The 72,089-nt window shown below is 29.2% G+C and overlaps 5 protein-coding genes across 15 annotated transcripts; 2 read left to right on the top strand and 3 right to left on the bottom strand.

The window, feature by feature from the left end:
* Nucleotides 1-3,848: 3,848 nt before the first annotated feature.
* Nucleotides 3,849-7,572, bottom strand: LOC111312309 (uncharacterized). Its single transcript, XM_022912473.2, has 2 exons — nucleotides 6,790-7,572; nucleotides 3,849-4,683 (listed from the first exon to the last, which is right to left on the bottom strand). Exons 1-2 carry the CDS (start codon nucleotides 7,410-7,412, stop codon nucleotides 4,239-4,241), a joined length of 1,068 nt encoding a protein of 355 aa, XP_022768208.2. The 5' UTR covers nucleotides 7,413-7,572; the 3' UTR covers nucleotides 3,849-4,238.
* Nucleotides 7,573-11,766: 4,194 nt separating this feature from the next.
* LOC111312304 (calcium-dependent protein kinase 10-like) lies at nucleotides 11,767-17,705 on the bottom strand. Its single transcript, XM_022912459.2, has 7 exons — nucleotides 16,851-17,705; nucleotides 16,221-16,364; nucleotides 15,946-16,098; nucleotides 14,468-14,583; nucleotides 14,187-14,354; nucleotides 12,595-12,825; nucleotides 11,767-12,260 (listed from the first exon to the last, which is right to left on the bottom strand). Exons 1-7 carry the CDS (start codon nucleotides 17,515-17,517, stop codon nucleotides 12,087-12,089), a joined length of 1,653 nt encoding a protein of 550 aa, XP_022768194.2. The 5' UTR covers nucleotides 17,518-17,705; the 3' UTR covers nucleotides 11,767-12,086.
* Nucleotides 17,706-30,845: 13,140 nt separating this feature from the next.
* Nucleotides 30,846-36,504, top strand: LOC111312298 (pentatricopeptide repeat-containing protein At1g18900-like). 3 transcript variants are annotated; one of them, XM_089765942.1, is made up of 3 exons: nucleotides 30,846-31,036; nucleotides 31,236-32,014; nucleotides 32,564-36,504. In XM_089765942.1, exon 3 carries the CDS (start codon nucleotides 32,567-32,569, stop codon nucleotides 35,141-35,143), a length of 2,577 nt encoding a protein of 858 aa, XP_089622068.1. In that variant the 5' UTR covers nucleotides 30,846-31,036; nucleotides 31,236-32,014; nucleotides 32,564-32,566; the 3' UTR covers nucleotides 35,144-36,504. The 3 variants fall into 3 exon arrangements, 2 of the variants coding, with proteins under 2 accessions (XP_089622068.1, XP_022768181.2); XM_022912446.2 differs by lacking the exon at nucleotides 31,236-32,014; XR_016345205.1 differs by lacking the exons at nucleotides 30,846-31,036; nucleotides 31,236-32,014 and having other exon boundaries at nucleotides 32,066-35,455; nucleotides 35,585-36,504.
* Nucleotides 36,505-37,762: 1,258 nt separating this feature from the next.
* On the top strand, nucleotides 37,763-39,106 carry LOC111317290 (LOB domain-containing protein 27-like). Its single transcript, XM_022919763.2, has 2 exons — nucleotides 37,763-38,658; nucleotides 38,756-39,106. Exons 1-2 carry the CDS (start codon nucleotides 37,871-37,873, stop codon nucleotides 38,856-38,858), a joined length of 891 nt encoding a protein of 296 aa, XP_022775498.1. The 5' UTR covers nucleotides 37,763-37,870; the 3' UTR covers nucleotides 38,859-39,106.
* A 428-nt stretch (nucleotides 39,107-39,534) lies between these two features.
* On the bottom strand, nucleotides 39,535-48,683 carry LOC111312290 (zinc finger protein BRUTUS-like At1g74770). 9 transcript variants are annotated; one of them, XM_089765937.1, is made up of 12 exons: nucleotides 48,253-48,683; nucleotides 47,430-47,645; nucleotides 46,118-46,312; nucleotides 45,700-46,040; nucleotides 45,292-45,523; nucleotides 43,418-45,102; nucleotides 42,610-42,828; nucleotides 42,370-42,507; nucleotides 41,143-41,380; nucleotides 41,003-41,062; nucleotides 39,966-40,049; nucleotides 39,535-39,876 (listed from the first exon to the last, which is right to left on the bottom strand). In XM_089765937.1, the coding sequence occupies exons 1-12, from the start codon at nucleotides 48,538-48,540 to the stop codon at nucleotides 39,775-39,777; spliced, it is 3,798 nt and encodes a 1,265-aa protein (XP_089622063.1). In that variant the 5' UTR covers nucleotides 48,541-48,683; the 3' UTR covers nucleotides 39,535-39,774. The 9 variants fall into 9 exon arrangements, with proteins under 9 accessions (XP_089622063.1, XP_089622065.1, XP_089622064.1 ...); XM_089765939.1 differs by having other exon boundaries at nucleotides 39,966-40,037; XM_089765938.1 differs by having other exon boundaries at nucleotides 41,143-41,377.
* Between the last annotated feature and the right edge of the window lie 23,406 nt (nucleotides 48,684-72,089).

The raw sequence follows: 72,089 nt of genomic DNA, 5'->3' as shown, positions 1-72,089 counted from the left end.
ATTTTACAAGTGATTGAGTCGAGGAAATTAATGATGAGAAACACCCTTAATAAATTTAAGTAGAGCTTATGATTCCAACTAATAATATATGAAAGTATTTTAAGAGTTGAAGTGAAGGAAAAACCCAAAAGTAGTCCTATAAAAGATCCCAAAAAAGTGATCAGTTAGTAAAATACTTACGTTTTAATTTCAATGATCATGGTTCAACTTTCTATAATTTTAATAAAAAAATCCAAAAGGGAAAATAAAAATGAAAGGAAGATGGAAGATGATGAAATCTAGGGTACAATGAAGATTAGGTTTAATTCTTTTGCATTCCTCAGCAATCAATTATGAGAGATATAATATAGGAAAGAAAGATAAAGAAGTAGCCTCTGATTGGGCCAATGCCATTGCCAACCAAAAAGCACAAGCTTTTGTGAATGGACTCTTTTGGTTTTTGGTTGTGGGTGGAATTCCTTTATGAATGATAGTGGAATCTGATAGATAAACATTCACCGAATAAGACCTTTCCCTGCAACACCTTATCTTTAACTTTTTCAAGTACTTTGATCGAAAATTGCTTTCACCACGTAATAAATTAAAGCAACCATATCTCGTCCAAAAAGCCAAGGCCCATAATTGTATGTACCTCTGCGTGCTCTGCTAATGCCACCGACTTTCCCATAATAATTTCTGGTCGGGTATGATCTTGTTTTTGTGGGTGATCTTTCTTCCTTACAGGGAGCTAGAAATTCTCAATTATGAATCTGAAATTAAAAAAATAAATGGAGAGTTACATCATGTCAAATATTATTGGCCAATGCACTTTAGCCTAGCTGATACCACTGCATTCGAGTAAAGAACCCCAAATACTACTCGTATTGTCTTTGAAAGGCCGGCTTTGAAAGTGAAGTTAGAGAAATTACATTTGATTTTTGTCACCATAATTTGTCTCTAATACTAATACTCAAATAAGCAGGCCGGGGAAGGATAAGTGGTTTGGAAAGAAAATATAATGTCTGCGTAATAAGTTGACTGAGTCGAAAACACTCGAATATAAAAATTTAGGTTCGAATCTCATTCTCAACATTTGTTTTTTATCGTAATCTATAAATTTAATATAAATTTTTTAAAAATTTGCTGTCTGATCTAATCTTGGAATGAAAAATTTTCCTTCATCCTAAACTTTTTCATAAAAAAAGGAAAGAAAAAAAAAAGATTGAAGACAAAAAGAGACCAGCTTTCACGCAGAATTCCTCGGCAGCGGTTGATGAAACAATACTTTCCGGCCCACAGCAAAGAATCTTGATGTCCACTACCATGGTTTAAGTCATTCAGGTGTTTGGAACTGCTAAATCTCTGAGAAGAATGGGTTTTATCTTTGGAATAATAGTGTATTAAACAAATGTAATACCAACATGCAAGAGATTAAGGAGGCTTAATTTTCAAGCCAGGCCATTTGTCGCTTATAGAATTTATTTATATAAATAAAAAATTAGTCTGCTGCCATAAGCATGACGTTCGAGTCAATTCTCAACAACTACGGAGAATCAAATTCCAATGCAAAACAAGAGGAAGAAAGGACCACTACCCTTCTCATTTTTTGTGAGAAAGAGTAGAGTTGGTGTCCTGTATGTCAGTCAGAATATCTACTTGCTGTTGTTACCATTTTGATTGCTTTAACTTGAAATGGAGTTCGGTTGAGAATATCCTCGTTTTGGTGTGTATTTGATTTGCTTGGATTGTTTGAATCCGGATTTTATAACTCATTTAGGACTGGTTTGGATTCCGATGTGTCTCATATGCGGTGAAATCCAGCCATTTTTAGGCAAATTTCACTGGGTGCATTTGAGTAGCATCCCGCAATGTAGTTGTCATCGGTTATCTTCCAATCACATATTCAAACGAGAAAGGTCTAGTGAATAATTGGATTCTTTAATAATTATTCCATTTATTTACATTAAATATATACTTTTATAATTGATTTTAATTTTATCATTACATCATTTAATTTGATCGTTATTACTATTTTAATATTATCATAATTAATTTCGTCAAATCCTTAGTCGTCTCCTAATTTTCTCTCTAACTAGATAACCAGTCCCAAAAAACGACAAGACAAAACCATACAAGTTGAACTGTCCCAGTTAGCCTTTTTAAGATATATACTAAAAAAAAAAAAAAACAAAGAAGTTGAGGATGATGTAGCGGTATGAAAGACTTGCGAATTTATTGAAAGAGATAGAAAAGAATGATTGTGAATCGGCCTTAAATCTTAACAATGATATAAACATGGCCCTAAGCTCTTAAATTAACATAAAAAATGGACCAATGGAATTCATGCCTTTCTTGAGGAAACAATCGTTTTTCGATAAAAGTCAAATGATTAATACCTCCACAACAGTCGGGTAATAGCGTGGATGATGTTTGGAAATGAGTTTAAAACCAGTTAAACCTACATTAGTTACATTAACTTAAAATAAATTGGTCAATTTACGTGTTCATATTTAACACATGTAAAACATAAAAATTATAATTTTTTTATAAAATTAAAACAAAAAGCACAAAAAATGTTAAACAAGGGATCTAGCTAGAGAGGAAGCTAAGAGACATCTAAATCAACAAAAACAGGTGTTAGAATTAATCAAATAGCACCAAAGGAGTAGGGTTCCCTCATTGATTGGAGTAACTTGATCTTTATAAATAACTTGTTGCCATGTCATGTTTAAAATTACTAGATCTATCCTATTATCTTATTATGTGTAGGAAATGTATAGGAAGGGAAAAGCAAATGGCAGGAGACACCTACTTCGAACCAAAAAAGGGGGTTCAAGATATGATAAGAGTGTAAAAAAATTATTGAAAGAACACTGCTAGCAAGTAGATGGCAACCCATAAAACAAGAGTGGTAGCTTCTGTCCTCCACCAATAACTTGTTACCTAACCAAGAAAGAAAATTTAACGGGCTTAGGTGACGAATTTTTGCATTGTTCTTTGAAGCTAAGTGACCCATTAGATGCATCATGGACCCGTAGATGCGACGCTAAACCCAATTGCGTATTATTAGTAAAGATGTTAATCTAATACAAGTCTGATAGAGAATTCAATATTTTAACTTAATGAAAAAAAAAAACAGATATTAAAATTTTGGGATAAGACAGAAATGGGTATAATTTTAAAATGTTCATCAGGTACAAATACCGAAATGAATAATATAACATCCGCACCATATCCATTATCCTATCCTATATATTTATATATAGGTAATAAATTATTTTTTAATAATATAAATTTTATTTTAAATTAATTAAAATTAATATTTTTGTATTTAAAATATATATTTATAAAAAATTAAATTAATATGTAAGATAAAAATAAAAATATTAAAAATTATTTTTTATTTTTTATTTTTTATTTTTTATTTTTTAAAAAGTTATAATTATTGAAAGTATTCATATCCATTAAATACTCACAAAAATAAAAATAAAAATAAATTTAAAATATTTGTTAAGTATAAGTATAAGTACGGAAATAAATATAATAATAATAAAAAAATGAGATGAGAACCCATCCCATGCCCCATCCATAGACATCCCTAACTATTAGACTTTAAGACTACAGAGCTCGTTATTAGTATGACAGTCACCAGTTAGAACTTCAACTTCCCACCATGCATTTCTAGAATTAGTCTAGCAGCTGTTAAAGCCTAAAGTGCAACACATTTATCACAATATTGATTCATTTCCTTCAGTCTGGTCAGAAGCTTGTTTGAAAAGCAAGAGTGTTTTGATAGTTCTAAGCACGAGGCATTTTCTAAACAGTATTTGATGATTCTAACTTCAAAGCATCGTAATTCATTGCACACTAAGGACAAAAATTACACCAAATTTATTGTTTCTTAAAGGCAAATTGCTTTGCCACAGTTCAAGAAAAAGGTATTTAACATTTCTACATATGGCATTTAGTTTGTGAGTGAAAACCCACACATAAAAGGGGGAAAATAATTATAGAAGCCCAGGTCTAATTACCTGTTTTGCCCAAAAAAGGGGGAAACCCAACTCCTTCCAGTTAGAATGAAACCTATTCCCGTTAGATTTCCAAATGGTTGATTGCAATGGCTAAGCCAATATGGGCCACACTCTGCTCCTCCAAACCAAATGGCAAAATCCAAAAACTTCCAAGGCTTAGCATTCTACAACCGTATACATACTATTTACATGCAACAATAAGTTCTAGACCTACTACCATTCAAAGCATTATGAAACACTGCCTAAAACTCTCCTTAGCTCAGATTTCTGTTCTGTGGTTAGCCTTGATGGGTACTTGACATCTAACTTGATCCTCAAATTACCATTCCTACCAGGTTCTTTTGAGAGAGGCATTCCTTCATTTGGAACCACAACCTCAGCACCGGGCTTAATGATATCAGTCAGTGGGATCATGAGGTTTCTCCCATCCAGGGTAATCAGGTCAAGAGTCTTACCAGTGAGGGCCTCCAGAAGTGTAATCTCCTGATTGACGACCAAATCATTACCATCCCTCTTATAAAGAGAATGTGGCTTCTCCTCTATCACAAAAATAATATCAGCAGGAATTATGCCAGGCTCCTCATTACCCTTCTCAAGGAATGTGATCTTTGTGCCCCTCTTCCAACCAGGTTTTATTTCAATAGTCAATATCTCCTCCAGAGTCCTAAACTTACTGCAAGAAAGTAGCACAGCTGTCAGGCCAAAGTAACAGAGGAAAGCACTCATGCAAATAACACCAGAAAAGTAAAGTCCATAAATGAAAATGAACAGAAACAGACTAATACACTGCCAGATTTCGTGCCATGAAATGAAAGCGTTAGTTCATCTCTCTTTTTTTTTCCCCTTAAAATTGAGAATGCTACAAGAATTCATGATTACTTATTCAGTTATTCTAATTCTTTAGATGATCTTGAAAATCTCTTAGGTAGCCAAAAATAACCAATGCGTTCTAACAGCATAGACTAGAAGAGCAGAAGCTCTTACTTCCATGAATAATATTGTTGCAGGCCACAAAAGAAAATCAGGGAGATGAATATCACTAAGGTTAGTAGAGATAAAAGGCAAGCATAAACACTAGAAAATTTCTGATTTGCACAATCCCCAAACCCACCTCATGCAGAATGGTAAAACTAAAATTTTGTTAACTAAGATGCAAGCTCTTGCTCATCTTAAATTGTTATGTTGATCTTCTGCAAAAATTATAGGGTTTTTTAATTTCTTTTCTTTCTGTGCATTTTCCTTTTTCTGTTTAATAAAACTAAGACTAGCTTTAGCTTTAAATATACCATACAAAAGAATATATGTCTACAATATATTATAAGAGAATAACTACTAATTAGTGCCAAATAGCACGTTCTAGTTATGTAAAGGAAGAAATAGAACTGATCCTAATCAACTTCTTAGATGCATGGAAAGCCTTAGTTAAGATGGCTAAATAACAACTCACTTAAATGGATTTTAATATCCAAATCTGGGGAAATGTGTTGCTGGCTTTAATGCCCAAGATTTTAGAAGAGAATACACAAGAGACTGTAACTGTTGGCAGCATGAACAAAGATTGTCCCAATGTAAGTGGATAACAACATTTTTGTGGCGGTTTTTGGGAGGGAAAAGAGGGCTGGGAGTAGCAGGGGATTAGTGGCACTTCTTCCATAAATCATAAGGGCCATCCATAAATCATAAGAGCAAAGAGTATCTTAACTTCATATGGCACTTTAGAAAATTAAACTTGCAGTAGCATTTGGTCGAATTTCAAAATCCATAAATAGGAAGAGCTGGGTGGGTGGGTGCGTGGGTTGGGGAGTTTGCGGATTGAATGGTACAGGTTGTATAATGGTTGTTTACCTCATCAAAACCATTCTTATCCCAGAACCTTTGCTTTAGGAACACAAATGTCCTTGCCACTGCATAATTTAAAAGGTTAGTTTATTGAGTAGATTCGGGTGACTTAAGTCACTAGGTTCACTGGTAAACTTCCTCTCTATTTCCTCTATTTCCAAACAGGGGCATCCTCAACAATAACTTATATCTGTCAAGGCCATTGCGGCAAAACAGTGCAGCAGTAAGCTATGAAGTTCTAATACGTGATGACCCTTAAGAGGAATTCACTTATTGTACAATGGGAGGGCAGAAGGCTTGAACTTAAGATCTCAACCACCCAGCAATGGCCGAAGTGACAATACCTAACAAATTTAATAACCTCTGCATGCCAAGTGCTAACCTCACATCTCACAAAACATACTAAGATACTTCTTATGGTCACCAAGAAAACAGAAGAACTTTCCTTACTCGAGTCAGCCATGCAAGGCAATGACTCCTAATAGCGTCGATTTAAGTAAGAAGTGAAACAACTCGAAATGTTTTCTAAGACAATTATTTGACCAAAATAAAACCATCTTATAGAACAAGAAATTTAATTAAAACAAAAAGAAATCATACAGAACAAATTATCCTTTTTGCATTGACGAAATACTAATTATAGGGAAAGTATCTTAATAGCTCACACCCCTAGCAAAGCACACCAAATAGAAAGTAGCCAAGAAAATCACTCCTGAAATAGCAAAAAAATAACAAAAAATCATGTGCAGCTTTTCAAGAACCAACTTAAGATGAACTAGCATTGTGTGCCATTGACCAAGAAAAGGATCGTTTCTACTCCAACAAACATTTCATTATCCAACAAACAAAATTTTCATCTTTTCAACAAACCCAAGCTTAATCACAATCAAATATCAATTAAAAACAGTATTAAATTTTAAAGAAAGGGGGCTTAGCTTACCCGGAAGGGTCCAAAACATTCCTGGAAATCTTCATTTTCTTCTTGGCACCTTTATAAAGATCTTCTAAGCTACAAGGCAACACGTTTTCCACAGAAGCAGCTTTCCTCATTTCTCCATTACTACTACTGCTACTACTCCCGTAACCATTATTATTACTAAAATACCCTTCTCTAAACCCTCTATTTCCCCTTCCACCCCCTCCTCCAACATTCGCTTCCCCCCCAAACAGCTCCTCATATATATCATCCGCGTTCCTCGGATTAAACCGAAACGACGCCTTATTGGGGTGCTGCCTCTGATTACTATTATAGTAATGGCTCCCACCGCGCGGATACGACGAGGACGTGGAAGCGTAAGATTGATTTGGAGAAGAAGACGGCGGTAATTGTCCTGATTTAAGAGCCTCCTCGCCGTAAAGATCGTAGATCTGTCGTTTTGGGGGGTCGGACAAAACATCGTAAGCTTCGGAAATGAGCTTGAATTTGGCTTCGGCTTCGGGTCGTTTGTAAGAAGGGTTCTTGTCAGGGTGCCAAGTCATGGCAAGCCTTTTGTAAGCCTTTTTGAGATCCTCGTCGGTGGCGTGGCGGTTCACTTTCAGAATATTGTAATAATCAACGCCCATGATTTTTTTTTTTTTTTTGCTCGGAATTTGGGAAGGCGGTGGTGGTGGAAGACAACGGAAAAGTGAGGGAGAAAGTGTCAATGTGAACTGGAGAAGGCAAGGAAAGGAAAGACAAAGGAAAGAAACGGAAAGAATAGATAAATAGTATAAAAGGCCGGGGCCTAGACGATTAGCGTGCTGCTAATTACTGGGGATTTTGGAGATGTGGTAAAATTGATTGAATTTGATAAAAGAAATTATTTAGTGAAAATTTTTAATTTTTCTTTTCATATTTATTTTTCTTGTGTCTTCGCTATTCTGATGTTCAATTTACATTTTTAGCAAATAATTTTATGGAATATCAATTCCTTGAAACAAATAATAATAATTTTCTACTCTTTCCTAAGATTGTTATTCTTACCTCATCAGGAATTACGAAAATTTTTTATTCGATAATTTATCTTTATATATTTAATTAATTTTCATTTTAATTTTATCTTTTCATAGTTAATTAATTTTGATCATTTTGATTAATTAATATTATTTTATTTTAATAATTAAATAATATTAATTATAATATTTAATTTGACAATTAATTAATTAATATTACTTTAAAATAAATAAATTATAAATTATAAATATTATTAACATTAAAATATTTTTAAATTAAAATTTACTATTAAAATAATATACTATATCAAAATCTCATTAAATTAAATATCTAATGTTTAAAATATTGTGAAAATAATATAATATATTAAAGTATTATTAAATTAATATTTTATTTTTAAAATATTATTAAATTAGTTTCCATATTATCAAATATTAAAATATTATGAAATTATTCCATACTAAAATAATATTAAAATGTTAACAAAATAATTTTAAATACTAAAATATTACAATATAAATGTTTAATATAATTAAATATTAAAATAGTATCAAATTCATATTTAATATTAACTATTATTAAAATATTTTCATATATAATAATATAATATAATTAAATATATAAGAGTAAAAAGTATATTAAATATTATTAAAATAAATTTAATAAATGATTAATAAATTAATATTTAATATTAACATAATATTAAAATATATTAAATACTAAAGTATTATTGAATTAATACTTCATATTAAAATAATAGTATTAAATATAAAAATATTATAAATTTAATTTTTATTATAAATAATATTAAACTATTATTAACGTAATATTAAATATTATTAAATAATATTTACTATTATTCAATATTATTTAAAAATTAAAACAATAGAACATATTTAAATAATATTTAACAATAAAATTAAATTTATTAAATTATTTTTTAATATTAAGAAATTATTCAAATATTCTTAAAATAATATTAAAATAGAAAAATGAATATTTAACATATAAATATGATTAAATAAATCAAAACAATAAAATATTATTAAATTCATATTTAATATTAAAATAGTATTATAATTTTACTTTTTTAGTAATTAGTATTATAATGATATTAGAATATAATTAAAATCATAAGTATTAAAATATTATTCATTAGTATTTTAAATTAAAACAATATTATAATATTGTTTATTTAATATTTAATATGAAAATAATATTATAATTTTTTTAAATTATTATCAAATCAATATGTAATATCAAATTAATTATGAACATATTATTAAAATAATATTAAAATATTTATAAATATTATTAAATTAATATTTATTATTAGTTTCATATGAAATATTATTAAATAATATTTAAAATTATTGAAAAAGTATTTAATATTTTTAAATAATATTTAATAAATATTAATATTAATAATTTAACATTTAATATTGTGGAGTTAATCTTAATTAAATTTTAATATTTAATATTAATATTTAATTTTTATATTAAATTATTATGAATTTTTATTCATTTTGAAAATAATTTTATAATAAATTATAAGGATAAAATGGTCTTTTGAACTTATTCCTTTCGTAATCTTTGAACCAACCAAATATATTAATACTAATTTATCTTTTGTTCTATGCTAATAAACTAAACTTAATAATATATATTCTATTTTATTTTTCCTATTTTTTATTCTTAAATAATATAAATTTTATTCCCTTTTAATTTCATTCCACAAATCAAAGAAATGTTAATATTTAAATATTTTATTTAAATTCCCCTATTTTTTATTATTGAAAGAAGTTATCATATTGATATTAATAGAAAACTTGGTGTGATTTTGAAAAGAAAATTTTAAATGAAATTAAAAAAAAAAAAAAAACTAAATCGTTATAAAATGTAATACATCTTTGAATCTTTTTCTTCTTTTCAAATTTAAAATTTTAAATATGGATGAATCCACGTATTTAATTAAGGTGTCTAAATACACCCCAAAAATTATTAGTCAGAGTGTCTAAATATAAATATTTTTAATATTTTAAAAATAAATAGTATGGCATTATTATTTTAATAATAAGTAATATATTAAATAATATTTTTATTATTTTAATAATTAACATTAAATAAGATAATAATATTTTTTTCATAAATAAATATTTTAATAATTTATTACTATTTTCAAATTAAAATATATTATTTTTATGTGTTATATATTTTATATTTATATTATTATTTTAATAATAAATATAAGTAAATAATATTTTGTTATGATTTAAAAATAAATACTTCTAATATAAAATATAACTATTTTAACAGTATAAATATTTTTAATATTTTAATAATAAATATTACTATTATTATATTAATAAAAATAATATTTTAAGAATAGCAAAATTATTTTAAATGTTTGAAAATATTAATATAAATAATAAATAGTTTTGTTTTAAGGCTGTATTAATAATATTTTAATATTAAATATTATTATTAAAATATAATTTTAATAATAAATATAATATATTTTAATCATGAATAATTTTTAATATATTAATAGTTATATTAATATTATTTCAAAAAATTTCAAAAAAAATATAAAATAAAATAATTTCATTGGCTCATCCAAACAACAAAAATTTTTATTTTCCAAAAAATATAAATAATTTTTTAAAAATACTTTTTAGAAATTAATTTTTACGAAATAAACCATAACCTATGTTCTTAACCACTTCTGTCTTTTCCCCATCCCCTTCTTTTCTACGAAATTCAAATTTACACTCTGTCACCCTATTTTTCTTCGTTTGATACATTCCTGTCTGTTCTAAATTTTTCATATTGCTTCCTTCCCCTTTTGCCCTCATTTGCTGCACTCATTTTAGTTCTAACCTAATCACAATCTTTCGTTCACCGTTAATTAACTTATCTTTTATTTTTTTATATAAAAAAATCGTAATCAAAAAATTATAAATTTTATATTTGAATATAAAATTTATTAAATGCCACCTTAAAAAAAATTAATATATGAATAAATTGATCTAAACTTAGGATTATATTTAACCTGTCTTTTATGTATAACCCCCAAACTGCAGACATAATCCTCCTGTCCAGCATCTGACGTGGCACAAACAAGTAATGAACCACTTGGTAGTCTTCGACTCCGATCCCTCGTTCATATCACAAAATTTGTCTTCACTAGATTCTCTGTTTACACCAGAAATAACTGAATTCTCAACCTCCTTAACTGACAATCCTTCTTTCCCTTTGATCAGCCACGCGCCACTCCTCAACACTTTACTCACACGCCACCACTACACCACCACTCGTCTGTTTTACGACCTCAACTTCCTACCCATTTCCACCACTGTCTCCGCCCTTCTACTCCTAGTATTTCCTACACCACCATTTCTGTTCATCAGTCGCATTGGAGCAGCTCGCAAATGAACACCATATCTTCATATTTTCTGATCATAGAACGCCATCTTTACCTCCTCCGCACAACCTTCCTCGAAATCCAGAATCCATTAATCATGGCTCGATCAACATCCACCCCAACTCGAATCGGATCCTTAGAAACCATGCCCTATTCCCCTCACTCCACCTGGATCCTCCACAGCCACCACCCTCCCAATAACCTCTGCATTTGCCTTGGTCAACAACCATAGAGGCACATTGTGCACCTGGATCCAAAAGAAAATTTCTCAAAAGTAAACTTCCTCAACCACGTCCCCTGCTTTCCACTCCTTCACAACCATCTAGTGCCCCATGATCGACCATGGACCCTCATCTAATGCCTTCCTCATCAACCTCTCAAAAGTAAATGAAATACTAAACAGGTTATTCCCTAGCTCCCATAATAAAAGCTTTTACTTGAGAAAATTTAACTATCAGATCCGATTAATTCATCAGAATCTGGGTTTTCTTTAAATATATGAGAAAACATCGGAAATATTTTCACAATGTCACATTGCTCATAAACAACCCTAAAATAGATTCTGCTCAAAATGGAAATAAAATAAAGCCAAGTAAATCTTCCAACAACATGACATGAAAACATATACATGGGCATGCCCTTCACATTCTACCAACAGCTAACAACTCTAATCTACTAATGCACACTTCATGCAGCCAAAAACTAACCAAAGCTGGCGATGTAAACATGTTACCAGAGAATATTCTGTCTGCCTCCATGAGCTCGTGTTAAACCTAAATGCCACTCTGTGAAGGCACCCGGAAGCTACTTTTCAGGTATGGAATCATTTATTGACAACAAAGGTGAAAGAAAAATCCAACAAAGTAATCGATCCCTTGGCTTAAACAGCAACAGCTTGGCCAGTAACTGCATCATGGAGCTGCAAAGAACCATCTTTCATTAAGTTAAGGCTCAAGCTCTTGAACCTTTCTCTTGAATACTGCCTCGATGCCTTTCTCCAATCAGTGCCAGCTTTCATCATGGCAACAAATTCATCATAACTGATACGCTCATCCTGAATAAAAGGTTCACAAGGAAAAAAATAAAGGGGGTAGGTGTTAAAATATAGAGAAAATGAAAATTATAGAAGAAAATATATGAAAGAGAGAGGGAATTAGTAATTTTTAGTAAAAATTAACAATTCTGAATCTCCCAATTGCAGTGAAATTCAAACCTTTTTGAGCAGAAAATTTTTGACAAATTTCTGAAGTAATAATTACTAAGAAGTGGTATTTCTAGTTCGATCAAGCACCATTGAAAGTGATATTCACGAAAAAGAAATTTGTGGCAAAATAGGAGTGTTCCTGAAAATAGGAAACGACAAGAGTTGGTAAGGCTTGGAATCAGACCTTGTCAGTGTCAACTTCACGCATGATGTCGTTCAGCACATCAACATCAGCTTCACCTGATTCATCAGCTAAGGCATCCCGTAACTCATTCAGTTCGATATATCCACTCCCATCTTTGTCAAAGAACATAAATGCTCTGCGGAAATGCTCATCATTCTCCATCTTCTGCAGGTGAATAGTCACTGCTACAAATTCTCCATAGTCCAGTACTCCATTTCCATCAACATCAGCCTAATACAAATAAATATTGGATCAACATAAAGAAAATACACGTTGACATGCAAATTCTTGGCAGCCATATGAGGTTATGGAAAAAATATAATCCAATTTAATAACATAATGCATTAAGTTGTGATCTTTCAGTTAATTAACCGTGTGAAACTCAGTAGGCAGAACTACATTTATCCAGTTTACTGATTAATATTTCTAAATTCTACTTAAAGATAAGTAGACATAAGAAATGGAAAACCTCTAAATTCTACTTAAAATGGTGCATATTTCTCTTGATTATATATGACATGAAAACCAAAACTAAACTCTCTGTAAGAGTTTCTCTTCAATGAATTTGCAATAGATCAAATAGGAGTTCATGTGATCACACTCATAATCTATCTTCCTTTTATGCGGAACTTACTCTCAGGGCTTGGGTCTACAAACCTACAAGTGAAGAAAAAATTTCAAAGCCTATTGTTAGTCCAACAATGGCTTTATGAAAAGAAGCATTCCAAACAAGTAAATATGTGAATCTTTCTCAAAAATATGCAAGAAAATAAATTCTTCCAATCACGAAAGATATGCTATACATCTGCAAAATGCTACGTGTGATCCCATTTCCTTACTTCACAAGGGACAAGGGTAGCTTCTGAGAAATATAAAACCAGTTCATATGTAAACAGATGTCAACATCATGGCCAACAAGAAATGCAAAATTTTCTAATTCAGTGGTATTGCTAGTATAAAATTTAACAATAGAATTGTGAAAGATGCAAAATCAGCAACAGATGATTTAAGGAATAGTTCCTCTGAAACAAAAATAGAGGGGAGAGAGCTGAGTTTATTTTTTGGTTTATGCAAGATAAAATCTTCTGCTTCTAAGAAGACCCAAGGACCATTGACAGCATAACTTTCCTAATAATTCCACCAGTTAATGATTGAAAAACATGATCAACAGAATATTACAGGGCATCTTGTAAGAAAAAGTAACTTAACAAAAAGTAAATAAATTGATATAAACTAAAAGCTAATTATGGCAATCTCATAATGAAATGAAGTAAATGATAGTACTACAGATGGACCAAGAACTATATGCAAAAACAAAAAAAAAAAACACACACCGTTAACGTTTGCTCGTTAAGCATGGTAATATAATCAATTTGACAACTTTATATTTAAGCCACCAAAAAAGTATTTATTTAGTAGAGGACGTTAGTGCTTGTAGCAGCACACTACTTAAAGGGCATATAGCAGAACAGCAAACTTGAAAGTATCATAAATGGGCTCAAACAAGATAGAAGTCACATACACGCAAAACTAGTCCACTTAAAGTTAAAAATGAAACTTCAGCTTCAATGTAAGTAAAAACTGGATCATACCACTTCCATCAACATCTTGATCTCTGGTTCAGCCAATTGTGAACCAACCTTCCGAAGCCCAGCCTTCAGTTCCTCGTACGAAACTTTCCCATCATTGTTTGTATCCATTAAGGTGAACATATCTCTGATTACTTCAACCTCTTCTACAGATAAGTGCTCTGCAATTACCTGCAGCATTTACAAAACTGAATCATCTACAGATACTCATGAATTTGATGATGGCACAATGATTTTTCAATCTTCAACTGACAATCTCACATAATCCACCTAAAATCGCTTACCCTCAAGGCCTTCTTTTTGAATCTATTCATCACAGAAAACTGTTTGAGCCTTGTTCTCACAATATCTCCCAGTGGAACATTTGGAGCTTTCTTCGCATTTTGCAACCAGGAATGTTCTGTGCCCAAAAGATATAAAAAGAAGAGATTAAAAGGTGAAAATAAAACCAACTATTAAAAGAAAGTCAACAACTGGATTCTGCAAGGACTTCAAAGCGCTAGCATTGCTAATATATTACCTACTAACATAAATGGTTTCTGGTGATAGCAATATTAACAGGTAAAATATTTCTATGCAACTAAGCATCCAAGGAACTTTATTTCGAAGGTTGAATTTCCTTCCTCAACAACCACAAAAAAAAACTAAATCTTTACCCACTAATTAACTCATTCATATGGATCGTATATTCACGTTGCCCCACTATGCTCACTTCAAGATAAATTTCCTTTAATCATTCAAAATAAAATTTATTAAAATTTAGACTACATATATGCATACATATGTCACGTGTGACACAATTAGCATTTGACCACACAAACAATGTATGATCACTATCAGATGCCAAATACCGTGTCCAACTGCTCTGCAGCATAAAGTGAGCATGCTGCTTGAAATTATTATGGAAGGGATTTGCTCTGTCAAGATTACACATGCTATGAAAATTGTGAAGGTTTCTAAAGAACATCCAGCAAAACTAAACATTAACTTGGAGACAACTACCACCCAAAATCTCTACAATGGTCCAAACTTGGAAGGGGAAATTTCAAGCAGACAATATCTTAAGAGGACGGGTCAAAAATAAAACCTAAAATTTTGAAGAAATTGCAGTGAAGTAAATGACAGAGATTTAGCACTCCTCAAACAGGTATTGGAAATAAAAGGGGTGAAAAAGTGTTTCTATGTTTCTTTTGGAAGCATGTATTTGGCCTTAACCTACCGATGAATTACCACCCAAGCAAGAACCCTTAACCACGGGGTACGTAAAATAACAACATAAACTTAGGATAACCAAAGACTTAAGGAAGATTAGAGATTGAACAAAACAAATGGCCTGAAAGAAAGCAGCAGAGAGACAGTTTGACTCGACAATTTTCTCAATTCAAAAATACAAGCAATATCAAAGAAAACACTACTATTTTAACATTCTAGACTCTGGTGATTTCAGCCATGTCAGTATCAGAATGGATCACAAAGATGATCGTAGATGCATGTTTGCTAAATCCAATAAAACTAAATCCTGAGAATTATTCCATTCAGAAATTTGTCAGTTCCTCTTGATGAAAGTTAAATATGAAGTGGTGAGAGTTAATTGGATATTTCTTGTTATTCGTATTGAATCTCTCAAGTTACCCTGGACTCAATATTTAAAACAACAATTCATAATAGTAAGCAGATAACGTTCGAGGATCCAGAGGATTTAGCTAAAAAAGTGCAAATAGTTTTGTCCTTGATGGTAAAAAATAACTACCGGAGGACTTACCAAGAACCTGTTGAGCAGTCAACCGCTTCTTAGGATCCGGTTCTAACATCTGCCTAACAAGACTCTTAGCACTCTCTGAAACCTGAGGCCAAGGTTCCCTCTTAAAATCAATGACCCCTCTCAAAATTGCAAGAGCAACACCCTGTTCAGTTTCTGAAAAAAGTAACATGAAAATAGAAATCAGGAGAAAAAAAAGATTTAAATGCAACAGCCTCACGAGTGTGTTCACTGGAACAGTACAACCACATAAAAGCACAAAGTAAGAAATGGAATACCTGCCCAAAACGGAGGAACCCCACATAACAAAATGTAAAGGATCACTCCAGCACTCCACACATCAACCTCCGGTCCATAATTTCGTTTCAAGACTTCAGGAGCCATATAGTATGGACTCCCCACGATCTCTGAAAACCTCTCCCCTATAAAAGAAATCCAAAATCCAAAATATCAATCCTGCAATCCATCTCAAACCCATAAATAAAGCCCAAACTCAGGATTCAACAGCCTAACAGATATCTAACAAGCAAAATCCAAAATCCGGTGAAATAACCAAACAATCTCACAGGAAAAAACAAAATTCTCCATAGCACTCAGATCAAGTTTCAAAACTTTCAAAAATATAAAGCAAGGTTTTGACAACCCAAAAGTTAAAAGTCCAAATTTCATCAAACAAACAAGCAAAAACCCACATAAAAATACTTTAATTCCATAAACTCAAAGTTAAAAGATTAATGAAAACCCGGAAAATAAATTCAAAAACCCTGCTTTAACCATCCGAACAGAGAAGATAGAAATGAAAATTATAAAAAAAAAAAAAAAAAAACTCTTAGGTGTCCAAATTTTATCAGCCAGAGTCCAAAACCGTTAAAAACAAAAAAAAAAACAAAAAAGATTCCCCGACATACCAGGCTTAAAAAACACAGACAAACCAAAATCAATCGCTTTTAGCGGCGCATGTTCTTTCTTATTCCCAAACAAAAAATTCTCAGGCTTCAAATCTCTATGCATAACCCCATTCTCGTGACACATCCTAACCACCTCAGCTATCGTCTTGGCCACGTTCGCTGCTGCGCGTTCCGTGTAATGTCCTCTCGCTACTATCCTATCAAACAACTCTCCTCCTTCGCAAAGCTCCATAACCAAATGAACATTTTCATTATCCTCGTATGTCGCTTTCAACTTCACAATATTTGGATGCTCCGGCAACGTCGACATTATGGCAACCTCGCGTCGGACGTCTTCGATGTCGACGGCTGTTCGGAGTTTCCGCTTGGAGATTGACTTGCACGCGAGGCCGTCGCGCGTTTCCCTGTCCGTGCAGAGGTAGGTGATTCCAAACTCGCCTCTGCCGAGCTCGCGTCCCAGGATATACTTGTCGCCTAGTCGAGTTCGGTGACTCAGTGGAATCACGTCTTTTAGAACTCGGATCGGAGCCGGCGAAGGGACTTTCTCGGCGTACGGGTTAGGTTTCCCTTCCCGGGCTTTTTTCTTTCCTCTCTCGTTCTGGTCCGACCGGTTCGGTTTACTTTCCGGACTGTCGTTCGGTCTAACGCATGCGTTACAGTTTCCCATAACAGAAAGAATTAGGAAAAAGAAAAAGAAAAAAGAAAAACGGAAACTAAGACGGCAGCGGTTTCGGGGTTGGTGGCAGGTGGCGACGGTGAAGGGAGGAAGGAGGAAGAAAACGCGGGTCAGCTTAGACAAGCCGGAGGTTTTGAAATTTTGTTTTTAGGCGTTGGATTTTTATTATTTTATTTATTAAATTTAGGGACATTATTATTTAATTGTTAATGCAATAATTTTTGGTGGAGTTTGTATTTGTTCATAACGATAGCATATAAATTTAATATATCATCATTAAATTATACGTTATCATATCATTAATAAATAAAATTTAAAAATAAAAAAATTTTAAAAAAGAATTAAAGACCATTTTTATTATTTAAAATTTTAATTTTAAATATATGATTTAAATAAAGTGTACAATCTTATCATATTAAATCTCATGAGAGAGAACAAGAAAATAAGGTAAGTTTGTTAAACTGACCTTGGAGTTCTTGAGTTATGTTGAAGCTAAGAGAGAGGATTTATTTGGTGCTTTCGGGTCCAGCCAGCTTTATTGTGAAGCTTTTTCCAAAAAATAAACACAATAAATATACATAAATAAATAAATTGCTAATAGTAATATTATATTTGTAAAAAGGAATCTTCCAAAATAATATATTTATTTTAATTTATTATTATAATATTTAATCTCACATAATTTTATCATTATCGTTATTTTTAATTTCATTAAAATTAATTTTTTATTATCCAAATGAATTTTTAATAAATTTTTTCTTTTAACTAGAAAATAAAAAATTAAGTTGTTGAAAGTTATTCACCTATGGAAGGAACAAATCCTTCTAGAAGCTGAGGACAAATTTCATTGCTGTTTGGTTCTTGAATTTTTTTTTTTTTCAGAGATTCTAGTCAATGAATTTGACATGAGACAAACAAGGCACAGCATGTTCCTAATTTTAGAAGACATCATAATTTTAATAACTTATTGTAATTAAAAAATAATGTGGATAATGAAGTTTGTCATCATCTTATTTGCCACAATCAATAAAAACACATCTAGAATTTTTTTTTTTTTTTTGCAACATTTATATTCTCTAATCATAGGATATGAGATTCCATCTAATAAAAACAAATTCTAAAAAAGCAAAGATTATAACTACGGATTAAAAGTATTTTCATTTTAAATTTAGAGTATGTTTTTAACTAATTATAATTAAATTATAAATTTATATTTGAAACATAATCAGTGTATAAATATTATACATTAATAATAAATTATATAATAATATTTTATAAAAATTAATTTTAAATATATTTATTTTTTATCTCTTAATAAATAATGGAGGAAACATTTGAAATAAAGTCCAAATTCTTAATAATATTATTATTGCTTAAACTATTGTTATACTAATATTTTAGGTAGTACATCCTGTTGTGAAAGATGTTAATTTGGTTTGGTTGCAACTTGCGTTTAGTGTGATGAATTGGTCAAATTTATTAGATTAGACCACCATGATTTGATGTTGTTTCCTCTCTCTTTCATCATGGTTTGGTCGTTGAAACTCCCCCTCACAAACCCAAAAAAAAAAAAAAATCAGTGTGGAAAATTGAATATAATTTTCAGCTTGTGGCCTGCTTTGGAGACTTGCAATGGGAGAATTAGGTGGAGACGTGGAAAAGATGAAAGAGTACAAAGTCTTCGAAGCAGCTATCAGCCTTTTGTTAAAAGCAAGTCAAGAAGAGCAGGAGAATTCAGGATGAGGGGCTTTATTTGCATCTTAAGAACTAATTGATATATTTTAAAATTTTTATTATAAATTTAATTTTTAATAAAATTATTTAAATATTTATTAACTAATTTTTTTAATCTTTTACATTACCATCTTCTTCTTTTTTTCTCTTTTTCTTTTTTTTTTTTTCCAAATTAGTAGTAACTTTTTTTTCTCAATGACAAATCATATTGTTATCAAAATTTATAATATTTTGTATAATACCAAAATGAAAAGTAAATTTAAGAGAGATAATGTCAATAATAAAGATTTAGGGATTACAATCGATTAAGTTAATTTTTAAAAATTAATATCTAAAAAATTTTAAAAATTTTTATTTTCAAAATTTGTAAAAATTTTTGGACACATTTTTGAAATTTTTTTAAAAATTTTTGAAATTTATTTTCAAATACTTCAAATTATATGAAGATGAGATACTTGAATGTTTAAATATTTTAATAAATTTTAATTTTAAGTGTGAGATGTAGTGAGTAAAAAATAAGATATTAAAATTGGTAGGGTATATTTAATAAATGTTGGCTGTAAAAGGCAATCCTCATTCAAGATTTCAAAGATCAAAGTCAAACACAAATTATTAGACCACTTTGCCAAAAAGTTGCAAGAGATATAGAAATATGGGTTAGCCTAATCCACTTCCCTTTAACCTCAAGCCACCGAGTTGGAGACAATTCATGCACTTCCCTTCTTTAACCATTATTATATAAGCTAATCAATGATTAGTATGGACCAAAGTAAATAATTTTCATTTTAGGTGAAATCATTTTTTTTATATTTTTGTGTTTAAGACATCTCAATTTAATTAATATAGGATTTATTTTAATATTTTTTAAAATAAAATATGACATAAATTTAAAGTAAAAAAATTATGCTTCGACTTTTGCAAAAAATAAAGTAACTGATCAATTACTTAATTAATTTTTTTAATTATATATCTTTACCATATAAAATAAATCTCGTGGTAAAAAAATTATTATTAAAAATTTTATGAATAAAGTCGAAAAGTGTAAATTATACAAATTATCGATTAAATATTAAATAAAAAAATGAGATATATATATATATATATAGGGAGACCTCACAATTTAAAAGGTAACTATAGAAACGATGGAAGTATCATGTGGTTTAAGCATGATATATGGTAAGTAAGACAAATCTACCACGAAAGGACTAACAAATGGGGCAACACCTGTTTTATTATCATCTTAAATTTTGGAATGAACACATAACCTAAATTAATTTTTAATAAAAAGAATAGTTTTTCCTTTTATGTATTTCATGATGCCTTCAATTTAACTTTAGTGTGATTTACTTTATCGTTACTTTAACAATGATTATGATGATTAATCATCTTAATTTTACATTTTTTAAAATATTATTTAATTTGTACTTAAATAGTTAATTCAATAGTAAATACACATAAATTCTCTCGCTTAAAAAGTGAGTTTGAATTCCTTTTTCTCCAAAAATATATATAAAAGAAATGTTATTTTATTTGTATTTATATGAAACGGATTTTAAGTGCTCATAAAATTAGAACAGATACAAAAAATATATTAAGAATTTAGTTACTCCTATATAAAATTATAAACATTAAGAAATTAATTAAAAAAAATTATTTTTTATTTCATTTTATTTTTAACTCTCTAGTAAGAGTATAATCGATTGAGTTCGAATCAATATAATACTAAGCTCGAACTCGATTTCAAATTCGATGCTTGAAATTTGATTGGAACTCAATCGAATTTTATTTTTTTAGTTTAATCTCGACTTGAAATAGAAGTCGAACTACTCGAACTCGTTCAATTAAATTTAATTAATATGTAAAAATAAGCTCAATTTTTATTTTTACAAAAATTTAATTATTTATGCTCGAATTCGAATTCAATATATTTTATCAATTAAAATAATTAAAATATATTAAAATATAAATATTCGATTAAACTCGTGAACAACTTAAATTAAGTATAAAAATGTTTGAACTCGATTCGATTGATAAATCAAATTATTCAAACTTAAGCTTGACTCGATAGTAACTGAGTAAAATTTAAATTTTATTTTAATCAAATTTAAATAATTTATAAGTATTAATATATTCATTTACATTTATAGCCTTTAGTGCTTTTATTGCATTTTACATGTGTCTTTGGACGCGCGTTTCATTCAGCGCCCTTAAAGCCTCATATGCTTGTGCGAGGCAAAGGGCCAAACGTGGTCGATTTCTCCACGTTGATTTTTTGGACAATTTCGGCATAGATTTAATTTAAATTATTTCTTTCGCCGTACAATTAATGTATGAGTTTGGTTGTTTTCACCCAAAAATTTTCAAGTTTGATTATCTTTATTTATAAATTATTATTAATTAAAATTTCAAAAAAAAAGTCTTTCAAAAGTTTGAATAAAATAATTTTCCAATAAATATTTGTTAAATTTTAATTTAATCAAATATTTAAAATAATTAAGATCAAAGTTAAAAAATGATTAAAAAAGTCACAATATGACAATGTTGATTGGATGAAGAATTGAACACTGAACATTTAATTTTAATGATTAAAATTTAATTTCTATCAATTTCAATTATAATAAAATAGTCTGAAATTTTCTGTGGATGGTTTGGAAAGGATGAACTATACTTTATTCGGTGTCCATTCTATATATGCAATAAACAAAACTCGTGTTACTTGCCAACGTATATAGAAAAGGACACTTCACCTTATGTTGAAATGGTGAATGTAGATCAAATTTAAAGTTTAATTTAATTTATATAATTATCTTTAAAATAAATATTCAATAAATTTAAAATTTTAATTTAATTTTAATTTGTACAAAATTTTTAATCTCTAACTATGACCTTAAAAAAAGTTGGGTTAAGAGAGTAGGGCAACAAAGAAATGTGAAATCTCCTGGTTTGAAAAGAAAATAAATTTAATAATTTAAAATATGATACGAGAATAAAATATAAATATGATATAAAAAAATATAAAAATAATATAATTTAAATTTTATATAAATTTTATAAAATATATATTATATTTTCACATAAAATATAATATAAATATATAAATTTTAATATTTTATATAATATTAATACACAAATTATCAAATCCACCTTATCACATTAAGGAAGAGCTTAAAAGCAGCTCCCAAGACAAAGATGGGCCTGCTCTCATGCAGGCAAACTGTATACTCTTATCATGGATAGGAGGTTAAGGGTAGTAAATCCCATAGAAAAAAATAATAATAATAAAATGGCCATGTTAGGACCTACATGACCTCCATCATTATGTTTGATGAAGAAAGCTTTTTCATCTCACCACTCCCTCCACGCCTTGGAATAAAGCAAGAGTCCAAGCTTTTTTTAACTTGACCCTTTTTAATTTGAAAAGGGCATAAACAGTCCTATCTTGGGGTGCATTGTCCTAAAGTGTTATGAACTGAAGCCCTTAAATTTTTTTCCTTTCAAGGATTCCCTTCATCGAATAAATTAAATTGATACATTGAATCCAAATTTTTTATGATCATTTGTTGGATTGAATTATATTTGGTTTGATTGATACTTCTACTACTCACTACTTGTTTTATATTTTCTTCAAAAATTATTATAAAGTGAAAGTAAAAAAGTAAAAAATAAAATCATAATTGATTAAAATAAATAAATAATTAAAATGTAACATCAATTAAAAAATAATTATTTATATAAAAGCAGAATAATGTATTTTGTAATCTAAATTAAATACACTTGTGTATAAACTCAAAATTATACTCTTTTTTTTAAACAAAAAATGCATGCAATAAAAATTAGTTAATAGCTTAATTTACTTGATTTATATAACTATTTTTTAAAAAATGATATCTAATATATCTATCATTTGATATTTAAAATTTAATATTTATAACTTTTATTCTTATTTTTAAATTGTATTTTTTTTTGTTAAAAAAAAGATAAATATATATTCTTTACGTCTTATTGGTAATAAAAAAAGGTTCTAAAATATGCAATTAAAATAAGATTTCTATAGGAAAAGAATAATAAAATTCATAAAAAGCCACTCAACCAAGCTATTGCAATTTATGGTGATGGTAGTAAATGAGAAAAAAATAAAATAAAAAATTGATTCAAAATTGTAATTTTTAATTCAATTATTATCAATTTTTTCTCATTTAATTTAATTTTAATTTAAATACTATATAATTCCATTAGGTTCAAAATGGATTTTGGTTTGAGAAGTAAAAAATTTGAAAATTTCTTAACTATATCAAATTATATATTTTTAAAATTCTATACAATAAAATAATTATTTTATTTTATATTAAAATCTAATTTAAATGTATTAAAAATTATATTAAAATATATAAAATTTTAAATTTTAAATTTAAAAGCTAGTGAACCAAATTGAATTAGTAGAATTCAATTGGATCAAATCAGTTTTAAAAGATTCCGTTCGAATTTCAATCAATTTTTGAAAAATTATAATACTATATATTAATTAAAATAATCGAATAAAAACTGAATCGAATCGTTATCTCCCTTAGTGTTGGGGCAATCTTACCACTCCCAAGACTCGATTCATTATTTTTTAAGCTCATTTTAATTAGATAGAGTTTGATCGATTCAATCTTAAAATTTTAAAAATTAAATTAATCAATTTTATTTAAAATAATTGATTGAATTAAATTGATTAATTAAAAATAATGGAAACCAATTTAGATTGATAAATTTAATTGTTTTAATCAATTTTGAGTATTCAAAATAATAAATTATTTATATTATTATATAAAATTTATTTTTTATTATATATTATATAAAACAAATGATATATTATATATAATTTTGTATTATTATATAAATTATATTGTATTTATATTATATTTAAAAATAAATTAATTATTACTTTTAAATATCAATAATTAATCGACCTAATCAAATAAATTGAATCCAATAAATCGAATTTAATCAATTTCGACCCACCCCTAATGTCAACTTTCAGCTGCACGAGCCTAAGAGAAAATTCATGACAACGAAATGCACATCTAAGCAATATCAGCACAACCTTCAAGATTTCAAACTTGCAAGTCTATATGGCCCATGGAAGCCCATATTATACTTTTAACTCTTTTTAGTTATTATTTGAGATGGAAAAGAAAATTAATGATTGGACACAAATTTGTAATTCTATTTATATGGTTTTCTAAATTTATTATCAATTTTTTATTTGATGTGATTTTATTAGCATATTTTTCAAGCAAATTTGGTCAAAATCTTTTATTTATGGATAAACTACATCCATACTCTTAAAATTATATGTCTCAATCATTATAGTTTTAAATTATTTTATTAATTTTTATATTTTCATCGTCATAACGAAATAATTTTTTTTATCAATCACAATCTTAATTTGTTAAATTTGTTAAATATCAATTGGCACACATGAATTATATGTGTTATTAATTGATATATTTAAAAATTTAGTAAAAACTAATTATTTTTTTTTTTATAAAAAATGCATTTTTTCCTTTTTTTTTTTTTTTCTCTTCCCTTAATCATTTATAACAAAAAATCGATAAAAATACAAACTTCTAGACCAAATATCGTTAAAGCCGCGTCTTTGATCTCTAAAAAATAGCTTTCAAGTCCCTACAACTTATCTTAAAAATTGAAATTTCCTTTTAGTTGATGGTGTTTTGGAGATGGTGATTGGGTGTCATGTAGGTTATTGAGAAGTTCATTGGAAGATAAAAGTGACTTGCAGAAGAAGAATCAGTCACGAGGCATCGGAAGTAAGATCAACTCTGAAACCATTTTGATATTCAAGTCAGTCAGTGAAAAAATGTAAAGAGAGAGGAAAATAATCGAAAATGAGAGTTAAGTGAAGTAGATGGGTTAGAATGAGATATTTATTAAGAAAATATTTCTAAAATAGTGAAAGATGATTGATTAAGTGTGATAATCAAGGTATTAAGGAACCAAGTAAATAAAAGCTAGAATTAAGCTTTGATAAAGTTCCATGGAATTGATTCTAAACATAAAATAATCAAAAGAAGAAAACTTGCCATAGGGGCAGGATCGACTACCAATGCAAAAACAATTGACCGCCATACACTTCAAAAGTGTACCAAAGTTTTGATACAATTCTGTTCCAAAATAACAAAAGAGCAGTCGACTGCCTACCCTAGGGCAATCGACTTTATGGTTGAAAATCAGTCTGGTCGATTCTTTACCCTAATTAACTGCTATGGTTAGAAATTAGTTCAGTTGATTCCTTACCCTGTGACAATCAGACTATTAAATTTGGGAAAGGGTTGCTTTTTTTTGTTATATTAAAAGAACAAAATTTTAGTACAAATAAAAAAGAAAATTGATTGGAAACTAAATTTTTAATATTTCTTTAAATGTCTTTAATCATTAAGTTAAAGGTCAGGGGCAAATCTGAAAAAATTTTCTATTTCAATATTTAACCAAAAAAGTCGAACTGCTTTTAGCAAGAATGGACTGCCCTTGTGTGGAAACATTTTGGAATATGAGAGAAGTAGATTGCCTAAGGTAGTAGTTTGTAATTTACAAAAAGATAGTCAATTGCTTTAGTTTAAAAGTTACGATTTTCTAAAAGTGGTTTCTCATAATTATTCGTAAGTAATCTTTCACTTATAAAAGTTGAATAATTGATTCTGTAATCTGTGAAAGCTTGTTTAGCTCCTCAGATGGCTTGGGGTCGATGCTCGAAAGGCCTTTGTCGTCTGCCATCATTGGCAGGCCTCTTGTCGGTCAGGGAGAAAAGGGAAAGGGGTAAAGAAGAAACGAGAGAAAAAAAGAAGAAAGAAAAAAAAAAAACAAATAAAATTTTTTCTCAATATTTTTTAATTTTAAAAATGTGTGTTTTTTTTTTAATTTAAACATGCTGTTAATTGGTAACACGTGTAAGTCACATGTGTGACAACAGACATTTAATATCAAATTAACAGTTTAATTGACGGATAGAAGGATTGTTTCATTTTGATCATGGAAATATAGGGACAAATAAGTTGCTTTTAAAACGGTGGGACTAAAACAATAAGTGACTTAAAGTCTAGGGACCATGTATATAATTTATTATTTTTATTTTTTTAATTAATATCACATGATGAAATTTTTCATTGCATTTGGAGTAAGTGAAATAAATGAATTTATTTTTTTCGTCCACTTATTCTTGAATGATTTTTTTAATCTTTTTAAGTAGTTTTTATTTTTATTTTTTGTCTTTAGGTGAAGCTAAAATTCAATTAAATTTTTTTTTTCTAAATTTAAGGCCACGTCAAATTTTTTAATTGGGTTTTTGAGCTTGAGTTTTTTCTCATGTCATGTTATTTTTAAATTTGTTTTTTTAATTGTAAAACAATTTATAAAAAAATCTTATATAGATTAGTCTCTAATTATTGCATTTTGATTAAATTTACTTTAAACTTAAAAATAAAATCATAAATTTATTTCAATTTTATAAAATAAAATAATAAATTTATATTAATTGAAAGATTAATATAAACTTATTCCATATACATAAATACAAAGATGATTTGTATCTTATCTCGAAATATATATGCACAGACACAGTTCATATATAATATATATATATATATATTATATAACAATATATATAAATAAGTTTGTCACATGGGCTTCTATGTAGATAACTCTCTTAAATGACACATAAAATAATTTTTTAAAAGAATAAATTAGTTTCTTTTAATTACATATTAGATAATTTTAAATTTATTCAAATATCAAAATTATTCAAATTATAATTTAAAATCAAATCAATTTAGAAATATATTTTTTAAAATTAAAAATATAAAATATGAATTTTATTTTTTAATAGATAATTTTACTTGTTTACCAAATAACCTTATTTAAAAAATTATTTAATTATCAAAATCTTTCAAACATATTTAAAAATTACAAAGATTAAGTTTATCTAAATCTTTCAACAATCTTTTTTTTTATCTTGTTTTAAAAAATAATATTTTTAAAAAATTTATGTAAGATATTAGAAATTCAAGTAATTTTATATAAAATTTTAAAAATTCAAAAAATTTTCATCTTAAATTTTTAAATAATAAGATCATCAAAATGATTATATCAAATTGAACTTTAATTATCAAATTTATATTTTAAATAAATGCAAAAAATTTAATATTATATTTATCACTTATTATATCAATTTTAAATTTTAAAAAATTAATTTAAAAATTAGCTATTTAATCCTAACTGCTACTAAAAAATTCTTTTACAAATTTAAGACTACAAATGTAATATGTTACACATCAATTTTTTTTATTTTTTTCAATAAATTTTTTCTAGGATATATTCTATTACTATTGCAATTTTTTTTTATATATAATTTTTTAAAGATATGTTTTATTGTTATTATAGTTTCATTCTTATGAAAAATAATATTTTTTTAATTTATTTTTTTCACATATTTTCACATATTTTTCGTATTTTGCATAATAATTTAGTCAAAATTAATAAAGTAAAAATATATTAATACTTCTTTTATTATTTAATTTATCATTTAATAATATATATATATATATATATATTAATTTTTTTAAGAAAGGTAAACTTTATTTTTATTTGATATAATCTTACATGTATATAAATATTATTATAAACAAACATATCCAAACAAAAGACAATTTTTTCTTTATAAACAAACATATCCAAACAAAAGACATAATTTTTTCTTACTGTTTTCATAAATCTTATTTTTTAATTACAAATCAATATATATATATATATAAATTTTATATACGGTATGAGTTTTAAAGTTTTAAATATAATTTTGAAAAGAAACTAATTTATATATATATGCATATATATATTCATATTAAATAAATAAAATTATTTCATGTATCGTATGAGTTATAATATAATATTTTTATAAAAGAATAACGATAGGGCTTTTCATATTAATTTTTGATATGTTTTTATTAAATAAAAAGAAAGCATTTTGTTGATGAATGTTTTAAGAGCTTTCTTTAAAATTATAATATCAGATAAATTATAATTTTTAATGTATTAAAATTTATCAAGTTAATTATTAACTATTATATTTAGTATAAAATAATAGATTAATTAATCTTAAAAATCTCTGCATTTCAATATTTAAAAAAAAATTATATTGATAATCAAACTTATAATTAAGTGTTATATTTATATAATTAATTATTTTATTATTAAATAATTAACTAATAAATTATAACCTAACTAAATAATTAAATTTATACATAATAAAATTTTAACCTAAAATCTTAAAATTTTAGTATCTTCTCGTCACCACAAAATTAAGGCTTCGTTGGCCCTTTGGTTAGCAAAGTCTACGAATAAATTTTACCAAATCGAGTTTTGTGTGGACTTTTCTTCTGAAACGCGTGGCTAATGTCAGCAGCGTGAACAGAGTTCGTAAGGAATAGTCGTTAGCAACAAAATTAACAAAAATATCTTTGTCTTGTCTCTCAGTGGAATCGGTGGATTTTACTACAAAACCTGCTTGAGCTTGAGCTCCAAGAAACATTCCACAATTATCGCATTTTCTTTCGCGTAAGCCGGGCGTTTCCTTCTTCCACGTCGACTGAATGCAAAGGTGCAGAGCTCCAATGTTCTTCGCCCACGCGTCTTCTATGATTCGGGAATCTTTTATTTTTATTTGTTTATTTATTTAAAAAATTATATAAGCTTATCGATTTTGTTACCTTTTTTTTTTTAATTTTTTAATTTATGAATAAAAACAGATGACTAAAATACAATATTAATTTTAACATAATTATTTTATATAAAAGTAAAATTATGTTTATTTATTTAAAATCAAGTTCTTATAATTTATTTTTATAATATTATTAATTTTTTTTAGAGAAGAAATATAAGTAGTAAAAGCAAGAGGCAAAATCTTTTTTTATTTTTGAAATTGATTATAAAATTCTATGAATGGAAACTGATATTTTTTCATTGAAATTTTTTTTACAACAAAATTTTAAAAGAGTTATTTAAAATTTAATATTATTACTTAAAACCTAAAAACTATTTTGTTTCAATTTTTATAATAACACAATTTTATACCAAATGTAAAGTTTAAAATAAATATAAAAATTAATTTAATAAATTTTATAAATGCTGAAGATCAAAATATTATTAAAATTCATTCAAAAATGAATATGCCAGTAAGTTATCTCACATATTATTTAAAATTTTAAAATCATTATTATTTAAATTAATAAAATTTATCTTAAAATTATATAAATTTGTAAGGGTATAAAAATAATTACATAAGAAAAAAATGACACAAATTAAAAAAAGTTAATTTAAAATGATAAAATTTTTAATTTTTAATTAATATTTTGTTGATATACTTAATAATACTATTTATATATAAATTTTTTGAATATTTTATTTTTCTCTCAAATATTATTATATGTTTTGAATTTTAAAATTTATTATATTTTAATATTTTAATTATATTATTTGTAAGACGTGGCTAATGTCAGCAGCGAGTACAAAGTTCGTAAGTTATACTCGTTGGCCATAGAATTAACACACGTATCTTTGTCTTGTCGCTCAGTGGATTCAGGGGATTTTACCACGAAACCTGCTTGAGCTTGAGCTTGAGCTTGAGCTCCAAGAAACATTCCACGGTTATCGCGTTTTCTTTCTGGTAAGTCAGGCGTTTCCTGCTTCCACGTCGACCAAATAATACAAAGGTGCAATGTTGCAACGTTCTTCGCGCCCACGCGTCTTCTATGATTGGGAATCTTCCACCTGGATGCTTTGAATTTTTTTGGCCTACAAAATTTAAATCTAAAATATTAAATAAAATAAGAGGCAAAATTTCGGCCATCCGTGACGATTTGTTCATAATCAAAACCAAAACAAATACCAAGTAAATAAAAGTTGGCCCAGTCTCTGTCTGGTATGTGAAAAGAAACGAATGAATTTTATTAATCTGCCCACTTATGTCGTATTTGATGACTTAATCTGCCTAATAAAATATATGTTCCAACACCATTTTAAAAGAATTCTATTGCACCTTTTCTCTTTAGAGAAAACAAATGCTATTTTTTATAATTTATATTATATTATTTTAAATTAATTATATGTAAAATAAATATAATTTTTATCGATATATTAAATATAATATATATTTTTTATTAAAATTTTTAATAATAATATTTTTTATATCATATCATATTTAAAATTATCAAATATAATTTTGAGATAAAAATAATGAATTTTATTTTCTAAACTTAAATTTTCAAAATTTAATTTTTATATCTGGGTATAACATTTTATTTTAATAAAAGTAAGAATCAAAGAAAGTCTTTTTTGGCATAAATCAAGAAAAGTTTGAATGTATTGACTGAATCTCAAATTTTTTTGGATTTGTATTTATCATTTTGAATAATCTTTTCTTTGCTTAAAAAATCATTTTTAAAATTGAGCAGGCCATTTTTCTTTGGTAAAAAAAAAAAAAAATCAGGCCCAAAGAAAAAGGAAAAGTAAAAAGGAAATCTAAAGACAAAAGCTGTGAAACAATTACCGTCACAGCCTTTCCCAACTTGCTTGGGAGTTAACAACAGAGAAAACGAAACGAAGAGAGCCGCCTCATGTTTCTCTCTCTAAAAGAATTATAAAGACATCCTTTTCTTTCTCAAAAAATTTTTTCACTTTCCCTCTCTCTCTGGAACAGGCCTTGAAGGTTTAACTCCATTTTCAGGTACTTCTCTTCCCATTAACCGTGATCCTTTTGTTATTGTTTTTTTTTTTTTCTCCATTATATCAATCTCATTGTTTTCTGGGTTTAAGCTGCTTTGCTTTTTTTTTTTTCATTGCACCATTTAAAAAAAAATAGTCTTTTTGTTTCTTTGACTAATGGGTTTTTTTTTCTTTCTTTATTTTGATGATTAAATGCATAGGCTTTGCTGGTTCATTCTCAGATGTTGATATTCTTTTATGCCTTCTTTTCATCATATTGTGGAGATTTATTTTGTGTTTAAAGTGAGGTAACAAAAAAAATGATGGCTTTCTGTGTAAAAAGCATTAGGAGATTAGTCAAAGGAAAATAAAGCAGCTTCAATAAAACTGCCTTTTTTAGGGGTTGTTGGGGTTGGCTGTTTTCTGTTTTTCTTATTGATCTATTGTGAAAAAGACAGCACTTTGATGTTAACTGAAGTCATTTGCGGTACTCGATTGGTCTTTTTGCTGGTGACTGTGATTTTGCGGGCATTTGACGCTGAAGTGCATGGATAATTGCATACTGAAAAAAGGGAAGGAAGTGCCAAATTATCTAGTCTTGAGATCTAATTCAAGAAATTTCCCTATTTTCCATTGATTGAAGCGTTGCATTTTATTTTTCTACTGCTTTTGGAGATTGACAAGGTCGAGCACCAGATATTTGGTTTTCAGTGGATTTTGAACTGTTGGTATGGAAGAATATGGATGCGATGGATTATTTCTATTGACAGCGAAAAAATGTCATTTTTTCGTGGGATAACTGCCATTATGACCATTTCGCTCATATGGACTATTTCTGTGTACTTATTCTGCATAAATGTCACATTATAAGCGTGTGAATGTCGCCTCTGGGATAGTTGCGTTATCATCAACTCCTGGCTATTGTTTCCTCAAAACCATTTTCCCACAGTTGCTACTTGCTAGTACCTTGCTTTCTTGGCACCTTTGAAGTATAGATAAGGTATCCAAAATGGTTGATATTGCTGATAGAAATGTCTTAGGCACAGATAGTGCTCCCATATGGAATTGGCAAAGAGGTTTATAGCTGAAAAACCTTTCAGAAAACTCCAAGTTACAGAAAACATCTCATAATCAACAGGCTCTTGTTTATTCTGTACAGTAGGTTGAAGTCATGGATTTATTGTGATTCTTATTGATATGAATTTCTTGGTGGAGAAATGCTATACCATGTTTAAATGTAATTACATCTCACCATCTGTGATGTATAACCAGTTCTATGGTTTTTCCAGCTGTTAGTGAAGATATCAAGGGCATTGCCAGGGTAGAATTGTCCATATGATATTCATGTGTCCCAAAATATAATTAGCTTGCATCTGGTGGCATGCATTGTTATTCTTAGTTTCCAGTTTTTGTAGCAAGGATGTAGATTGTCCCCTTTGCCTTTGGTTTGTCTAAGTGCCGTGTTTTGTTTTAAAGATGTTTTTTTTATCGATTGATGTATGTGGTATTAAAATTTTTCCCTTCTTTGGAAATCTTCTGGTTTGTGCAGATCATGTTACGAGCAAAACAAATTGGTAACCTCTCCAGTAGTGCAAGGTCATTTTTATTTAGTGGATCACGATCTAGTGTTGCAGATGGAAATTCATGCACGTGCCCTGAAGATGAGTCCTGTGTTTCGAGAAGGCAGAACATAAGAAATGAACTGGCCAAATCCTCAGCTAGGGATGCCTTGACATTGGGGACGGCATCCAAGCCTGTTGGTTCTCATGAAGCTGAGAGAGCACAGCAGCTTGTCTCTAATTCTATTCCTTCATGTAGATCTAGCAGTGTAAATTATGATGGCAGCACTGATGCTGTTCAACATGATGGACATGCATCTGCTCCCATTTCTGACCAATTTGTTAAAGCTGGCATTGCAGCTGTTTCATTCTTGTCTGACCTGATGAATTATAAGCTTCCTTTATCAGATGGGGGCTTAATATTAAGCTCACCTAAAAACTGTGTGGTTGAATCAACGAGGCCACTTTCAAGTATAAAATCTCCGGCTGTCAAACCTGTCAAAAGAGAGAATTTTGCCAAAGTCTATCCAAAGTCGTCATCTGAAATATCAGCAGGGGAAAAATCAACAGTTAGCCACCATGGTACGAAGGATAGAGGTAACAAACCCAATTTTGTTAGAGGTTACGAGCGAGTTTCAAATTCTGCATCAGTAAATTCATCAGAAACTCATCGTAATTCTGCAAATACTTATGATAAGAGGAAGCCTATACCACAGAAAGCAAAAGCTCATTCTCATCGCTTCATGTCAAATTTTAATTCCAATGGACCACCTTCAGATGCAAAGGTTTCAGATTCTGGCACAGAAGGTTTCAGAAAATCCTTTAGAGACATGAAAATGCAAACAGGAGTTGTTCCTTTGACCAGACCTTTAGCAGGCAATGGGCATGTCATTGAAAGTGTATCCCAGATATTGCGACAGCTGAAGTGGGGCTCTGCTACTGAACAGGCACTTGAAAATCTCAACTTTTCAGTGGATGCATATCAAGCAAACCAAGTTCTAAAGCAAATACAAGATCATGCAGTTGCTCTTGGCTTTTTCTATTGGTTAAAACGACAGGCTGGATTCAAGCATGATGGTCATACATACACCACCATGGTGGGTGTCCTTGGTCGTGCAAAGCAGTTTGGGGCAATTAATAGATTACTTGATCAGATGGTGAAGGATGGATGTCAGCCAAATGTTGTGACGTACAATCGTCTTATTCATAGTTATGGACGTGCAAACTACTTGAATGAAGCTATCAATGTGTTCAATCAAATGCAGGAAACAGGTTGTGAACCTGATCGTATCACATATTGTACTCTTATTGATATCCATGCCAAAGCTGGGTTTCTTGATGTTGCTATGGACTTGTACCAAAGAATGCAAGCAGTTGGCCTTTCTCCTGATACATTCACTTATAGTGTGATAATCAACTGCCTTGGAAAGGCTGGGCAGTTACCTGCTGCCCACAGGCTGTTCTGTGAGATGGTTGATCAGGGTTGTGTTCCTAATATAGTCACCTATAACACCATGATTACTTTACAAGCAAAGGCAAGGAATTATGAGAGTGCATTAAAGCTTTATCGTGATATGCAGAATAATGGATTTGAACCTGACAAGATCACATACAGCATAGTAATGGAGGTGCTTGGACACTGTGGATATCTGGATGAAGCAGAAGCAATTTTTGTTGAGATGAAAAGGAAAAACTGGGAGCCTGATGAACCTGTTTATGGCCTGCTAGTTGATTTATGGGGAAAGGCCGGTAATATGGAAAAGGCTTGGCAATGGTATCAGGCCATGCTACATGCAGGGCTGCGCCCCAATGTTCCTACTTGCAATTCTTTGCTCAGTGCTTTCCTTAGAGTGCACAGGTTGTCAGATGCTTATAACTTGCTGCAAAGCATGCTGGCCTTGGGTTTAAATCCTTCTTTGCAAACCTATACCTTGCTCCTGAGCTTTTGTACAGAAGCCAGGTCACCATATGATATGGGGTTTTGTTGCCAGCTCATGGCAGTCACAGGTCATCCTGCACACATGTTTCTGCTGTCGATGCCTTCAGCAGGACCTGATGGTCAAAATGTGCGGGATCATGCGGACAAATTCTTAGATATGATGCACAGTGAGGATAGAGAGAGCAAGAGGGGACTGGTGGATGCTGTGGTGGATTTTCTTCACAAATCAGGGCTTAAAGAGGAGGCTGGATCTGTTTGGGAGGTAGCTGTGCAGAAGAATGTGTATCCGGATGCTGTTAGAGAGAAAAGCTCATGTTATTGGCTGATCAACCTTCATGTGATGTCAGATGGTACTGCTGTAACAGCTCTGTCTAGGACACTTGCCTGGTTTCGCCAGCAAATGCTAGTGTCTGGGATCAGTCTGAGCAGGATTGATATAGTGACTGGATGGGGCCGGCGGAGCAGGGTTACAGGATCATCACTTGTGAGACAGGCTGTTCAGGATCTTCTTAATATTTTTAGCTTTCCATTTTTTACCGAGAATGGCAATTCTGGGTGTTTTGTAGGGTGTGGAGAGCCCCTTAACAGATGGTTACTTCAATCATACGTGGAGCGGATGCATTTACTGTAGTTTGCTGTCCTCGTAGCATAAACAGAGTTTTGTTGTGGGAAGTAGAAGAGGTTTTGTGTATATTTAAATTATTTGCACCTTTTAAAATTTCAAGTTAAATGAGGAGCTGATGCCAGCTTTTGATTGAAAACTGTGATCTTTATTATGGGTGCACTAAGAATCTAGGCATGTGTGCTTTTTATCCTGTACATTTATTCCATTTCTGCAGAGCCCCTACCCTGATATTGGATCCACATGCTACGAAATAGTGGTGGTGAATTGAGCAACGAGATATTTTGTGTCAATGGCAAAAACCTTTGGCTGAGTAGATTTGTAACTTGTTCTCCTACCTTTTCTTTATTTTGGCTTATCCATAACCATAACCTTCAAAACTTAAAAACTCCCATGTGCCTTTGTTTTCTAGGAGCTACGCAGCTTAGAAAAATCCTTAAATTCTTGCAGGACTTATCTCATTCTTGTGGTATGGCTAGATATTCTGAGAAGACTGCTCCTGTGGATGATGTTCTTAATGGGGATGCTTTGTGCCTCCTCCTGGATGAACATTTATTGACCTGATGCAGCAATAGAAGATGCTGCACTGACAAATGCTAATGGTAGCAATGGAAATGGGGTTGTACAGGATGCTGATACTCTGCTGTCGTGGATCTTTGTAGGCCCCTTGAGAGAAAACAAAGCAAAGACTGGAAATTCTCCCGATGCTGGAGGAGTTTTATCACCTGCAGTCTCTGTGAGATGTGACCATATAAGCTATGAGGAAGCATTGCAGGCTGTGGAGCATCTCTGTCTTGAAGAAGGCAAGAAGAGGGTGACAGACCGCCACTGAATTTGTTCATCAAAGCTATGAATCTTTCCTTACAAAGCAAAGAGAAGAACTTATTGAGAGGGAGAATGATGTCGTATTCCTCAGTAGTAGATTTGAGTTAGATGCTCTATCAATCAAATGTTTTAAAAGAAGCAGAACCACTGAAAGGCAATCAATTTGGCTATTGGGATGCTTATACTGGAGTGACTTCTCAGTTTTCTGACCTGAAATCTGGTGAAGTTGATGACTGGGGAACCAAGGATTATCTGCATCAAGTGGACACCTGCACAGAAGTTGCCATTCAAAGATAGAACGAACAATTATCAATAGGAACAAAAGATGCTTTTCTATACCAAGGCTTGCACCTGCTACGTCCTGCCAAGACCACTCGGTTGTTAGGCTTAAGTCTGAAGTCCGTTACATACCAGTACATATATATCTAGAATAATAGTTATGTACCTCTAATGCCACAGGCGACTTACCAGTCACCAATAGGAGTATGGTGCGAACTGGTTTGATTTTAAGGAAAAAAAAAACTAAAATGTTTTAATATTTAAAATTGTGTTTAAATTAATCCAAAATAAAATAGAAATCGAACCAAATCAAAATAATTTGATTTGGTTCGATCCTTTAAAAATGTACAATAAATATGAAAACCAAAAAAGAAAAACATTTCTTAACTTTAGAGAGTGCATTGTGCACAAAAAATCTGATTCAGTATCTTTTATTTGATGTCAAAGTAAAATTTCAAAGATATAAACATAACAAAGCATCAGGTGTACAAAAACAAATTCAAGTAAGAATTATTCTTAAAACCAAACCAAAATATTTTAGCTTTCAAAACCATGTCAATCCAAACCAAATTAATTGGTTTGACTTGCTTTTTGGATTTTAACCAAATAATACTCAACCATACTCACCGGTTTGGTTCAGGAAAAATGTAAAGCTTTTCATCCGTCCATTAGCTTATGTTTCTGAATCTAATAAGATCTTGAAGGCAAAAATATAACACTTAGGCAAAGAACATAAGTCTTTCACCAAATGTGAATGGCAAGCGATAATTGAATTCTGTTCACTAATTTTTGACTAAGGAATTTTTCTTGCATGGTTGCTTATGTCTTCAAAGAGGTAAAGAGTTGAAGTACTAAGCTTGCAAATACTTTTTGAAGGATATGTCAAACACTTGAATATATTTGAAAATCTCTTTTTTTGCAACAATCTTGTATATTTTGATTTATCCACTGAAATGAACAAGTCAAGTTCGAACTTCATTTTTCGACCGACCAATCCATGAACATTATAATTGCACAGTGGAATGAGCATTAGCAAGTAATACAAGGATCCTTGGCATGGTAAGCAACCACGACTCAATTCAATTCAATCTCAAAAACTTGGGATGCAACAAGTTTTGAAGCTTGAGGTTAGCATGAAGTTGGTACAATCGTATCAACAGTTGTGTGAATTTTTTGATAGAGCAACAATCAAAATCCAAATTTCGATAACTTCAAATATAAAAAAAAAAAAAATTGTTAGATTGTTGATCAATAGGTTGCCCCTTAAAATTAGAACTCTCCGAGATTTCCAATATTTGTCCCTAACGGTCATAGTCATACACTTGGAAAGGAAAGTTCCCCAAAAAATCCGCGTCACTTCAATCTCTCTCTCTCTCTCTTTTACTCGGTCTTTTTTTACATCCAGTAAATCCGCTGATATCAGACCCGTTCACGGCAAATTGAGCTACCCATTTCAGTTTCAACAATCTCCTCTCTCTCTCTCTCTCCCTCTCTCTACCGTTTCATTACATTTCCTTTTTTATTTTCACCCATATGCTTCTTCTTCTTCTCCTCATCGTCTGACTATTGATTCCTCTTTACTTGTAGAAATATAGTAGTGTGTTATTGCTGGGTGATATATATGCAGTTATCATGACCCTTAAGGGTGGCACCACCAGTGCCTGCGCTGCATGCAAGTACCAAAGGCGAAAATGCATCCCTGAATGTCCTCTTGCTCCATATTTCCCAGCAGACCAAACCAAAGTTTTCCAAAATGCTCATAAATTATTTGGTGTAAGCAACATTGGTAAGATATTAAAGAGTTTAGATCCTTCCCAACATGCTGAGGCCATGCGTTCTGTCAAATACCAGGCCAATGTTCGAGACAGGTTTCCTGTGTATGGATGCTTGGGTGTCATTCGTCAGCTTTATTATCAAATTCAGCTACTTGAAGAAGAGTTTCATGCAGTGCTTGCACAGCTTGAGATGTACAGGCAACATCACCACCACCACCATCAACAGCATCAGATTTCTTCCCTGCCCGATGACGTGCCTTCACAGCTAGAACTAGCCATGGCCCCGCCTTCCAATTCTCTCCCTTTCTTCAATCAAGTCCCAGCTCAGCCTTACACCAACGTCTCAGCTATGCCGGTTTCAATGCAACATTCTTACTCATCAAGCAATAATGTTGGTTATAGCCCTTCTTACATGGATTCTGCGGAGAATGTGGGAAATAATTATTTGTGGATTCAACATCCATTTCTTGCCACAAACAGTAACACCAGCAGCAATAATGGCAGCTCAATGGCGATTCAATCTCAGATGCTGGTTCCCAACTCACAGCCAGAAGTTGTTCAAGATTACAATGAAATTCATTCCTTCATTGATACCATCGATGACAGACAATCTTATATTGATTCCAAAGAGGCATACGACTCCCGGTAAATTAATACATCTTTATTAAAAGTAAAAATATTTGTTCATTAGTTTGTGATTAATTCAAGGATCTTGATGGTGGTGTAAATTTGTACGCTTCAGCTCTGAAGAATCACTGAAAGACACGACACAATCAATGGAGCATGTTGCAGTGAATGAATTGAAGAGTGCTGCTGCTTGCCTCAGTCTCACCAGTGTCAACTGATGAACCAGCGGCCACCCACAAAAACCAAAACTAGTACTGAAATTTCCGTTCTTTTATTTTTTATTTTATTTTCAATTAGATCTTATACATAAATAGTGCATTCCCCAATTTTGAACTCTTTTTTTTTTTTTTTTAATGTTTATCATAAACTTTCAATATCTCGAATTGATTTCGTATCCGGCATATATTCACATTTCACACTGCTCAAATAAGAGTTAATTTCTCTTCAATGAACCCGTTTTATCATATCCTTTTTATGAAACTTCCAAAACAAATAAGTGATTTGTTGATAAAATATTAAACCCTTAATTTTAGTAACCAATATTCAAAATTTGACGGTCTCAAATACAAAAAAAAGAAGAAGCTAAATCAGAATACTATTCTACGCATTTGCAGGTCATAGCATTAGAAATATATACTCCTTTACTTTCATATTGTTAAAATTGTGTTATTTCACATATAATAAATATTTAATTTTTTGTAGTTAAATTTAAATTAAGTCTCTTCATTTATTGTCAATTGATTTTAAAATTGATCCTTAATACGATATTAGATTCAAGATTTTATTTTTGTTGCTTTTTTCAAATTTGTCACGTAATAAATTTTTTTCAGTTTTGTCTGCATTCCTTCACTTACTGTCAATTAATTTTAAATTGGATGCTTAACACAGTTCTATAACAAAAACTAGTATTTTGATTTTATTTAGAATGCTAGATGGTAGAATTTTCAAATGGATATACATCAAGAAGAAATAAACCCCTAGATATCCTCATGGGGCTATGGCCAGGGCGAGGGCTACAATTAGTATTTTGATCGGCAAGAAAGTTGCCAACAAAACTAATATGGCAAGAATCGAATACTTTCATTGAGCTCATCTTCGTACACTCTTGAGAAGCAATCATCTATACTTACAGAATCATAGAAGCCTGGTGTTATAAGAGCCACAGGTCGAACACTTGTGATATAGCCAATGGAAGGGAGCAGTTCCTCTTTTCTCACAGTCATTGCACAGTATGACCTGAGTAAGTTCTATTTAGTAAATACACATATTCCATAACACTAGAAGAAAAGTGGGAATGATAAATTGGGATAAAGAGCAAGATGAACCTGAGTTCGGCCATGATATTCATCTGGAATTTTCTCTTCAACCAACAATGCGTCCAACATCTTAAAATAGACCTGAAAAACATCCTGAAGGATTAAAGATTATTTCAGGCCCCCCAAGGCATCAAGTCTTTATCAACTAGAGACAGTTCCAATGCACTTGATAGAATCAAATAAAACAAGCAGGTAAACTGAATCTCCAATACCATTGCTGTTATCAAGGAAAAAAAAAAAAGAAACAGATAAAAGTTGGAGTCAAGGGAAATGCAAGGTGACAAAATCGAATAACCTCAAGTATATTAGCGGCTAGCATGTTCTTATTCATCTTTATCAATAATACCAGCATAGTCCCGGGGGATGACTAACTGAAACTCAACTTGAGATCAATCTGATAAATATGAGAGGCATTTTTAATCTAATATAGTTTTCTTTATTGTCATTGTATATACTTTAGATCTCTACAAGCAGGCACCTGATTGCTGATTCTAGAAGTCCACCATTTTAGCGGGAAAAGTTTGGCTACTTAGATATCTTGAAGCATTAATTACAGCATAATGACTTGAAGTGGTATCTCTTATTTGTTCCCCTTAATATAAATTCCAGAAAGAAAACAAAATCTGTTAGATAATCTTTCATTTTCTAAGCATCCCAACAAATTGAGACCAGCATGGAAGGTTCTAATTATGGGTTAAATAAGTTATAACTGCTAAAAGGTTTTACCTCTAAACAATTTGTTTTAAGCATTAAGCTGATGATTTTGATTCCAAACAGGTTCACTTTTTCGATGAACCAATTGATGTGACAGATCACAGACAGGTTCACTTTAGGGAAGAATCACCGTATCTTATATTGCTTTTATCAATGAAGCAAAAGTATAAGAAACCATAAAAATTCCTCTCCAAAAATTGTATCAAATGCAAATGCAATTTTAGATAGAAGAATAGATTTTCACTGATATGATTTGTGTGATCTGTCAGCTTAGCTTAGTACCATATCATTAATTGACATCAGAGATAAGGAGAAACAATTTCGTAGCTGACCTGCATGTCCCCAAGTGATTTGCTACAGATTGGGCAGGTGTAGTGTGTACAAGTATACTCCTAGCAACAGCATAAGAAGCAGATAACTGAACATGAATGAAAGTTTTAGGGGGGAAAAAGGGATCTTCAGAATCAACTACCTTAAAACAAATCGAGTGCATCATATGTCCACATGGAAGTGCCTTTACCGGAGCAGTGGAGGTGAAGATGTCTTCATGGCAAATAGGGCAATTATCCTCAAAAGACTTTTCTCTGCATACGTGAAGTGATAAAGATCGTGACATGCAGGCATTGCAATTCATGCAATGAAAGTAGTCAATACCCAATCCTTTCCCCACTCGACAGAGGTTACAGTAAGGACAGTGATAAATTTCCCTGCTGAAAAATTTCCATGTTAGACACTTCACAAATGAAAAATGTAGAGAGAAGAAGTTAACCCTCTAAATTGCCTGATAGGTACGGCAGAATGGCTTTGAACTTGCCCTAGATCATGAGTCATTCAGGAAATCAAGAAGGGAAGGGTAATAATAATTGAAATAGTAACGCAGTTTGGAATTCAGAATGACAATAATACTGTAGTGTTTATACCTTCGAATACTGTTTGATTATATAAAATATTCATTTCTGAATTACCTATTGACCTTTTTTATTCATGTAAGTAGGAGGCTACATCATTTGATGTCAAATTTTGTAGTGGATAATGCTTGTTTCCCTTTATATTGCTCCAAGAAATTGTTCTTAGATCCCTTATTAAAACTTAATGAGGTCACTGATGAAGTGCAATGACTTTTGCACCGCGGTGCATAATATGGTAAATGAAGCATAATATTCCAGGCTGTTTATAAAATCAACTTCTCCAAAACCTCTTTGGCTGACTATGGGATGTGCATAATGTAGTTATTCTTATGAAGTTATGATCTCAAACATCTGAAATCAGTTTACTTTTGTTCATTCTTTTATGGGAAGAAAGAATGTTCAGTAACTGCAAAAGTAATCAACAACCTACCAATGACTGCATATCAAGAACAAGAATTTAAAATTGTAAAGTAAACTAGAGAAAAAGCATTAGCATATTTAACTTGTGCAATGGAGTTACCTTTGCACACTGGTTTCTTGTAGTGCATTTTCTAAAATATAAACAGTGAAAGATCAACGTATATGTTTCCTATGCAGCTTTGGTCATGGAACATACTTTTATATCAGATTCTTACCTATTAAGTTGGTTGAACAAAGGTGAAAACAATAAGTCATGGTGGAACTAAAGAGATTTAGAGTGGTTGCATTGAAGTTAGGTGTCAAATAATGTTTAAAAATCAACCTTCAACAAAGTGAAAACATTATATGAGAACTATTAAAAAATACATCACCTTTCATCATCAAATAACTTACATATCCTGCAATAATATTTTCCCATGGTTAGATTATTGCAGGAAACAGTTGAGCACGTGGATCCAATTGGCTGAATTATCAAGCATTTCATGCACATCATTTTTGTGACAGATTTTCTGTGTATACGTTGGAAACAGCAGCAAAAATGTGATGAAGAGAAAAGAAAACCTAGAACTTTTAAAGGGTAAAAGAAAATTTTTGGTGTAATGTGCTAGTACCTCTCCAATGAATGATCAGCCACCTCATCATGGCAACGAATGCATGTGTAAAGCTGGTTGCAACATGCGGCAAAAAGCTTACAGTTCCTCTTGTAGTGTTTGCAACCCAGAGCTAGTTTCAGAGGGTCCCGATAAGATGGATACTGACCTGGAGTTTCTTCTCCATTTTTTGACTTGTTTACTTCTAAATTATATATCTGTTGCTTAAGAATCCAACGACTGAACCAGTGTAAACTAGCGTCAAATTCTATGAACAAAATAGAAAACATATAAGCACAAAAAAAGAAAAAAAAGATAAACCAATAAAATGTCTGGTATTAATTATATTTTCTAGCAGCATATTATCTCATTTAAGCAGGGATCTTTACTACCTGACCATAATTTCAAAAAATGCCTAGCCTCAAGTAATCAGAGTAACTGCAGACAATAAATTGGTTCATCTCCCAAAACCTTGCAGTAATGTTTCCTATGCACATCCAAATAATTTTTTAAGTTCATATCATGTCATTTGCGTCATGATGTCCAGAGTTATCAAAATCCGTTCATAGGACCATCTCTGTGATAGTTAAATCTAATTATTCATGCAATTGGATTCAAGCAAAGTTGTGAACATGAATTAATTGGCTTGAAATGGAGACTATTGTATTAGGTCATAGGCTTTTGCAGATAGACTTTTCTGTCTGCAAAGCCAAATATAGGTGAAAGAAGTATTTAGATGATCTGGAAGGTAGCCTACAAGGACCACAAATCTTCTCCTAAAAAAGAAATAAGATACCATTTAATGAAAAAAGGAATGCTTGTTACCAACCTCATTAGCAAGTTCTGCATCACATGCGATTTCTTTTCCGGATCTAAGGATGTGTCAGAGGAAACTTTTCTTATGGCAGCCTCTAGATCTTCTTGACTCATTGTCAGTAGGTGCTTGCATTGCCCAGAGTTCTGAGTCACTTTTTGACCTGGCTCATTGGTCATCAGATCAGCTGCTTCATTGCATAGCTTGTCATTGCTACTACTAAACAGTCCTGAACATTCTGAACATTCAGAGCAGTTATCATCTCCTTTAAAAACCTTTACTTTATCATCCATATTGGGCATTCCTAACAGCTCAATATCAGCGCCAATGGAACTAGCTCTTAAGAAATTGTCACAGATGGCTTCTTGTTCGTCAAGTGCTTTGGGCAAATATGTTGAGATAATCACCAATGGATCTGCAATCCAAGGAGTAGTTGACTCCTCTGCTGCCTTGGCTATTTTATGTCCTTCCCACCATTCTCCTAACCATTCATCAAACATTGTATTTCTAGTAGCCTTGTGCCATAAGGACATAACAACTTGCTGTTCATCCGGAGTCAAAGATGCCATAAGCCAGGGCATCATATCTTTTAATATTTCTGCTCCTGTTCTTCCAAGCATGTTTCCTATGATCTTTTCTTGCTCCTCAAGGGAGAAACATTCTCTAAATAAGGGCCAAAGTTCAACTTCTTCACGATGCACATGATCAGAGAGTAACTTATGCATTGATTTGCATGTATCTTGGAGATTAATACACAGCTGCTGGTGCTTCGCCTCCCTGTCCAGCATAATTGATTCACCACTAGAAGATATAATGTCCAATTCATATATCTCATCTAAAATGAGGGATATTTTACTGAAGTTTTCAACTTCCATTTTATGGTCCAGTGCGTAAGAGTGGCTGATGTTTCTGAGTTTCCCCCTTGCTTCCAAAGCTGGAAAAGCCACCTCATCTTCTGCATCACTGTGGATCTGATATAAGAATTGTATCAAATGGAAGCGTTGGCGGAACTCTGTGAGAAACCCAACATTTTCGGCCAGCTGAGCTGAACCAAGGACAAGATAATCCAAATCTTTCTTTAGTGCCCTATGGAAGAAGAAAATTAGATCCATTGGTATTGGTTCATTGATATCAGAATCAGCACAACTCTTTTCACCAGGAAAGTTTGAAAAAGAGTATAAATCCCTTATTGTTTTGGGGAAAAATATCTGCAGATTGATTCCACTGCAGTATGATGTGTCAAAGTGATTAGTGCCATGGGAGCTGGCTGAAGAAAAGGAGAAACCCTTCTTTCCCTTGTTGACAAAAAGTGGTTTAATTAGCTTAGATTTAGATCCTTTACAAAGTAACATATCTGAAGGTAATGAAGAAGATTCAGCATCTTCCTCAATTGGCATAGAAAGAGAAGAGCATCTGCTGCTGAACATTTTCTCCAAGTCCCTCCTGAAACTTTCAACAGAGGTTTTTCCTGAATAACCTATATGGAACCAATCCAATAGGAGGGATGCAAAAGATTTATTGATCAAAGAACTTCCCTGATTTAAAATCTGCAGAATGGACCTAGATTCATCCTCAGATAAATGAGCAGCAAACCAGGTGACCACACATTTTAGCAACCCAAGTGGTAACACATGAAGGCTCATGCACAGAAGCTGCTGCTGCATTTCTTCACTGCAGTTCTTGCTAATGACAGGAAATACCTGAAAGAAATTGGAAAGTGTCAAAGGTCAATGTGGCAAACATTTTGAGATGATTGGTTAATGAAAGTCATCCTGGTAAAACTTCATGAGATATTAATATGTGGTTGGACTGAAAATCCAAGCTTGAATAGAGCTCATCTTGTCCTACTTCCAGTGTATAAGAACGGCGAGAAAATAATCATTTTTTACCTCCTTTTCTTGTAAACTAAATTGTTTGTCAACATTCATCACAAAGGACCCCAGTTTCTGACACAGCTTCTCTACAAACTTATTTGTTTGTATTCCCTTTTGATCATTATAATGCAGCAAGTACTGTAACTGTTCAATATGACTCGCAATATAGAGATGTTGGGTGGGCAGAGACAGCTGAATGTTGGAAATATCAACCAAGACAGGGTAAAAGAACTTCTCCAATGCATTGCTGCAAATAACAGAACAACTTCTGAGAGTTTGGACATGCTGATAAACAAGTAATAAAGTAAGGAATGATAAATAGAGGTATTTCCCTGGCAAAGCCAGAAAAAGATGTTAAAGTAGGCACCTTGGTCAAATAAAGTTAATTTGTCTAATAAATGTTTCAGGAAACATATTTATTACCTGTAGAAGATTAGGACATCTGCAAGGAATTTCAGTCGGAGAACAATAAAATCTAGATTTTGAAAGCATCTTGATATTTTTAATTGATGCAGCTCTGATAGAATTTCTTTCAAATCTTTTTGAATGGCACCATGCCACAGAAGTAGACTGTCAACTGGATTATTTCCATCATTTGTTTGGAAACAATGCACTTCCTTCCACCCAAGAGGCCTCTTGATGAAATTGAATTCGAATTTGCCTTTGATAGAGGTTGTTCCATCAAGTGGTCCAACTCCTTTTGCAAGCTCAGTGTGAAACCCAAAAATGGTCTGGTGTTTCTTGCCAAGTGAAGATAGTACCACCTTCAAATTTTGATTTTAATTTTGTTACTATCAGGATGATTACTCAAATTCTGGTAAAAATAAAAATAAGTATCTACCTCCTGCAATGATTTTTCCTTTGGTACAACTTCTTTTATAAAATTTTTAATTTCTTCTTGCTCTTGTGGATGAAAAAAGGAGATCATCCACGGAAGAAAATCCTGCAGCAGAATTATGGGGATACTCCCAATGAACTGCCACACCAGAGAAGCTTGTTGCTGGGAAGAAAACTGATTCACCAGCTGAGGGAAAACCTGCAAGCAGTTGATAAGATTGTAACATGCTGGTTAGTCAAGTATGTATTTACATGTTCAACATAAAGAACACAAGTATATCAACAATGAATTGCAGAAACTTCCACTATTAAACAAATTAAACTATCCTACACTCTACTTAATATATTCTAACAGTGTTATCAGTAAAGAGTTTTCCGTTTTTGTGCTAAAAGTAGAAAGATGAAGTACTGAAGCAGCCACAATTCGACATAGAAGGTTCAAATTCCATCTCCTTTATATTCCTCAGTATTTCTTCTAGCTTTTATGTCCTTTCTTTAGATATCTGCCAACTGCCTTAAAAACATGCTAACTTAAATAAAATCACTTTATCATCAATACTGCCATGGTTTTCTAGGATAAACATATGCAATGATATAGAACTTGCCTATTCATAGAATAGTGATTTCCTTCTTTTGCGTCCTAGTTTTGGTGAGGGGATCTTATTAAAAATGTTTAAGGTATTTGAATAGAAAATGCTCTTATGCAATTCATACACCAAAAGAAAATGGGAAAAAAATGGAAGTTAGAACAATCACAGTTGATCTCACTTGATGCAACCTTTTTGACTTCCTTATCCATAGTTAGACGGACATATGACAAATGTATAGAATTGTTAATGAGATTTTAAGCTCCATCAAAGATATATATAGGATAATAATTTCCTTACAATCTCATGGACAAGTGGCATGATTTAAACCTAGCTGGGAAGTTTTATTGTATAGAATAATCTTTTTAAATTATTATATGCATTTCATCTAACCCTCTATCTAATTATCCCCTCTATGCGTGTATGTGTGTGTTTTTGAGAATTTAAATATGGTAACAAGAAAGTTCTCTCATCTACAGCAGTTCCATATTATAAGCATAAACATGTGAAAGTAAAAACATATAGTATCTCGACGAAAATAACTGTTATTCAGACTCCCCACAAAAAAATAAATAAATAAATAAAATCCCATCTTCATCCTTGATTACCACTAAAACTAGAAACTAAAAAGCAAGCTATTGAGGGAAAAAAAAAGGTAGCACAGTTCTTGTAATGCAAAAAAAAAAAAAAGTTAAATGGAATAACTAATGACAAAAATAGAAGAGTAACCTGGTTTTCTTCTTTCAGCATATGCTTGCAAATAGAGGATTGGATGGTGCCAATGCAAAATACGAGTTCTTGTAATGCTTTGGAGATATTTTTACTTTCCTCCAATGCATTCAAGCAACAGAAAACAGAACCAAAGAGCGTGTCTATACTTTCATGCTCAAGCGAATACGTACATGCCACATTTTTAACATGTGCATCCAGTGCTAGAAAGACAACCTGCCAACAACTTTTAAGAAAATTAAACCAAGTGATCCAATAAAAATAGTAAGGTTTCTTCTAAGTTTAAGGAGCAATTCTTTATCAGCTACTTGAATAACGCTTTGCTCAATATTATTTGACTATCTGCATTTAATTTAGTATTACGTTTAAAATTAGAAGCCATTTCTAATTTCGAGTCGTTGACTCATAAAATGTGAAGCTCCTTAATCAAACGCCACATATCATACCTAAACTCTGATTAATTTGTTAATCTGATTGATAAAACATATAATTCATTAGTCAACTTAAAGTTTTGGTTACACCAAAGTGTTTTGTTTATAATTGATAATTGAAAAAGTGAATACCTGTTGCATAATCCTCAGTTAAATTCTTGATCATCTTATATTTGTAAAAATGAAAATAATTAATAGCAAATATTTTAACTAAATTCCAAAGCATTCTGGGTTGCTGAGAAATGAGGGAAAAAGAAAATTTCAAGATTTTCTAAGACACAAGAATTCTATTTAACTTTAATCTGAAAAAGGAAGAGTCCAATGTATTCTCTACTCCTTTCTTTCATTTTCTTGACAACCAAACAGAATAAAAATGCAAAGTCAGAATTCACCTCATCTTCAGCAGCGCAGTGATACTTATAAACAAGCTTAAGAAACTGGAACCTTCCAGACAGTTCAACTACTAATTCCCGCGATTGTGACTCGCTCTTCTCATCCGCAGCAGCAGCAACCGCCACGCGCCGGAGCTCAGCTAGCTCCGCTCTTATAGCAAAATGGAAGTAAACCAGGAGAAGTATAGGAGCCTCAGCGAGCCGTAAACCGTCCATTGAAGGAAGGAGCGACGGTCGCTCCTCCTCCTCCTTTTCCGGCGGGTCTGTGGGAGCGTGGCCACCGCCCATGCACTGCTAAACCACGGTCAAAAGATGGCAACATGAAGAAGAGAGAGCTGGAAGGGTTTTGCATAAGGGAGAGAATTTGGAATTTAAGCTTGTTTGAGAACTCAAATTTCTGTTATGAATAGAACAGTGGCAGTTAAATTTTTTAAAATACTTTGATTTTGATTTTGATTTTGTTTTTTTTGTTATATATATATATATATATATATATATATTTATGAGATTGCCACGGAAGGATGATGGGGACATTCTACCGAACAGCGTTGTGGGAGTAACCGATCTGGTTCCTGCTGCTGGAAAGGTGAGGTTTACACGGTGAACAAGAGAGTATTAAAATTCCGTCAGTTGCGGACAGTTACTAGAAACGAACTTAAATAAATTTTGTTATATATATAGTTAATTAATAAATTTTAAAATATTATTTGTGATATTTTATACAATTTAATAAATAAATAAATAAAAGTTTGTTTATATCTTAAATATAAATGAATTCAATGAAATTTTGTTATATTTATGATTATTCGTTTAATTAACAAATTTAAAAATATAATTTGTAATAATTTATTAAATTTAATAAATAAGTATCACGCATTAATTGATGTAAATAAAGGGACTTAGCTTAATTTAAGTAGGGGCAGGCCAGGGAGGGAAGGCTTGATCCATGCCGTCCGTACCTTGTCATGACTTGAGGGGCCAGTCAGGTCACCCTTTGAATATTCAGTTGCTTAATCAAGCTCTAATGTCGCTATTCGCGCGCGTGTGTAGATTTAGCCCCGCACGTGCCCTTCTCACGTCTTCCCGTTCCTTGCCCTTTCTTTTCATGCTCCTTTTGTCCAGCATTTTGGTGAATCGACCTTTGCTTACATCAAAAGTTGCATATGACAAATAATTATTTTATTTAGGCTCTACTTGTATATTTGATAATTATTTTTAATATTATCAATATTATTTATATTTATTAAAATTATGTTTTAAAAAAATAAAAATAATTCAATTCAATATTATCATTTTTTCATTTATATTTATTGAAATAAAATTTTAAAAAAATTTAAATGATTCAATTTATTCCTTTAAATTACTATTTATATTTTAAAAAAGAATAATAAATTTTTGTAACTTTGAAATAACATTTATAATTTATGTAATTACATTATTATTTTTTTAATGTTTAATTTTTTCATTAATTTTTTAATTATTAAATTTGTCTTACTCATATCATTAACCCCTGTTATATTGGGGTGAATTATCTTTTAAAAATTTTAATAATAATAATAATAATAATAATAATAATAATAATTATTATTATTATTATTATTATTATTATATTTATAATTATTTTAATATAAAAATATTAAATAATAAAATGAATAAAAATATTATAAAAATATTAAAAATTAATATAAATATAGTATTTCATATATTACTATTATACTTTTTTATTAATTTTTTATACTACATTTTGAATGTTGTATTTTTTATCAACCATTTGATCAAACATATGATTTTCAATTTATTGTAGTTTATAAACTTTTTTGTAAAAATATTTAAAATAAAATAAAAAATAATTTATTTTTTTTGTTATTCCTTATATATTTTAATTTTTATTTCATTATAGTAATTTAATATGTAGTTAATTTTTATATAATTAATTAAATATGTAATTTCATAAGGGTATTATAATAATTTTCATAAAATACCATATGTCAAATTTTCAAGAAGCAATTGTAAGAATATTTTAGTGATATAATATGTAGTTAATTTTACATTATGCTAAATTTTAATATGTAATTTAATAGAGGTATTATAATAAATTTCAAATAAAATGCTACATTTCAAAATTTTATGAAGTAATGGTAAGGGTATTTTAATAATTTAATATGTAATTAATCTTATATTATGTTAAAATTTCATATATAATTTAATAGGGTATTACAGTAAATTTCAAATAAAATGTCACATATCAAATTTCTATAAGGGTATTTTAATAATTTATTATGTGATTAATTTAATATTATGTTAATTATAATGTAATTTAATAGGGTATTATAGTAATTTTGAAATAAAAATGTTACATATTAACTTCCTATGAAACACTCATAAAAGCATTTTCATAAATATGTTACGATGAACATTATAGTAATTTGTGGACAATTATGGTAAGAGAAACATTTTTGTAATAATGAAATGAGGGACATTATAATAATTTTGATTAATTATAATAGTAAGGGTATTTTCATAATTATGGTAAGAGGGACATAATAATTTTAGCCAAGTATAGAGAGGCATTTCCGTAATTATGATATTGACATATTATAATAATTTTGACTAATTATAAAAAGAGGAGTGTTCCGTGATTATGATAGAAACACATTTTAATAAATTTGAACGTGTTAATATTATATCAAATAAACATATGGGTGTTATAGTAATGTCCATGGAATTGCTTTAATATATATATATATATATATATTATTTAACATTTAATATGAAATTTAATAGGAATATTATGATAAATATCAAACAAAATATTATATGTCAAATTTCTACAAAACCATGGTAAGGATATTTTAATATTTTAATATATATTTAATTTTATATTATGTTAAAATTTCATATATAATTTAATAGGAGAATTATAATAATTTTTAAATAAAATATCACTTGTCAAATTTCTATAAAGCAATGGCAAAATTTTAATAATTTAATATGTGATAAATTTTATATCATGTTAAAATTTTAATACGTAATTTAATAAGGGTATCATATAATTTTGAAGTAAAATGTCACATGTCAATTTCTTATGAAACACTTATAACAACATTTCCTTAATTATGTTATGAGGGGTATTATAATAATTTTTAGCCAATTATAGTAAGATAGACATTTTCGTAATTATAATAAAAGAAGTATTATAATAATTTTGATTAATCATGATATGAGGGACATTTTTATAATTATGGTAGTAACACATTATAGTAATTTTGACTATTTATAAGAAGAAGAGATTTACATAAATATAGTAGAAATGCATTATAGTAAATTTAGATACGTTTTAACATCATATCAAATAAATATAAAAGTATTATTGTAATTTTCAAAGAAAGTATTTTAATATATGTTATAATTTTTTAGAACAAAATGAAAGTAAAAAATAACTGAAAAAAAAAAGATAAATATAAAAAAAATCGACCAACGGAACCTAATATAATTCCTTTATTAAAGACATCATAATTCGTTTTATTCTTCCTACATATACATATTTATTTAAATTAATTAAAATCCGAAGAAAATGTAACTACAATACATAGTTTTTGATATCATTCGTTAGATATATTTGATTGATGTTCATATATATGACTTATAATAATTTTTTTTTGTAAGAAAAAATTTAAAAGTAGATAGATTGTTAAGTCTTTTAGATCAAAGTAAGATGTGTTGTACTTGATAACTTAAGATAAGTAATTACAAGTCGTGTATTTGAGATGACTTCAACAAGTGGTCATCGATAGAACTTGAACTCAAAATTTCTTTACCAAAAAAGATGAACCTTAATCAATTGAATTAGGTGACTTATAATAATTCGTTTCTTCGATAAGTCAACATTTATAACTATTTATTTAAAGTAGTCTTTCACTATTGATGGCCTCTGATTGAAAGCCTAATTTAGTGACAATTGTCACTTAATGTAGGCTTTTATAATTTGAGAATTTAAAAAATTATTTGGACATGGATAAGACTCAAGTGCATTAAAAAAATTGTTTGGACATAGAGTGTACAAAGAAGTTTCTAGATTTTTATTATTGTAATTTGAAAAAAAAATTAGAACTAAAGCTTTTCGAAAGCTTCTCTAGGCAAACAGTATTGAAAAAAAAATGAAAAGAAAGAGAAGGGGAAGGAGAAAGGGAATGGAACCATAAGAAAGAGGGGTAGGCCAAAGAATGGGGAATGAATCACCACCGATAAAAGTTGCAATCGACAATGAAAGAACAAATGAAAAGGCAACGAGAAAGGGAGATTCAACTTTTTGGCTTTTATTACGAGTCAAGTCCAAAATCTACTTCTTCACTCTCACGATTAAACTAAGAGCGACCCTCCTTTGCTTTTGGTTCCCCACGACCAAGATCCACCACCTCAGTTTTTCAAGTCAAGCCATCGATAGTCTTCATTTTCTCCCTCTTTTCTAATTTAAGTATTTGATCTAGTGTTTTTTCAGTTTATTATTCTTAATAGTTAGATGGATCAATTAAAGATCAAGGTTTTATAGTATAAATGCTTCATTTTTTTTTTAATGATCTATAAGTCTTAATATATGTTTTTTTTTTCTTTATTTTTTGTTGTTAGAATTGGGATCACAAATAGTTATTTTTCTTACAATGAACAAATTCATTGTAAGGTAACTTGCCGATATTTATTTCCCTTTTAGCAATATGATAGATTGATGGAATTTTGAATAGACTATGATAAAATTATAAATTATCCTCTATTAGTAATTTAAATGTCCTATAAGAGTGATGAGTATGCTAAAATATTGACTTAATAAGTTTTCACATTGTTCAGAGCATTTTTGGCAAAATATTTTTCCTGTTTTATATAACATAAAAGAAATAAGTTCATAATGTAAGTATTTTTTTCTTTAACCTTTAATGATTTTTTAACTTAATCTTCCAATTTCATAATTTTAGCTATGGCAAAATTTGTAGTTGATTTCGTCTTGAGTAATGACAATGCACAAGTGGGCTTTCATTTTTTTTGCAGGTGTAACACAATAAGAAAAGAATCAATCTCTCATTTGTTATGATTTTAGGTATACTTTTAAGTTTTTAGCCTTGCAATAGTTCGCTTAATGTAGCAAAGTGTTAGCCTTGAATTTATTTTTATCTTGAAATGACAAAATATAAACTAAATAAGTTTGATCAAGATTTAAAAAAAAATTATTTAGTACATGTTTTTAAGTTTTATTACTTTGGTACTAAATAAATAATATGACTTTTAAAATTTAAATAATTTTTTATGTTTTTTTATTTTTCAAGTCAAAACTTTTTTTAAATATTATTTATTTTAGTTTAAATGAAAGTACAATTGTTGTTCTTAAAGTGGACTTATTTATTTGGACTCAATACAATTTTCATAATATTGGTTTTGAAAAATAGATTAATTTAAAAAAGTTGTTTTAAAAAAGTTGTTAAAAACAAAGTTTTTCAACATTGAACTTGTTTTATTTTTCGGTATTAATTAAAAAAGTTTTAATATTTGAATTTTTTATGGTTGAAAAGCTCTTTGAGTCTACTTTCTAATGGATTAAACAAACTCAAAACAAAATTTCTATTAAAAGAGTACTTTTGGTCTACGAAAAATAGAGTTAGATCTGAAAATCGGTTACACATGGGAAATGATTAGCACCTTCGTAACGATCATTAAAAATAATTCCAATTGATTACACGTCTTTCTTAAGTTTTTGTAAAAATCATCCTACTTTTAATGTTTAGAAATGAATTCCTTTATTCATTCATTCTAAAAATTAATTCTTTTCAAATTTTGTTTTGGACAACAACTCACTTTTTATTTTTGAAAACAAAAGTAATCACTTTGGATTAAAATGAAAAATCCTAAATATTGAAGCATTTTCTTTACTTTTTTTATATTTAGGCAAAGTTTAAGTTTCACAAATGCCTTTAACTTTAGAAGTTTTCAAATTATCCCATGAAACCAAGATAATATTTTGTGTATATGATAATCATTGAAAGTCTTTAAATAATTAGGCAAGATCTCAAGAGTTATTTTTGCATGAAATATTACATCATTTTATTTAGTTTAAAACATTTTCTTGAAAGACTTTATTTGTAAAAACATGTGAATGGTATACATGAAGATAATATTATATAATCTATGCACGATAAGTAAACGTGTATGACAAAATATAAATGCATGACAACTTGAAAATATATGTAACAACATATTAAAATGAGATGCAAATGTATGAGAATGGATCAAGGGTTTACTTAAGTTTTTTAAGTCGGTTTAGGGCTTAGGTTTGGTTTAGGTATTAGTTTAAGGCTTAGGTTTGGTTTGGGTATTGGTTTAGGGTTTGGGGTTTGATTTAAGGTTTAAGGTTTAGGGTTTGCATGATGGTTTGAGATCTAGGTTAAGTTTAGGGTTTTAAGTTTGGTTTAGGGTTTACATGTTGGTTTGAGTTTAGGGTTTGCATGGGCAATGCATGTGTCAAAATAACCATAATGTTAATGTAAAATGAAACCTTTGATGTGTGGAATGAAATTATATAGAAAATCATAACTTGAGCAATTTCATAAACACATAGAAAACTAATTGTGCAAGCAACACCTAACAAAAAAAAAACAACAAAAGAGTTAGAGGGAAGATGAAGGTTTGGCCAAGCCATGGTTAGGGCTAGGCCGAAACCTTCGTGGCCATTTTAAAGTCTTTTTGCATTGGCCACACACATAAAACAATATCTCTACTATTTGGTTTCAAAACAATCACATGCAAAAGATCTTGAAATCCACTAGAAAACTTACCAATTCAACACTCTTATTCTTTGATGATTTTATCAAATACATTGAAAACAGAAGGAAATAGCTAAGAACATAAGCAAAAAAACATGAAATGATCAACCTACTAACCACCAAACAAGGATGGAAGGTTTGGCTAGGTAATGAGGAATGCTTGGTTGAATACTTCCATGGCTTCTAACAAGCATATCATCATTTATTTAGCCAAGACATGTATCAAACACATAGATAACATAGAGAAATAACTAAGAACATAAGCAAACAAATATGAAATGATCAACCTCTAGCCATCAAACAATGATGGAAGGTTCTGCCAAGCAATGAAGAGTACTTGGCCAAATACTTCCCATCACCTCCCACATGCATGCCATCATTTATTTAGCTAAAACATGTATCAAACACATAGAAATTTATTTTATGAAGACATTTTATTATGAAAGAATTTTCATTAAACAGGAAATTAACTATTAAAAGAGAAAACCATAGAAATATGCATAACAACCAAACACATTATGTTATCCATAAATGCAATCAACAAGCATGCAAATACCATACAATATAAAATTAATCTTATCAAGATAAATTAACCAAAGTAAGAAAAACATGGAAATAAACCAAAAAGAGGTTTAGTAATGGCATAGAGAAAGTTGGTCGAACCTTTAAAGTTGTATTGATGGTGAATTTTTGCTATGGCTTGATATTTCATACTTTAAACCATACCATTGGGTTGGTTGGTTAAGTTTATTGGATCAAGCATGTAAATAAGGAGGTAAAAAACTATGGAAGAAGTTATTTTCTCTTGAAAAACCACAAAATAAAAGAAAAATAATATGAAAAAGTATAAAAATTAACATGACAATGCATAAATAATGGGATAAAATATATACCTTTCAAAAGATTCTTAAAAATTTTCATTTTTTCATTTTTTTTTCCTTTTCACGCCACTTTCCTTGTTGCGTCCCCTTTTCTTTTTCTCAGCCATAAATGATGAATATAAAGACCATGCAAAGGCATACTAGCTTTTAGATTAATTTTTCATCTAAAGGCTTTCACTAACCCTTTTATTTATTTTTCAAGCAATTATCTTTCACCATAGGACCTAGCCTCTTAAAATGTCACACGATTTAGAATGAACATAACCAAAGATTAGATTTTTAATGTTTTTGTAACCATAAAAAATATCATTTTGCCCTTACTAACAATTTTGCCAATTTGCATGATTTTTTGTTGGAAACCTATGATTCTATCCTTGTTTTTGTGATTTTAATGTACTAAAAATCATAAAATAATATAAAAAATATCTAAAAGTTTTCGTGAAAATTTAACATAAAAAAAGTCAAATTATGAAAATAACCCTAAAATATTGGTAATTGCACACCTTTTGAGGTGTGATAGAACTTTTTAATGCATAAAAAAATCATGAAATAATTTCGAAACATGATCTGAAGTGTTTTATGAAAACCAATATCGATAAGGTCAAATTATGTATTTTAGTAATTTCACACCTTTCAAAGTGTGATCAAAGTTTTTAGTGCATAAAAAATCATTAAATAATATCAAATCATTATTTGAAGCTTTCCACAAAAAATTAACATAAAAAAGATCAAATTACAAAAATATTCTTAAATGATATTTTAGTAATTTCACATTTTTCAAAGTGCAATCAAGGTTTACAGGCACTAAAAATTATCAAATAATATTAAATCATGATCTAGAGTTTTTTTTTATAAAAAATCAACTTTGAAAAGATCAAATTATGAAAATACCCTTAAGTAGTATTTTAATAATTTCACACCTCCAAAAGTATAGTCCAAGGAATTTTAAATACACCCTAAAATTTTCTCTTTAACACCCTACTACTAAATACATCTTAAAAACAGAATTAGATTTTCTCTTTTTACTAATTACACCCCTTCCTTCAAGAAATTATTTTTCTTTCATACCCTTAATATTTTTTTTTTATTTTCTCTTCTTTTCTCTTCAAACCCTAAATGTAAGTTCATCATAAATCCATCATACTAACCCATAAATTCTTTAATTTTTAGTATTCTATTGATTATAGGTAAGATTGTATGATTTATTTAATTTGATTTTATTTAAATACATGCAAAATAGGTTAGGGTTTATGAAATGAAAAATCACAGAATTTAAGCTTCTTGAAAATGAATTTTTAAAAGGTTTTAAGACTTATTGAAATTTCGATAAGCTCGAAATCATATGCTTATATTCTATATAAAGAGGATCGATCCCCTATGCATGGAGGATCGATCATATCCAAACTCAAAAGCTTATATTTTTTTTAATGAGTTATTTTTTGTTACAAATATAGCTTGCACAAGATGAAGAGGTATTTTTACCTAAAGAAAAGGTATCGAAGTTGATCCCAATTTGAGTTGAAGAAATCTAATTGCCTCTGAAATGAGACAATGAGTTGGTGAGGGTGAGTCGAAGGGTCGTATAGTAGATGTGTTGAGGAGGGTGGGACGAGTTAGAAATAGTGAGATAACCGTTAAGATGGATGATTTGTTCACCTTTTTACACATATCGATAACTGAAATCATAGTTTTAGTGAATTATTTGTCAATGATTGATGCAAACACAGTATTGATGAGTTTGCTTGGAGTTTGTTATGAGAAGGCTAAAGTAAAAATAGAATGGGTAAAGGGATATTTTATTCAATTCCATTGGTTGCAAGATATTTTTAGGCATGTAATTGATGCATCAGATAATGAGGTGATTGCTTGTGCATCATGGGTTTTTCTACTATATTTGCTAGGGTATATGCTATCCAGTGATAACATCACGACAAAAGTCTTGGTTGTGTATTTATCTTTATTGGCCGACCTCACTGTCACGGGTATCTATGCTTAGGGGACAACTTACCTCACTTTTATAGGTAGACTGGCATTACTAGTAAGGCAAATATGCATATTTGACATTTTTTCAAATATGTATTTATCATTTGTTAAAAACATATTATAATTATTTAACGTATTTATTATTACCAATATATGTGATTATATAATTAAATATTATTTATATATTTATGTAGGGGTGGATTTAAGAGAACTTTTCATTGTTAGGCCTAATCATCATTTTGGCATACTCAGTTGATCTATTGCATGTTCACACTTATGTTGATACATTGTAAGCCTTATAATAACTTCTGGATGGGTTGACAGTATACGATGTATGTTGGGAACCATACTTCAATGGACATAAGGCACTTTTATTGCATGATATTGCCTTTTTCAATGGATGTATCAAGTACGAGGCTATGTAGAGCCATATCATTAGAGAGGGTTCTACAACAGTTCGATTTTATGCATACTATTCTTCTGAGATTGTTGGTTTTTTCTCATGCTGATGAATGAGTATTGTCCAACTAGTATGATGTTGTATATAACTTTTTGCACCATTATTGGAACAGATAGGAAATGCTTGTTATGTCGATTGAGCGTTGAGGGCATAGATGTCAGAGATCAAGAGAATGTTCATCCAACTATGATACCTGGTTGGCAATAATTTCACACCTTCAAATTCAAAATCTAGAGCATCGATTTGAATTTCAGCTTCAGTTGATAAATACTGCACATATCAATGATTCAGTAAATTATAAATTCTATCATATTAAGGTTTTTTATTAATTGATTAATTTTAATTATATGATATTAAAACCAATAACCTTATTAATTTTTTTTATAGTAGAGCTTGGCTGCTTTATCTTTTGTTGATCATATCTTGGCTAGTAGATTTGGTCAGATTATTGATTATTAGAGAGATGCATTTATCTAAGTATGAGTCATATTAGATGGGTTTGACCATATTATTGGAAGCAGTAGTAGTCAGTCTAGATCGACTTTGACTTCTTCACCATTAGTTCATACATTCAAATCGCCCAAACTAGCTAAAGTGCCCATGCCCATTCCATCCATAGTCTTATAGACACCAGCACCTTCAAGACCACTCATGCCCGTTCCATCTCTGGCCCATCAACATCAACACTTTTTAGCTCACTTGTGCTTGCACTATTACCACCACTAATAGCATTAACCACAGCATCATCCTTGCTTGGTTTTCCTCTATGTGAAGATGATAGTATCGACCCTGTTAGAGATTCCACACAAATAGCAGAACTCACTCATCCATCACGTGTATATCTTCGAGTTAAGAGTTCAATGGAGACACCAAAGGATAGGGATTGATGTATTTATTACCATGTATTGAGACTAATTTTATATTTAGCTAATTATATTTATATCCTAATTTTATATTTAGTTCATTTTGTTTATATTTATAAAATATTCATTAGATTATTACCTGTTCAATATGATATATCCTATTACATAACATGTTGAATGTAACAATTGTCCATTGGATAACATGTTCAGTATATAAAGTATAAACAAATATAAACTATAAACATCAATATAAACTCTTAACAATTGCTACAAAATAATCAATCAATGTGTATTGTTATTGAGTGGCAATATCAAAATTTGTACTAAACAATAACTTGAAATCTTTAATACGAGGTATATATGGAATCTCTTACCTTTAAGCATAATCATATCGAATCTTACACTAATTGCATGTAATAAAAGGTATCGGTGATAATGGTTGCATTAACACATGTATAAAATAGGAATGCTATTTATATAATGTCATTAACACCTGTATAAAATAGGAATGATAAATATAAACAATAAATGACAACACTAATTAATAATATCTATATAAAATGATAATCATTAACAAATTCAATCATAATTAATATGTATTTTAGTGTTGCAAATGGTATAGATCTAGAGAGATATGTTAGACATTATCTCAAATTAATGTGGACTAGCATAATGTTATAACGAAAGGTAATCAAATGACCCATATCAGGTAAGGTCATCCACTTATTGTGTGAGGTAGAAGCATCAAAACACAATAAGGTTTGTAACAATTTCTTAACATACTTCATGGATCCATACAAACTCAAATAATCACCTTGAAACTGATTAAGCTCTTCAATTAAATCTTATCGCATCGTACATAACCATCTACTCCTAATTCAAGCAACGTAGTAATAAAATGAAAATCATAATTTCTATCCGTTTCAACATCAATGATACTCTATATATACGGATGTAAATCTATTGAAAAACTATCCAAATATTGCATTTTTCATTTATTATAGGGTTGATGAACAAGAAGTTTAACGACTGTGTCATTAGTTTTACTCAGTTTGCAACGGTTGGTGGTGATGTACTATATTGAAATGATAACACAAATTTACAGTGTGATAGGTTGCATCATGTAGAGGTATTTACTTTTATAGCTCTACGACCTTTTAACTTAGTCATCTCTAATAGTGACGTCAAGACAGTTGTGGATGGATCACTAAGTTCTCACAACTTTCTTTTCATGGCCAACATACTAACTCATTATATTCATTGAAGCATTTTATGATTTGGTTAATCTTGGATTGGATGGTTAACTTTGGATTGGATGGTTAACTTTTCAAATATTTCATTATCTTTACTCTTCATTAAATTTAACTTTTTTCAATTTGAATACATTTCAAATAAAGAAATTAAACCTTTTATCCTTATATAGTTTACAACTTCATGAGCATAAGGTAATCTATGTGTAATTCTGATCACATAACCATAAACATTTGCATCGATCCCAACACAATTAACTCATTTGACTTCCATCAATATCATATTTAGTATATTTTTAAAATTAAATCTCATAACTCTTTGAACAATAAAGACTTGAAATTATGCTCGACTAGGGTAAGACTTTATTTAAATGAAAACCTTTATCTCTATATGTTAAAGCTCAATAAGTGTATTGACTATCTTTCATGATGATTAAAAATCCCCTTAAGATGATCCGTTGTACCTTTTTAATTTTGAATGTGCACTATCGGTTCTAAACAAACTAATAAAAGTATGCTAATGATTTGCTATAGAACATTAAAAATCATAAATAATCTTAACAAAGTAACATAAATCATACTTATTTGTTGTAACATTACCAAGGTGAATTATTTTATTCATCCAAGTGGTAATAAATCTATCATTATACTTTGTCAACCATTGATCTTTCACATATTTTAATACACTTAGATAAGTTTGGTAATCAATTTCTAATAAGCTTACATGCTTTTTGTACTTATCATATATAGATGAATACATCAGTACACTCAAACTGAACATGAATGCCTCATATTTTTTCTTTTTGCTAAAAAAACTTCTTATAATTCTCAAGCATATTTCTATTGATATGCAATCTACAAAAAATTTAATCATGCTAAAAAAGATTGCCTCTATGGCATTCATCAGTGTCATCTTTCTATTAGTAACAATAACATTAGAAAATTTACCAACAGGCATCAAATCTTTTAATTTATACTCAAACGTAATTCTCAAAATGCTTAGCCTTTATGTACACAAATGCAACAGAAAATGTTATCTTAGTGAAAATCTCATCAATAATTTTAAGTAATGGCATACGGTACTTATTTGTTTTATAAGTGCAATTTATAATTATGACATTTAGAAATACTTGCAATAATTTTACACCAATAGGATGAGCATAGAATAAGTCTTTTACACAGTCATTTGACTCGTTAACCCTATGCCATTCTAAGTATTTATAATCACTCAACTTCTTAATTAGTTGTTACATTTATGATCTATCACTTTTCTCAACATATTTATATTTTTGACATTCATTATATATTATATTTATAATGTTCATATTCTTCTTATCATGTGGTTTTATAGTCAATAGTATGTTTTTGGATCTGACCATACTGTTTGAAATATTAGCAACTAATCTCTTTTTTTTTTAATAATCAACCTACAAATGAATGTCCCTTTAATTGTTTTGCTAGTAGATGATTATGAAATCCATAGATTACTTTCACAACTCATTCATCATCCATTGCTAACTTAATTTCAAGTAACTCAAACGGGCAATCACACTTTTTTATTCCCGTTCTCTTACGTTACTTTTTTTTTACATTGCCTTTATTTTTTAGCTGTCAATATTTTTTACTTCGTTCACATGCCAATTTTATTCTAGGTTTCCTCTGACTTTTCATCTTAGAGTTTTTAATCATAAGTACAAAACTTTGACATTTTTCAATATGTCTAGCCTATGAAATAAAAGCTTTTCTATTGCAAAACACTTGCACAATACTTTTGACTTATTACATCTATACAACTAACATTCTATGCTTCTATGCTTTTCAATAATACTAATCCTCTAAAACATAAACTTGCCTCTTCCATAATAAATAAATATGTGTAATCATATCTAGTATCTAAATTGTCTAATGATTGATCCTACCTATCAATATAGTTTTCAATTTTTCTACATATTACAAAATATTAAAAAAATTTTATTAGAAGACATATACAGATTGTAGAAATTTATAATGTATTTTTAGAAATGGATTTTTGATAATACATTTTTGAAACTTATATTGTATTCTTGAAAATGAATTTTTGAGAACAAAACATAATTTTTGAAAATGAATTTTCGAGAATTATTCTATATTCTAGAAAATAAATTTTTAAAAATATAAAAAAATCAGACTCGACTAGGTAAGATTTCATTACCTTGTCGAACTCTTTTCCCCAATTATTTTTTCTCATTTCTAAATCCATTTTTACAGGGTTTGCAAGATTTAACAAATGTTTCAAAATTTTGATTTTAGTTTTAAAGATTTAGGGTTTAGTGTATAAAAAAAATAATGAATGAGAAAAAAAAAAGGAAAAAAAGGGATAAAAGAAGAAGAATAATAATAATAAGAACAAAAAGAATAAAAAGAAGACGAAAAAAAAAGGTGTATAAGATGTATGAGAGTTTGATGGTATTTTTGTAATTTATTAATGTATAAAATGATATTTGTTATGTGGATGATTTTGGAAAAAATTTTATAGGGTGTAAAGAGAAGAAATTGTGGTGTATTTAGAACACCCTATACAATCTAGGTTTTTAATATACCAAAAATCATCAAATAATATTTAAGCATGATTTGAAAGTTTTCACAAAAAAATTAACTTTAAAAAGGTCGAATTACAAAAATAACCTTAAAAGGTATTTTTAAAATTTTACCTTTCTTAAAGTACAATCAAGATTTTCAATGCATTAAAATTATAAATTTCAATTCTAAGCCTCGTTAATCTCATTTAGTTGTTGATTCTAAGAGGGCCCAAGTTTGACTAATCTTGACTTTTTTGTCCAAGTTTGATTTTATGTTAACCATGTTTAACCAAGTTGACCACAAGGTATACAGGTTAATTTGGTCTAAAATCTAGTTTGCATTTTTGTCAAATTAAAAATGATTGAGTTTAAATTGGGCCAGATTTTAAGAACATCATATCAAGCCAGAAATTGCCCAAACAAAATTAGGTATCTATAGATACGTAAAAAGATATAATTATTGATAATTTTTTTTATTTGAGGTTGTCAGAATTTAAATGTTATCACTAAAACTAAGATTTTAAAACTCTATTGTCAATCTAAGTGATGGTTGACAATTATGATAATATTTGGTGTTCAATAAAATATTCCAACCATTAATTAGGTTATGAGATTAGAGTTTGAAAAAAGAAAAGAAATTTAATTTGAAGGTTTTTAGTTTGAATCATAGAGATAGGGCAACATTTATTGAAAAGGAGAAAACTACTTTCTATTGCATAATCCTAGCTCCACTTGATTTCATTTTTACTAAAAAAATTAGCACAATATTTCTATGTTGATATTGTTGCTTGAGGAATAAACATGTCATCTAATATTCTTTCTTAAGCAAGGTGAGATTTCTTAGTTTGAGTGGAGCAATACTAATTCAAGAGTATGTTAGTTTATGTGAGGGTGATCCAACCATTTTCATTTTGATTGATGCCATGTCACCAACTTTGATCTCCCTCTTACACATGCCTTTAATAAAAATCTACAAAACTTACATAATTGATGTCAAGAAACATGATGTAGATATAATATATCCTATAAAGGTAAAATGATCATTTTAAGTTATCATAGATATCTTAAAATTGTAAGGCATTTTAATCTTTCTGGCTGATTTGGGCATATTTGTCCTTTTATTGACCTGATATGATAGAAACCATTATAAGACTGGTGTACATCCGAGATTCTTGGACTAATGCTTCTCGTGTTACAGATGCAGCAATCCATCTTATCCTACATGCTCTTAGGTGTTTTATCTTATTGTGCCTTTCTCGAATTAGTTTATGTTAAACCATATCTGTAAAAACTATTCCATGTCAACTAGCACTAGCTATATTAGTTCAAGCATTTGAATAGTTTCTATTCCATTGTTATAATCTTTGTTGCTTATCTAATGGTCATGAATCATTATCTTCATGATTATATTTCTTTTACTTGGCTCATTTGTTGGAATAACAACCAAAGCTCACAAGGATACTGAGAGATTATTATAAGCACCTTTACTTAAAATAAGTACTTTAATGGATAATGCTATGCCAATCTCATCAACCAAATATATTCTGAAGTATAGAATTTCAAGGAATGCCATGAGATCTTCAGTGAATCAAGCCAAGCAAAAGTGGCTTCTTTTTTTGGTGACAAATTATTGGAGGATGAACAAAACATCAATCTCTTATAGGTAACTTTAGACCACTTATTCTCATATTTCCTTTATAAACTTTCTTAACATTGCTTTTTACTAACTTGAGTATTGGAGTACAAATGTCAAAGTCACCTCGTGCCTTTGTCTTTGACCTTCATTTCTTTTTTGCCAAGTGCTTATCCATGATTTAATCTTTACTCAAAGAAAGCACTTGAACCATTTCTTTTTCATAATAATATGAATTTTTGTTGCAAATCTTAATAGAAGTTCCATTTCATATTGAACATTTAGAAAAAAAAGATAGGGGTAGAAATCATCTGTCAAATAAAAATTGGTGATGACAAAGTTATTACATATACAAACAATTAGCCAAAAAGGCATTGTACTTATATATAAGCATATTTTAATTTTTAAGGGATATAAAGCATATTCTTTAAAAACATTGATAGATTCGGGAGCAACAATTAGCAGATGCCAATGGAATGCCTTGCCATCTATAAAAAATGTTCCTATATACCTTAATAACAAAAAATTTATTGTTCATAAAATATTATATTTTTTCTTTTATGCATAGAGACATACTTTTAGGCAATAATTTTATACCTAGAAAAAATGCACTTATTAATTTAGCAAAAAATGCTAAATATTATTATAAATATGATTATAAATTAGGATTTAGGCAAATCATGCTTGTAGATGCGTCAAAGCCATTGACTATATTTAGTGCTTCAAAAAGATAGTATTAGTGGAATGTTATGCTGTTTGGATTATGTAACATTCCATAAATATTCCAAATATGGATGAACTCTATCTTTAGAAAGTATAAAGATTTTTACATTGTTTATATTGATGATATTTTAATTTTTTTTCTTAAACTTTAAATAAGCATAGTAAACATCTGAATCTTATAGCTCAAGAATTTATAAAAAATGGTATTATTCTAAACCCTAAAAAGATAGAGTTAGAAAACATATAAATAAAATTCTTAGGACTCAATTTGTCTTCCGAAAGAATTTTATTACAAGATCACAATATAGTAAAAATTAGAGAATTTCTTGAAAAACTAGAAGATAAAAGGCAACTTTAATGTTTATTAGGACTTTTCAATTATGGAAGACAATTTATAAAAAAAAAAAAAAAAAAACCCTTTCAAAAGAGAGAAAGTTTTATTAGAAAAACTTAAAAAGGATATTCGTTTTGAATGGATAAAGAAAGACTTTTGTATTATCAAATAGATAAAGTTAAAAGAAAAAGAAGTTCATAAAGTTTATCTTTCTAAGTTTGGAGAACAATTAATATTAGAAAATGATGTTTTTAATGAACATTGGGAATGTGTTTTGACAGCCAAGACTTAAAACAAAGAACTAGTATTTGGTTATAATTCAGGAAAATTTAAATAAAATGAAATAAATTATACTACTTTTGATAAAGAATTACTTGCTATAAAAAATGGAGTAAGCAGATTTCATATGTACCACACTTGAATAATTTATCATTAGAACTAATAATCAAGTAATGAAAGATTTCTTGAAGATAAAAGACAAAAACTAATCCAATAAGGATTAGACGGTACAATTTTTTATGTCAATATGATTTTTCAATTGAACGTATTAAAGGAATTGACAATGTTCTTGCTAATTTTCTTAGTAGGCTTAATGGAAAATATAGGTAAAAAGCCTTTTGAACATAAAAGAAAATAGGTTACTATATAAAAAAAAAAGAACCTAAACAAGGTTGCATCTTCTTTCCTAGGTAGTCTTGGAATTTCTAACCAAGGACTAATGATTCATGCATTAGCTTTTTAGTATCCTAACCAAGGAATTTATTTATTTTTTCTCAAAATTTCATCTCAAGCAATGATAGAACCTTACCAATTTTCACAATGGTCTCAAGATCTTAATTTTTCTCCAGTTTCTTATTTTGAAATCATTAAGAAAACAAGTTTACTACTGAAACATGGCAAACTACAACAGTGAAAGATTTTTATAATAAAAAATTACCTTATAGATAATAATTTCAAGTTAATGAAGTTTGAAAATCCTAACTTCTTAACAATATATCAACTTTTAGGAAAAACCTAACAAAAATTTTAAATCATTAGCTAAACAAGTTTTTGATGAAAAGACTTTTAAAAGTCTTGTTTTAAAAAGTCTTATTTTATGAAAGTTAATGAGCAAGAAGATTTTGAAATCAACAAAATAAATAGTCTTTTTGATATTTGTGAACGCTTTGATGAACAAATAGTTCATCCAATTTTAATTAAATTACAATGAATTTTTTATTTGAAAATGCCTAAAAAGTTTTATATATTGAAATTTTCTTAAATATTTCAAAAAGTATTAATAGGCAAAATGAAGTTCTTTTTAACAATAAATTTGAATAATGTTTTTCTAAAGCCTATCTTCTTAAATATGGTATTTCAAAAAGGATGCCAAAATTAAAATTTATGTTTAATCATGAACTACTCGATATAACCAATATTGAATAGAGTTTTGTAGGAGAAATAATTGTATAGAATCTTTCTTTTAAACTATTAAAAGATTTTCTAGCTTTTATAAAATAAAAAAAAAATTATAGTGAAAGAATTATGAATATTATATGTATATTCACATTACCATTACTAATTTAATAAGAATTTCAAAAAGAAAGATTTTTTCAACCATATCAAATTTAGGAAGTTCAAAAATATTTTAATGGACCTGCTATTCTTTCTACAAATAAAAATAAAGAAGAATTGCAATACACAATTGAAACATATCAAAATCTAAACCTTTATCAATTTTTCATCGAATTTGATCTAATGGAAAAAGGTAAAGAAATAATATTAAGTGCCTTCATCAATATAATCTCTACTGGTAGAAGAAAAATATTTGTAAGAAACTTTTATAATATTGGTAATGCCATCCAAACAAAACTTTCAGACCTTGAAGCTATTGAGCTTATAAAAAAACTTTCTAGAATGGAGGATATATATTACAAAGATGACATCCTTATCCAATTCCGAGAATGATGGTACTAGTATAATAAAATGGTAACCAATTCCCCAACATCTTTTAACCTTTTAGATTAAGAACACTTAAATCTAAACAATATTCAAGAAGGATAAGGATCACCTAACAAATAAGACCGATGATCTAACAAATAGAACCATTTGAAAGAGATTCTAAAGCCATTTAAAAAATAAATTCCTCGAAGATAAAAACCAAGTGATTATTTGTAAAAAATATAGAAAAGTAGATTCTTTATGATAAGAAATAAATGGTTTCTTGTATGCAGCAGTAGATAAAAATGTAAAAAGCAAATTTCAAAGAGATAAGAAAGAATCCAAAGTAAATAACTATTAGAAAAATTTTCTATAAATATTGTAATTCTTTGTATAGGGGCATTGATCATCTAAGTTCTCTTTTTCCTTTCTTCCACACTTTTAAAAATTCTCAGCTCCTTCATTTCACATTTTTAATTGGTATAAGAGTAACATTCAAACCAAAAAGCTTTGCTAGTTGTAAATTATCTTTATTTTCAATCAAAGTTCTTAGTATTTATTTTGTAAGTGTTCTTTCTTATATCATATCTCTTTTAATTTTATTTATTACTCTAAAATCCATATATATGTTTACTTTTTCTTTTAACAGCAGGTCAAAAGATAGCCATAGAGTTAATTTATGAAAAGGTTTATGTAATTAGACGATTTTAAATACTATGAGTAATGAAAATGAGTGAACAGAATGTGTATATCAAAATGAAACTTATAGTCATAACATACATGTAGAGCCTAAATTTAAAATAATTTACTAGCTATTAGCCATAGTATTAATCGAATTGTAGATTTATCTATATATTTGTTTAAAAAACTATTTAGTAAAGTAGATAGGATAAAAAATCATGCAAAAATTATAAGTAACTAGTTTTTTGCCATCATAATATTCAAGAACATCTTTACTTTAACATTATGGGCACTGATCATTATATTCATGATACTATTGCTTTTACTTGGCTCACTTGTTAGAATAGCAACCAAAACTCATAAGGATACTGAGAGAATATGATAGGCATCTTTACCTGAAACAAGTCCTTTAATGAATGACTTTGAGCCAATCCTATCGACCAAATATTATAAAGTACAATACCCTATAGAGTACCATAATATTTTTGATGAACTGGGCCTAACAAAGATGGCTTCTTTTTTTAGTGACAATTTATTGAAGGATGAAAAAGATATCAATCTCTAGTGAGTAATGCTTACGGTAGACTTCTATTTGTTGTTCATTTCTATAGTATAAAATTTTTTAATTTTATAACTACGGATACATGTGTTTTTAATTAAATTTTAATTTGTGAAATCTACAGCTTTGCAATGACAATGAATGAAATAATTTAATCATAATAAAATCACATTATAAAAATTTTTTATGACATCTAATAGTTAAATTTGTAGATTTTGGAAAAAGGAAAGGATGTTTATATGGTACTTTCATTTTTTTTCAAAATCTATATTTTTATTTATTTTTATTTTTATTAGATAAATTTTGTAAGAAAAAATTAATGAAGGTAGGTATGACAAAATAACTCATATCTGATAGATATCGATTTGTCCTATCCAATATATACACTTTAAAAAAAAAAATTCAGGATCGAGTTAATGTTTTTCTTTTTTAAAAATTGAAATTATATTGAAAGTAATTTTATAGTATTCTGTTCTACTCAAGTTATATATAAAAATATTTTTATTATTAATTTAATTTTATATTAACATATATTAGATAATATTAATAAAGTTATTATTTAATATTTTAATTTAATAAATTCGCGTGGCACATATTTAGCTTCTTTTTTTTTTGCCATTTTATTTGCTTTTAAGTTTTTGACATTTTTTAAATTAGATAAATTTTGTAAGAAAAAGGTCAATGGAGGTAAAGATGTTAAAATAACTTGTATCCGATGAGTTTCAACTCATCTTGATCCAATAGATGTAAGCTGAGTCAGAAAGTGGATTTAGAGTGTTCCATCTCAACTTGAGTAAATATAAAAATATATATTATTATTTATTTACTTATATATATGTATTAGATTAAGAAAATTATTATTTAATACCTTAATTTAATAAAAACATTATATTTATACATAATAAAGTGTAATTTATATTGAAAATAATATTTTTATGAAAATTATATTAATTAAAATTATAGAATTAATTTTTATCAAACTAGATTGGATATGAGTTATATATATGTGTGAAAGGCCGAGATCGGGTACCAATAAATAAAAACTTGATATCAAGTCAAAATCATAGCCGAATTGAATTATTAAAAATGTTGAGTTAAAGTCAAGGTAAGTATAAACCTATCTTCAGCCCGATCCATTGGCATCTTTAAAAGGAGGTGTTCATATAGCACCCTTATTTATTTTGGATTTTTTTTCTTTTTTTGTTACATATATTTTTTTTTAGTTTTATCTTTTTTTATTTTCTAATTGTCTATTTTATTTTTTTATCTATATTTGAAAATACAAATGGACAATTAAGTATTCACATGGCATTTTCATTTTCATTTGACTTTTTTTTTTTTTTACCAAGTCCTTTGTTGTGTTAGTTTTTGCTTTTGTTCTTTTAAATAAAATAAATTTTCTAATAAATGGGGTCAATAGAGGTAAGGATGGCAAAACAATTTGTATTTGATGGGTTTCGACCTATCACTTCAATAAGGATGATTTTTTAATCTAAGTTAGATTGAAAGATGACAGTTTTTCTTTTTTGAAAACCAAAATAAGGTTATAGGTGGGTTTAGGGTATTCTGCCCCATTCTCTATCGGGGTATATATATGAATATATGTTTTATTATTTATTTAATTTAATTTATTTATTATATCAATAAAGTTATTGTTTAATACATTTATTTAAAAATAATATATTTATATACAATTAGATTGTAATTTATATTGAAAAATAATATTTTCATGAATATTATATTATTGAGTTGAGTTTTTGTCAAGTCGAATACAGGTTATACACATACACACGCATATGTTGGATTAAAGTTGGATATTAAAAATAATAATTTGGTATTGCGGTGAAGTCGGGATAAACATGGATTGATCCCTACCTGACCTATTATCATCCCTAAGTGAAGGTGTCCATATGACATTTTCATTTAGCTCCCTTCTTTTTTCTTTTTTTTGAGTTTTTGTGTTTAATTTTAACTTTTTTTTGTCATTTTTTAATTGTCATTTTTATTTTTTTTAATAATTCTTAAAAAGATATATTTGAAAAATTGGATTTCTATTTAATTTATTATACAAATTATGAGAATAAAATGTGTATATTATTAATAAATTAGTTAATAAATGTTCATTTAGTATTACTTTTATTAAAACTAGAAAAATAACTCGACCATAACTAGTTGCAAAATTTTTTTTATTTTAATGAAATATAAATTTTTTAATTTTTTAATTTAATAATAAATTAAAAATTAAATATTTTTTAGTATTTTGTTGGTTTTTTATATTTGGAAAATATAATCTCTTAAAAAAATTGATACTCTAGTTGTGTCACTTAATTACAATTGGACATATGTTGACTTCTATTTTGCATAAAAAAGACTATTTTAAAAAATTATATAGATTAAATCAAAACCCAACAATATATACATGACAATCTAATCTATTTATACAGTATTTACTTATTACCAATATTGATCAATTATCAAATTTAAACTTATTTACCCATGAAGTTACAGGCTATTAATATCATCACCCATTCAACTATATTTTTTAAAGAAAAAAAAACTAATAATTTTACTATAGTAAGAAGGGCATTATAGTAATTTTGACAAATGATAGTATAAGGCTATTTTGGTAATTATGGTTGAAAGGTATTATAGTAACTTTGACCAATTATGATAGGAAAGTATTTCAATAATTATAATAAGAGGGACATTATAGTAATTTTAGTTGATTATAGAACGGGGGACATTATAGTTAATTTGGACACATATCTTTCAATGATTAAGTATTTAGAAGACTATTATAGTCATTTATAAGGAAATTACTTTCATATTATTGTATAGATATTAAAATTTAATAAATAATTATTAAGCAATTAAAAAGGCACTTTTGTAATTATAATAAAAAGTTATTCTAGTAATTTTGACGAATTATAACATTAAGGGTATTTTTATAATTATGCTAAAAAGATCATTATAATAATTTTGACCAATTATGGTAGAAGGAATATTTTCGTAATTATGACAAGTGGTTGTATAGTAATTTTGGTTATTTGTGAGAAAAAAAACATTATAGTAATTTACATGATGTAATTAAACAGATATAGAAAGGCATTTTAGTAATTTTGATAAAAGTGACATAAAATGCCATGTGTCAATGAATTATGAAACAATAAAAAGGGTATTAATGTA

Source organism: Durio zibethinus, chromosome 9 (genome assembly GCF_047325235.1).
Source record: "Durio zibethinus cultivar Kanyao isolate XHJ-2024 chromosome 9, ASM4732523v1, whole genome shotgun sequence".
Classification (NCBI taxonomy): Eukaryota; Viridiplantae; Streptophyta; class Magnoliopsida; order Malvales; family Malvaceae; genus Durio; species Durio zibethinus.
The sequence above is the reverse complement of the archived record's forward strand: the minus strand, read 5'-3'. Positions and strand labels throughout refer to the sequence as shown.

Bases quoted from the DNA above. Each gene is read 5' to 3' on its own strand.
- LOC111312309 (XM_022912473.2), bottom strand. From the start codon at position 7,412: ATGGGCGTTGATTATTACAATATTCTGAAAGTGAACCGCCACGCCACC. The intron at 4,684-6,789 runs GTAAGCTAAGCC...ACTTTCTTGCAG, and splicing joins AATGTTTTGGACCCTTCCGG to TAAGTTTAGGACTCTGGAGG.
- LOC111312304 (XM_022912459.2), bottom strand. From the start codon at position 17,517: ATGGGAAACTGTAACGCATGCGTTAGACCGAACGACAGTCCGGAAAGT. The intron at 16,365-16,850 runs GTATGTCGGGGA...TTTCTTTTATAG, and splicing joins GTCTGTGTTTTTTAAGCCTG to GGGAGAGGTTTTCAGAGATC. The intron at 16,099-16,220 runs GTATTCCATTTC...TACTTTTTTCAG, and splicing joins GGTTCCTCCGTTTTGGGCAG to AAACTGAACAGGGTGTTGCT.
- LOC111312298 (XM_022912446.2), top strand. From the start codon at position 32,567: ATGTTACGAGCAAAACAAATTGGTAACCTCTCCAGTAGTGCAAGGTCA.
- LOC111317290 (XM_022919763.2), top strand. From the start codon at position 37,871: ATGACCCTTAAGGGTGGCACCACCAGTGCCTGCGCTGCATGCAAGTAC. The intron at 38,659-38,755 runs GTAAATTAATAC...TGTACGCTTCAG, and splicing joins AAAGAGGCATACGACTCCCG to CTCTGAAGAATCACTGAAAG.
- LOC111312290 (XM_089765934.1), bottom strand. From the start codon at position 48,540: ATGGGCGGTGGCCACGCTCCCACAGACCCGCCGGAAAAGGAGGAGGAG. The intron at 47,646-48,252 runs GTGAATTCTGAC...AGTTGTTGGCAG, and splicing joins ACTGCGCTGCTGAAGATGAG to GTTGTCTTTCTAGCACTGGA. The intron at 46,041-46,117 runs GTAGATACTTAT...CAAAATTTGAAG, and splicing joins AGGAAAAATCATTGCAGGAG to GTGGTACTATCTTCACTTGG.